Genomic DNA, 51296 nt, shown 5'->3' with positions numbered 1-51296 from the left:
ATATTTTTTTTAAAACTACCGTTTATTATAGCAGCAGATTAATATTACATTTTAGGTCTTTTATGAATGAAAGCTATATTAAATGAACTTAACAAAAACTTCATGTTAAACAGCTAAGTAGTTATTATCTAACTTAAAAATACTTTTTTTATTGATATATTTATTAAATATACTATTAACAACATTTATATTTTGTAATGGAGAATAAAACAACAAACATGTACTTTAATCTTACTTAAAAAAAATATAATCAACTAAAAATTTACACATTAAAGCTTAAACTGCTAAAAATCAAATATATTGTACAAGATTAACACAAAAACTTAACCGTTGTGGTAAGTTTTTTAAATTGTTAATTCAAACAGTATTATATTGAAAATTCTAACACGCTAAAGGGTAAAAAGAGGTAAAGGGTTTTAAGTTATAAATCTTCGCAAATAATAGTTTATCCTTTAAGTAATACTTACTATTGTGGATTAATATAGTCAAAATAAATCGATTTATAAATAAAATACTTATGGCACGAGCTAACCTAGATATTCAATTAATAAAAGGAATGAAATTGCAAACAATTTAGTAAACTCCTTTTTAACAGAAAAATACAAGTAAAACAATAGTTTATGGATTGATTTTGTTTCAAAACAACAAGTTAAATGCTCACTTATAATAAATACATAGTTAAAATAAAACCTTAATCAAAAAAAATTGTTAAAATTTAAAGACACATACATTTAAGTTTAACGAAAATGTCCCAAATTAATACAACAGAAATTTACAGAGCGAAAGAGCTAAATCAAATGCTATAAAATACTGTTTACAGCTTGTTCGTTTTCAATGCGACTTGCCATACTTTTTTTAGATAATGCCAACTCACGTGCCCTTAAAACTTCATTTGCTCTTTGATTTGCTTCATCTGAAAATTTTAGTAAAACTTTAAACACATGTTTGAAAATATTTGAAAATAAGTTTTTTTTTTGTATTTGGTTATATTATACAAGCTTTACATAAGTTTAAAAAAAGTCTAACCTTTTAGAAAGTGAAACAAACGAGCCTGGTCTTGGTCATCTTGATTTAGATAATGTGTTAAATTTACTGGATCAGCTGTAATATAAAAACGTTTAAAATAAAGAATAAACTATTTAAAACTTTACTTTTCATGAGATATTTCATTCACCAGAAAACATTTGAAACTTATCAACAGCAAACAACAATATCGATTTAATTATAAAAAATCTAATTAAGTTTAATTAATCTCAATTAACAAATCAAACAAAGCATTAATGCAGTCAAATGCTAACCTAAAATACACTTCTTGTCTTGCAGCAACTCAAGTCTTTCATCTTGTAAAAATATTCGTGCCAACATCACAGAATCAGGATTGAAAACAGGCCTCTGTGGAGGATATTTTCTATAGTACTTTTAAACAAAACACTTATAAGTATATAAGTTTGTATTGGTTAATATAAAATATAAACAACCACTAACTGCAATGATATGATTACAAAAGTAATTCTATAAACCTTTCATACTAATTCAATTTTATTTATAAAACAAACTGCAAAATCTTTTAGCAGAAGTCGATGGTATTTGCTGTATAGATCTTGCACTCTTTTACATTTGTCTTCAGCTACTTTGTCAAATATTTTTTCACTTTCTTCTCTAACTTTAATTGGAATCTAAAAAAATATAATTTAGCAAAAGAAAAACTCAGCAAATGAATTGAAAATGTTGATACTAAAATATAGATTAAATATTTTTAGAGTTTAATTATAGATGCGAACACAAGTAAAAACTAAGTAAAATTCACTTTACATGGTGAATTCAATCTAGTGAGACTACGTAAAAAGCTAAATATTTTCAGTATTAAAGTGATTTCATAAATAACACCTATAAAACTTATTAGTAAGATTTATGGATAAGACAAACTACTTTCCCATTCTTGAAATAAATATACACATTACATAAACGTTTTAGTGAAATATGAAATTTCTTTAATTGTAGTATGCTTGCACAAACCTCAGGTACAGTATACAGATGGTAGGGAAGGAGACGGTTAACACAATCTTTCATGTTTGCAAACGGAGATTGTGTATCCGGACGCAAAAGCATTTGCTGCTGTTCTACCAACTTTTCGTCTAACCTTGTGTTTTAAATTTAAGTAATTAAAACAAAATATAAGGTGAATTTACATAAAATTCTAGCTATATTCAGGATTCCCACTAAAATTTCAAAAAAAAAATTATAGGGAAACCCATAAAATATAGCAAATCTATAGGGAAATTATCAAAAAAAATTGGTTAATAGATAGTGTCAGAGACCAACTATATTAAGCTGCTGTTAATACTCTTCTTTAACTTAATTTTAATATCAATTTATATATTAATATTATTGTACTTTTATCATCAAATTATTAAGTTTAAACTTATTATAAAATAGAGTTTGAAGTTTCATAGTGTTTATGTCTATTTTATATAGCTTATAGCATATAATGAAAACTTTACGCTGTAGACAGTAACAAATTCAGTGCAGGAGTAGTATTCTAGTAAATCAATATAATAGTTAAGATATAAGAGGCATTTTGAATATTTATTAAAGGCCTAATTTATTTTAAGTAGCAAATTAAAAAATGTTCAGTTTTTTTATTTCTGAATAAAAATATAGTAGATAAGTACACTAAAAATAATAAATTTTAAATAATACTTTGACAACTACAATATTCTTTTGATTATGCTTCACCTGATACAACCTTAAACCGGAGTTGTATTAAGCAAGCCTGAGTTTATAAAAAAATTGAAATATATAAATATGAGCAAAAAAAGAGGTTACTATTAATCTTGATTAATTACCTAAAACACTAATTTAATACCAAAAAGACTTAGAAAAAACTGTTTTTTTAGGAAAACTGATTTACTTATATAACCTATTACGAGACTTAAAAAACTAGCTAAAGTTTTTTCAATAATTCAAGATAGCCTGAGTTAATCAGAGTATGTAGCAGTCCTGAATCAGTCTCTTAAACAAAAGTATTTTTATAATACTGATGTGCCAAATCTTTTTGGAGAAATAAGCATGTTACGTAACTAAACAATTTTCATGCAAAAATGTACTTTTCCTCTCATAAAATCATATAAAAAAGCGATGCGTAAATCAAAGTGTTTTAAATGCACTTAATGTTTTGCACTCTGAAAAGAAGTGCATATAACTCTAAAATACAAAAAAATTATAGAATCAAAAAAATAATATTGGTTATATTATCACAAAAGTTTCAATCATCAAGCAAAAAAACGTAATTTATAGGGATTTTCACTTATTTTACAATCTTTTTCTAAGGATTTATAGGGAATTATAGGGAAGTGGGAACCCTGTATATTGTTTTTATGTTTAGTCTATTATCAACACGACATAAAAAAAATGCTATATCTAAGTTAAAAAGTATTATTAAACCTACATCTAGTTCTTAATGCTTAACATAAATTAAAAATCTAAATTTTTATTTTATAAGTCGATGTGGTGCTTCTTCAATTCTATAATAGCAATTATTTTATTATATTATAAATTATACTATCATAAAACTGTGTACTTTTCAAGAAAGGTTTAAATGATTTTTCATTGTAGGAGAAATATCTATTTAAAGATATAGCTTTTTTGTCATTTTATATTGCATTTACTGAAATAAAATAAAGGAAATTGAAATAACTAAATTTGATACCGTATTTCTGAAAACAAAACTTTATTAATATATTATTAACGTTTAGTAGGGTATAACAGGGTTTACCAGATAGGCGATGTCATCTACTTTTAAGTGAAAGTAATTAATGAAACAAACTTCTTATACTAAATTAATGGTTTGTTAAAAAGTACACCGTTTAAAATAGGCGATATGGTCTCATTGATTTAGTAGTTACTGCATCAAAACTACATCATAGAATAATGCTTAAACTCAAATATACGATTTATTTTCCTTTTTCGTATTTAATAAATTATTAAAAGTAAAACAAATATTTTATAAAAAGACTAAACACATACTTCGAAAGTATCAGAGGTTTTTTGGGCGTAGGTGGTTGACAAAGCTCGTTTTTGACAGTACCTTGAGCGATTAAGGTCTTCAGCTGTGATGACTTGTTTGTGAGCGTGTGGCTTCTTTTCAAACTGTTTTGGGTTGGAACGGCCAGTAGATGTCTCACTCCTAAACCCCTAGTTCCCGCCACTGTATGTACTCTCTGTGTGAGCTGGTTAGAAGACTTCAAGTTTTGGATCTTGCTGAGAGATATGGTTGGATGTTGCTGGACCACCTGGAAAAGAGTGAAACGTATTATTATCTAAATCTTATAAAACATTCAATAATTAAGTATAAATATGATTTAATAATTAAATATGAAATTAAATATGAAAACAATTTCTGCTTGCATCTACTAGCTTCAATACTAGTATTGTATACATATAACATGCGGTCAATAAAAATATATAGTAAGTACAACATTTTTTACTACTTTACTAAAATTTTTGTCAAGTAACATAAAAATGTTCCTTTTTTAACTTAAACTCTGCAAAATCTTCTGTTAATATTTAAAGAGTTTAATTCTGTTTTCCTAAATTTGTTCCTTTTTCAACCCACTTTAGCTGAAAGATTATTTTTGCTTTATATAAGTTTAGATTGGGTTTAAAACAAACTAAATGCACTAAAAGACGGAGTATTTCTTCACTGGCGTATGATTAATCATGTTTTTAATACTTACACGATGCACTTAACAACATATAATATTCTTAAAACACTTTTTTTAATGAAACAAAGCAGAAATTTGAGTTTTCTTAATTAGAATAGTTATAAAAATTGACTTACCTATAGAAATTTAAAATATACAAACATTTTTTGAGTGCTATGATAAAAAATGAACAATAAATTGCAATGTAAAAGCTTCTAAAAAAATAAACTACTAGAAATGTTGAAAAAATAAGTAAAATATATAATTAATTAACTTAAACTAACTTTATTTATTGCAGTTTGAGAAACTGAAGAAGTCAGACTTTTTTTTTCAGTGGAGTTTGGTCTCTTAGGTAACTGAATTTGTCTTCCAGGTTTTGTTTTCACAGTTATTACAAACGGGCTTCCATTAGACTTGCGAAAATGATCCTTGACCTGTTATATTTTTATTACTAGATTTAATAATAGTGTTATAAAAAAATTTAAATAACAGATTCAAGTCTATACTAGAAGTGGGCAACGTACGACTCGCGGGCCAGATAGGCCGCAGAGTGAAAATGACCGGCCCACTAAGGTCAATAATACAAAATTTGTATAAAACTTTGTACCAAATTTTTACTAAACAAGACGTAAGAGTTAGACTTTAAGGAACTTTAAATTCTTCTTTTAAATTATATGTAGTAATAAAAACACCATTTTGTCTTAATACTTTGTTTTGTTTAAACTTACCTAGAATATTCTATACTCAAATTACACTAAGCAAAATATTTGTTTTAAGTCTGATATTTTATATATCTTCGTCATCTGACATTTCAATGAAATTCATAAACAATGGACGAGTCAAAAATGACATTTTATCCCGAATAAATAGTGAGTTGTTTATATCAATATTAAGAAAATTATTTTTTCTATTGTTTCCCAACAAGTAATTGACAACTATTTTCAGACAAACTGCTAAACTTTACATTTTAACAAAGTTTAGGAAAAGTTTTAAAATGCGTTTAGGACCTAAAGCCGTAAATTTGGCAACTTTAAAGAAAAAGTATAAAGGTTTTACTCAATTTTCCAATAAGGATTGGTTCTCAGATTTTGCATTCATGGTAAATTTGTTTAGTCATATGAAAGAACTGAATACCAAACAATTGGAAAGGTACTTTTGCTCATGAAATGTACTCTGTATTTAAGGCTTAAAGGTTAAAGTTTAAACCATTTTCTCTCAATATATGTAACAATAACTTGACGCATTTTGTAACAATTGCAAATACAGAACAACCAGTGATATTAACGGAAAAGTACATTAATATCACAGTTTGAGCTGACAATGAGTTTGGTATGACAATAAAGTTCAGTAAAACAATGCAATTATAGAAAATTTCAAAACCGAAAAAACTTAAAAAGTTTATGTTACACTTAATAAGTTAAAGGATGTCTCGAGTAAAAATTAGTAATTAAATTAATGAATTTATAAAGTTATTGTTAATTCTGCCCAGGGTTACAATAAAAATAGAAATCTAAATACTTAATAAATATTAATTTAAAATGTCATACTTAAGAAACTTTGGTAATTAAATGGATAGGAAATAATGATCAACCAGATCCATAAAATTAGTATCCAGCCGGATCCAAATAATAGTTTCTAATTAGAATCCAGCATTATCGAGATCTAAAAAGAGATTGTCCGATCGGAACCGTATACTGGATCCGGTAGATTAATTATTCGAAATGCTCCGGCCCGCCAAGGACTTAATTTTTCCTGATCCGGCCCGCCGATTAAAAACGTTGCCCACCCCTAGCCTATACCAAACAGCAATATGTACTGAACTTAAACATTAAGGTAGACATTTGAGGTAATTAATTAATTAAAACGTTTGAAGTAACAATACTTCAAACTTTTTAATTATTTAATACTATTAAGTTAGGTTAATTTTGTAAACTATTATAATTATAATGAATTGCAAAAGCTAAAATAAAAATGTTTAACGTCTAAATATTAAATAGCATATTCTGGTGCTTTATTTTATAAAAAAAAGTGGTTTAAGGTTACATTGAAATATTTAGCTATAAAAATTATTTTATATGGTGAATAAAACTACTGTTTAAATAGAATTTAATACAAACCAGTTTGTTAGAAAAACAAAAAAAATCAGTAAGATACGGTAAAAAGTATTTCAAACAAATTAATTGATTGAAAAAAAGAAGTTTATTAACATAATAAATAGAATGTTTTATTTGGATAACCAAAACATTATATTATTTAAAACTAAAAATCTGATCAAATTAAGTATTTCAATATAACGTCATAAAAATTCACTAAAAACACAAAACTTATACAAGGCTTTAATATTTTTTATAACTGTTGTAATTTTTTAACTGTAGAGCTAAACCTTCAAAATGTAATCAAATTTTAATGTTACAAAACAACAATGTAAAAATAATAAAAAAATGATTGTAAAAATCTTAAGATAATTGTTGAAAAACACTTTTAGAACTTTCAGTTTTCTCTTTCAAAAAGTTGAACTGTACAGCTTTACAATTTTATTTTACAAATTCAACTATGTTTTATAATTGCAATTTATTTTTCCTTTAATGAGAAAGATTTACTAAAACAATTGAAAAATAACATTTACCCATATGGTTAAATATGGATTAAATAAGTTAAAACAATTTTAAACTAGATGTAGAAGTGCAGGGTCAGATTTATTTGTGAAAACTAACTTTAGTTACTCGTAAAAATTGATTTATATTTACAATCTAAATTAATTTTTATAATAAAAAACTTGAAAAATTACTTATTAATTATGTTAATCGGTTGTGGTCTAAGCATCTAAAACCAGAATATTTTGATTTTCATTAAGTAAATATTATATATAATAAATAAGCTAGAAAGTTCAAAATTTTAAGAACTAAACAAAATATGCAAGCCAAAAAAACTCAGATGTTTTATATATCATTTCATATAAAAGCAAATTTCATGATTAGATCAATAAAGTATATAATATATTAGTACATTAATATTCCACTTTAGTACGCACCACTTTTAACATAGCCCAAAAATACATACTCAAGATATCTTATTACGAAATTTCATACACTACCCTAAAAATTTCAAAAACTACTAACACTTTAAGCATGTCATTTTAAAAGAAATGAGGTTTTCAGCAGAAATGGAAGCTGCTTTTGGGTAACACTATGGAAAGATAAAATAAACCTTATAATTATTTAGTAAAACTTGCCAACAACAAAAAGTTTCTACCAGACGCAAACGACAGCCTACTCTAACATAAATATTTTCAATAGTATCTAGTTTTAAGTCAGGGCCGGCAAACTGTGGCTCTAAAAGCAAAAATCTGCGGCCCACGATGTATTTTTAACTAAAAATTTAAGTATCAAAAAACAACTTTTTTAGACAAAAACTTCAATTAGGCTAAAAATTTAATACTTAGTAACTAATATTAATTTATCATTTTATTTTATGGTTTTAAATAGTGTAAATTGTTAATTACTACAAATATTTTTAATAACTGCGGCCTGAGGAATACTTTTGTTAAAATAATGCGATCCTTAAGCATTATTTTCGAGAAAAATTGGTCTTATATTTATAAAAGTCTTCCGACCCCTGTTATGAGAAGATTTTACTTGCACTGTACATGATTTCTATCAAAGTTAAAGTTTAATACAGCTCTTCAATATTTATGCTTCAATCATGAGATATGTAAATTTAAAATGCACGGTTCGTTATTTACATTAAATACTTAAAGAATAAACTTTGTTTTCATCAGTATATGTGTACATATTCTTTATTATTAACTATTTTTACTAGGTGTAAGAAATTTTATTAAAAAAAAATGTTTTTATTATTATTGATTACATGCAGAATATTTTCTAATGTTAGACGATCAAAAAACAACATTTGACCACAAAGTAAATGTACTCAACTACAAAATACTGTATACCTAACTTTTTTTATCTCAATAAAAAAAAAAGTTATTGAAAACTGTTTACTTTTGAGGTGAAGAGTTGAGGATGTTTAATGTAGTATTCTCTTATGTGCTGCTCCATAGGGTGAACGTGTGCCCAAAAAGCTGTGTACAATTGACTTTGATTTTGGGTCAGTTTCTGTCAAGTATGTTCGCTGAATTAATTTTATACGAACAAATTCCACGGCTTGTTGTAAGAATCAGTTCAAACACTTGGCAAATAATCCAAGCATTAATGTTTAAAAGTATAAGGAAACAGTGTTCATATTATAAATTTTAAAGTCAATTATTTATATCAATCTTTTATAAACTTAAAATATATAAAAAATCTGAAAAATATTATACTTATGAATAGCAATACAAGTGTTTTATGTTTTGTTTAGATATCTTAAAATTAGACTTATCTAAATTAGTAAGTAAACTTAGCTTTATAAATTATTTCATAGACCATTTTTAAGACCATTTTTAATACCATGTGTACAAAATAATTAAACTTTCTAAAAGTTTTTTTTTTTGGTTACAAGATTTTATTTGGAAGATAACAAGCTTATTTTTAAAGTTCTTTGTTTTTCAACAAATACTATAAAAATTAGGATTAAAATTAATCAAAGTATTTTATCAAAATAATATTCTTATTACTGAAAATTTATAATGTATTTATAATTTCAAAGTCTTGTCAACTTACTGAAGTATCAGTTCGTTTTTCACGAATAATTTTTTGTACTTGACTGATTTGTACAGCCGATAAGCCAGGATCTACAGTAAAATTCACAAAATTGTTTCTGTTTGTAGTGTTCCGAAGCTAAAAGCAAAGCATTTAATAAGTAAAAAAGTCTAAATGATATTAACTTTTTATAAAAGTTATAAATATTCTTAACTAAACTAAAACATGGTTGAATTATTTCTCTTGAAATATTCAATAATAGTGTTAAAATATTACAACAATAAAAGTTCAAAACTATTTTTAAGTTTTAGCCAAAAAAAAAAATCAACTAGTAATTAATCTTCAATACCATAAAATGGATATACGTAACTATAGTAACTTTGATGAAACAGATGCAAGTTTTCCAAAATACTTCAATTAAATTTTAACTAAGATAAAAACAAGCCTGAGTAAGTGGCAACCCTGATAATGTCTTGCTTGTTAAGTAACACTAGTGATTAGGATTATATTATAAAAATTATTTCAAATATTCTACTTATACGTTTTGGCTTTAATTCAAGAAATATAAAAACTACACAAAAAATATTAAGTGTTTCAAAATATTACCAATTTTTGAACAACAATCATTTATAACATATTGCACTAAAAATGTGTGTTTAAATGATAAAAACTTTTATAAAATATAAAAATTCACATTGAAAGATTATACTTGTTTTCTTTTTGTTATACTTCTGTTTTAAATAAGTAGAACAATTTTTGATTTATAAAAATACTCTTGAAAAGTACAAATAAAACATGCTCTCTAAATTATTTAAAATAAATCTTAATCGAATTTCTTTTTATATAAGTTCATAACTGTTACATTTAATAAGAATTACAACAAAAGGAATAATTTTGATAATCAAGCTAAAAGTTTAGAAAAAAATATACTATATTGATAAAACTAAAAACCACAAAGCTTAGTATTTGTATATTTAAGTTTAGCTAATAAGTAAAAATAATTAAGCAGAAAAAATAGAGTAAGCATAGAGGGGGGGTCAGACTTTTTTTTAACTAAAAATAACATTGGATCTATTATGAAAGCTTGAAGTACAAACTACAAGCCAGTTTTCATTTTTTTTAAATACTTATTTAACTTTTTAGATATTGTATGTTTTATTAAAATTTTCCGATACAAACATATGGACTGCAAATTTTTCTAGGTCAGTTTTCTCGGAAATTTAAAAAATCACTAAAAATCTATCTTCTCCTTCATTTTTTAAGCTAGAGACATCAAACTTTCAGGAAACATTCCTTTCATAGTTCAAAAGACTTTGAATGGTGAAATCAAAAAATTTTAAAAAATAAAAATTTTAGTTAAAAAAACAAAAAACAGGTGTTTTTTTTTTATTAAAATTTTATATTTAAAAATTAAAAAAATTCCTGCATTCAATCTTTTTTTAATTTAATAATACACTTTCTGTGAAAATTTGAAGAAGATTGCTTAAAAAATGAAAGAGGAGATATATTTATAGTGAAATGATCTTTTTTCGCGTTTTTAGTTTGCGCCTCTATTAGGAACCTATTGAGGACACCGACTTTGATCGCTCATATCACAAAAATTACTTTGAATTTTTTAAAGCGGTTAAAAACTTCTGATAGCTCAGATAAAACTTCACAAAATGAGATCAACTTGAAAAATCAAGGTGGACCCCCCTATGCCCTTAATATCTAAAAGAATTGTAAAAAAAATCTTTTATATTCACATGTGAGAACAATATTATTTTGAATATTTAAAAGAAATTAAAACTTGAAAAATAAAATACAGAAACAACCTTCATTTTAAAAAAGTATGAATTATAAAAATAAAATACAACATATAAATACTTATAAATTTAAAAATCTTACTTTGTCTGCCATTGCATCAGCCGGAGATACAGCATAAGTTTGTCCATTAAACACTCTACGCACTGTTTTATTTGTATCCAGCACACTGTTACAAACATTAGCACTTGGAGGTTTAATTTTGTTTCCCTGTTGAATAATAATTCTGAATATTAAATTAAGTATCATAAAAATAATCTATAATTTAAAACTAATCAGTGGTTTACATTTTTTTAATATTAAATTTTTTTATTAAATACAGCTTTGTGGTAAAGAACATTACAAGCATTTTTTTTTCTAAGATTAAGTTGTTTGGTTTTTTATGCAGAATTAATAGAAACTACCTGGTTACGAATTACATTTAGAGTATATTGGCCACTAGAAGTCGGGTTAACTTCGGATATAGGACGCTTTTTTGGTAAAACAATGACTTGATGTGATGCAGTTTGACCATTGGAGGCCACTCTTATAGACTGTGAATTGTTCGAATACTGAGGTAAAGCAGATGAGGCACAAGTTATAGGAATTTTCACACTAGCAATCTGCATTCCAACAAAAGGACTGTTGTTGTTGATTGTTTTCTTGATTTGCTGGTTAGTTGATGATTTTGATGTCAAATAGTATTGACCTTTGAACTGCAATTATACTATATCTATTAGTCTGAATTTACAAACAAAATTAGTCTGAACTAGTCTATCTGTATTTAGCTTTATTTTAGAAGTATTTAAATAAACTCTTACTATTTCATTCACCATTTATTGTATATGTATAAAACAAGAACATAAGCTTAAAAATCTAAGAATATAGACCAAAAAATAACAAAAAAGCCTAAATTAGATGACCATTTTTAAAATTTTGCTTTTGATTTGATGAACTAAAAACTTTCTGATTTGACTGAAAATTGGCAATATTGTAGATAAAAGTACAATTGTTGTTATAAATTTCTTTACTATATAGCTTTAAAATAAAAATTTTTATTAACAGTTCAATATAATTGTGCTAAAAATTTTATGTAAAATTTAAATTTAAACGAAATTATACAAAATATAGACAAATTTAAGTTTGTAAATTTTTTTTTTTTGCAGTTTCATTGTAAAAACAAGTTCAAACTTTTTATTAAAGAACTCCATTATAAACAATTACGTCAGAAAGTATATTGTTATATTTATTGAAACTGAAATTTGTTCAGAATTTGTTAAATTATTTTCTCGAAATTATGAATTTTTTTCATAAACATTTTAAGACTAAATATAAGCTGACAAAGTGTTTAAAAACTTTAATATCAACATTAAACGCACAAACAATGTTATGTGATATTATTATAATTGTTAATACAACTTGTTTCAACAACTGGTTAAAAAAACAATTTTACTTTGAATAAAAAACACATAATAAGTAAGTGATACTAATAAATATAAAACGTATAATTTTTATAAAATTTGAGCATAAGAAAAAAGTGTAACAAATATTTAATGTTCAATATAAATTAAACTTTTTGTTAAACTGGTTTTTTAACTAATTTGATACAATTACAATCCAATGATAAATAAAGGATGTTACCTGAACTTTGCATGAACCTGGAGCGACCTGTACTTTTTTGCCATTATTATTGTACCCATTTCGTAATTGGACAATTGGAGCATTATTTACTACAACAGTACTTTGATTTAATTGCACAGGAACTGAAGTAACTATTTGAGAATATAATTGATTGTTGTTTGAACTTGAGAAAGCTTGATTCATTGTTACAACTTTTCCATCTTTTCCTTGTAAATTTTGATATTGAACAGTTGTTGAGGGATTTACTATATATTGGTTATTTTTCAAACTGCTATTAGCGATTCCAGTTTTACTTGATTGTGAACTATTAGTGTCGTTTGTTAAATTTAAAAACTGACTAGTATCAAACATGTTATCATCTACAGCTTCATTTTTTATTTTTGGAGTAGAAGATAAATCCAAATTTAGATTTGAAGAGTTGCCACCAGAGAGGTAATCAAAATCATTTGAGAAACTTAAGCAAGAATCTTGCTCAGTTATGTTAGCAGCTTGTAATGATTGCTTTAAAATGTCAATTCCTTGTGAGTCTCCTGCCTAAAAATTGTAATAGGTTTTTTTTAATTACACTGCAAAATTACAATATTTAAGGTACAGAGGGGTCAGATATTTTAAAACAAAAACTAACATTGCCCTTATTAGCACTGGTTTAAAAGTAGTAGCAAAAGGTAAGTCTTTCAAGAATACAAAATATTTAAATAATTTATTATTAAATATACAACTATTTTTGTGAAAAGTTTCCAATATTAATGTATTGACTGCAATTTATCAATCCTAAATTTTCTAAGAAATTTTGAAATTTAATAAAAAATTTTTTTTTTGAGATTTAACCTCAAATTACTGGTATACATTACAAATAGTTTTAAAGGAAAATCAAGATTGAACTTTTAAATTTTTTTAAATAAAAAATAAATAAAAATGGGTCGTTTTATAATAAAAACAACTTTTATTCATACTTAAAAATTTGAAGTACTTAGACTAAAATTCCTAAGAGAAGATACACTTGATTACTTTATTATTATATTTTCAAAGATAATTGAAAACAAAATTATACTATCAATTTTAAATAAATCATGAAAACTAAAACAAATTTTGTTTTTTAATAAAAGCTTTTAATATCAGTAGTTGTTAAAGATTTCAGAATATGAGCATAATATTTTTTTTAGATAAAATTATATGCATATAAGACATTATAGAGTGTTACTACTAAAATTAATCTCATTATGGTAAATTGTTTATATTTTTAACAAACAAACTGTTAATGTGTAAATACTAGTTTTAAAAATAAACTAAGATTTATTACTCTACCATTTTTTAGAACTCTTTACTAACTGTCTAAACTTTTGTGCTAAGTAAAGTATTTTTTGTGCACACTTCTGCGAAAAATTTTTTAAATGTTGCCTTAAATTATTTGCTTAAAGCTTTCATATAACAACTAATGTTTTTTTTTTATTTAACAATTTAAAAAAAACCTTAATAAATTTTACTGATCAAAATAATAACAAAACTAAAATTTTGACTTTACTAAATTTATAGCAATGTGCAAATAAACTTTTAATTTTCATACATGTATACTAACAAAACCTTACTTGAAAATTGGATTCACCAACAGAATCATAGTTTGAAAAGTCATCAAAGATTCTGTAAAAAATTATATCCATAAAAAGCTAACTTATTGATTGTTAAAAAATATAAACTAATATATAATATTATTTATGATAACTTTAAGTAACCATTTTCAAACAAAATGTAGAAGATTATTATCTTTTAACTAGTTTGATTTATGAAATTAGTCACTTAGTTTTTTTATTTAAACCTTATGTACAAAATTCAAACACAAAACATTTTTAAGTATGTATTATAGTTTAAATAAATAAAAAAGATTGCTAATGTAAACATGAAAATTACCCCAAATGTTCAGTTTCATCTTTATCCATTATTTCATTCCAAAATAAATTAACTAAGAACTTGATTTTTTTTATTTATCTAATTTAAATTTCAATATATTGATTTAAATACACTATCAGTTAGTATGACACTAATAAAATTTTGTTGCTGACAGTAAAGTATTATGAGTGTTGCCACTCTTTGATTCAAATAAACTGTCCTGAGTGATCTTTTACACAGTCATAAGGATTTTAAATCCTAAAAAAAAAATTTTTAATCAACAAAACCAAATGAGTTTGGTTTGTTGTAAGGTTGGTAACTTGAGTTTAATATGTTCAAGGGTACATCTAAAAAATCTGTTAGGAATAATCCGGATTTTTTTGTTACTTAAAGCCGTTTTGTTTAAACAAACCTTACAACAAACCAAACTCACCAATTTTATACGTACACAACTATTCCATTCACCCCTGAAAAGTACTAAAACAACTACATGAAACAATAAACAGAAGACTCATAAAACTTTCTAACAATAAAGAATCTTTTAACAATGTAAAAAGTGAATATCAAAAAGCATTAATTTCAGCCAATTAAAAAGATAATTCAAAATACGACAAGACCATTCTATCAAAAAGAAATAAAAGACAAAGAAAAAAAAGATATAATATTTTTAATCCACTGCTTAGTTTAACTGTAAGTTTTAAAATAGGCAAACAATTCTTAAATTTAGATACCACATCCTTTGATGAAAACTATCCATATAAAAAAATTTCAATCGCAACACAATTAAAATATCATACAGTTGTACAAGTAATTTTAGAAGCAAAATAATAGCAAATAATAATAAAAACTTTAAACAAAAACAATATAAACAATAAAAGATAAACTTTTTAATTGTAGCAAAGAACCCTGCCCTTTGAACAGCCAATGCCTAATTTCTAAAATAGTCTATAGAGCAACAGTAACATTCAATAAAGCAACCAAACAGTATGTGGGATCTACGGAAAACAGTTTCAAACAAAGATATATAGGAATCACAGTTCTTCAGACAACAAATTTAACAAAAGACATACAACAGAACTGGCAAACTACATTTGGAATTTAAAAGATAACAACACAGACTGTAAAATTAAATGGGAAATACTAAACAGGACAAAATCAAAATTCAATAATAAACTTGGCTGCAGACTTTGCAACTTAGAAAAAATCAAAACTGATAAATCAGACAAGACTATGATACTAATCTAAACAAGAAAAGTAAAAGACAAAATATATCCATTCATTACCAAAAATATTTTTTTAGCAAAATTTAACCCTATCAAATTTTAAACCAAAGTAAAATTAAGCCGCACACACAAGCAGTTTAAAAAAAAATTCTAATACAACCTTTACATACTTTACAAAAGTTTAAAACCAATTATTAAGCTTTTTCAACATGCACAAATTCTTAAACCAATAACAATAAAATCAGTGAATTTTTCAAACTTAACTTACTGCACAAAAACCTTCATTACAACTACATCATAATACTTATTAAATAGTTAATTTCTAAATTTATGCAAAACATTTTTAGTACACTAAAGCTTTATTGAGGAATATATGAGATAGTAAAAAACTGTTGTTTATTATATAATTCAATTAAGCACATAATATATATATATGTATATATAAGTGATAACTTAACTTAAAACTAAACATTTATTCATTTCCCTGACACACCTAAACTACAATATAATTAATAAGCTTTACAAGAAAACTTGTAAGTTAGCTTTAAATTATATATTGAAAGTTATTGCTACTTTTTAGATTGATATTCAACAAAAATCTCTAGTTTTCTTTGTTCTGAACAATTCAGAGAAAATAAGTGTATTATTAAAAACTTATTTTTGTCCTTTTTTTTGAAATTTGAAATATTGTTTACAAAGCTATTTGTTTGGTGTTTTTTAATATATAAACCAGTTAAAATAACCACATTTAAAAACAGGAGAACTTTTAAAATGGATGAGATTGTATATTTTTACATTATAATTCATTTTAGTTTTTCATAAAAAATGTTACCAAAATCATTTTTTAATTTTAAAAATAGTGTTTATAAATGTAATTTAAACAATTTTTTTTGATAATATACAAAAGGACAAAACAAATTTCATTATTATTTATTTAGGTACTTTCAAGTATGACTTATCAAAAATTGTATCTTACTGAATTATACTGAGTTGAAACTGAAAACTTATACTGTGGTCAGAATATTAAAGCTTTTTAAAAATATAAAATAATGTACTAATCAAGTGTAGATTTTATAAATTAATTAAACACTAAGACTAAACAACTTTCAACATTTTATATTTTTAAAACTTTAATTTCTGACTTGTAATATTTTTGAAATTTGTTATTATAAGTTAGACTAAGATACAAATTAATAAAACTATTAAATTTTATTAAATTAAAATACTACACTATAACTTTTCTACTACCAATATTAAACAAAATCCGTACAAAACTTAACTGATGTGTTCTTGAAAAGCAAAGATACCTAAATTGAAGTAGTAAATAAGACACCTGTTTTAAGACATCTGTCTGTTTTTTAACATACAATAAAAACTAAAGTGACTAAACCAATATGACTAATTTTGTAAAATTTTATGGTTGTACAAAATAATTTACTACTTACAGATTTTATCTGTTTAAAAAGACTTATTAAAAATTAGTTTTAGTTGTTGGTAAAATTTAGTTGCTGAAGAAATATATTTTGCTCTTAAGGCCAGTGGTTCTTTACCGTTTCAAAAACTGTGCACGAAAATTATCAGAAAATAATTTCTGTGCACACTATTCTAAAAAAATATAAATTATTATTAAAAACTTCTTTTTTTATGTATTTGATATCTTAATTTACTGCCTCCTATAAGAAACCTATTGTACTCTCCAAATTGAGCTGGCTATATTGTAAAAATTAAGTTAAATACCAAAAATATGTAGAAAGCAACTTGTTGCTTAGGTGTAACTCTACAAAATAAGATAACCTTTTTTTAACCTCCTTTGGCCTTAATAATTAAAATAACGTAAACAGTGTTTAAATAAGTTAAAATTATAATCTAAATAATAATTTTACTGTGTAATGGCAACATAAATTTTAAAAATAGAAAAATATTGTCGTAAAACTTGAATTTTTTAGCATTGGTAGTGTGGTAGGTGTCAAAAATTCATTGAGCTCACTTTTGCATTAAAAAAAGTAAAGTTTTAATTGAATCAGCAAACTATTTATTACAAAACAAAGTTTTTAAAAAATATATAAATTATAAAAGCTCTTGATTATAACAGTCAAAGCTTGTAAAAAAGTGATGATCCATACATGTGTAAGTTACTACGTAGCATATTGATTTCCCTACCTGAATTTCCAAAAAAAATACTTTTAATGCATTATAGCATTTTCTTCTAATTTATTTAGGGAAAATACTGAACTTTAATTAATAAAAAATTATAATAATAACAACATGCTTGATTGAACACCTACAATTATTTCTATTTTATCTTTTATAGCTACTATCGCACCACTATATGTGCTTCCAGTAACATCCAACGTTTTACAAATAAAAACCTTATTTTAGGACATAAAGGGGTAGGCACTTTTTTATACGTTTATCATATTTTAAAGATTTTTTAACTAGGCTAACAGTAACTTAATACCATTTCTTATGATGAAAACTAGTTTTTGAGATATTAGGGGACGAAGTCAAAGAGTTTAGTAGGATCTTTATGAAAGGGCAAAGTTAATAAGGCAAAAAAAGACTAGTTCATTGAAATCTATATTCTTCATCAGTTTTTAGGCAATCTTTCTCAAACTTTCAGTTTTACAAACTCAAAAGGGAATGGTAAACAATCCTTTTGTAGGAATTTTAAAAATATTTAGTTTTTATTTTCTTAACAAAAATAGATAAATATTGATTTTTTCTTTGTTTAGTCTGAATTTTTTTATTTTTTATTATTTTTAGTTGTTACAAAATAAGTTTATATTTTAATGCAAGAAACATTTCCTAAAAATTTGAGATCAATAGCTTGAAAAATAAATAAAAGATTTTTTTTGAGTAAATTGACAGTAAAAAAAGTATGTTAGTCATGGGTTTGTATAGGAAACGTTTTACAAAAATAACTTAATCTTAAAAGTTTTTTTGGTATTTGATAAAAACTGACTTATTGGTTTTAATTAGATCTTTAAGAAAAGAGTATATGTTAATGTTAGTAAAAAATGTAATTACACTTCCTATGCTCTTAAGGCCATAGGGGGGAGTAAAACACTTTTTTTTTCCAAAAATTAACCTTGGGATTTTTATGAAAGCTTAAAGTACAAACTACAAGCTAGTTTTTATAGAATTCAAAAATATCATTTAACTTTTGAGATATTTTATTTTTTGTAAAAAGTTTCCAATACAAACGTATGAACCGCAAATTTTTAGAGTCAATTTTTTAGAAATTTTTAAAATCACTAAAAATCTATCTCCTCCTTTATTTTTCAATCAATCTTCTTCAAATTTTCAGGAAATGTTCCTTATATTAAAAGAAAAAAACGTTACTATGGAATTAAAAATAATTTAATAAAAATTTTATATTTTTACTTAAAATATTTTTAATTCCAAAGTAAGGTTTTTTTGTAATTGTATAAAGATTAGATTGTGAAAATTAAAAGAAAATTACTTTAAAAATGTAGGAGGAGATAGATTTTAAATAAAATAGTCTTTTTTTGCTGTTTTAGTTTTCCCTTCCCGTAGGAAACCTATTATGCGGCTTGACTTTGACTGGTCCTATCTCAAAAATAATTAGAATTTTTTTAAATGATAAAAAGCATCTTGAAGCTTAGAATAAACTCTATAAAATAAGATCAACTTGTAAAAACATGGCTTACCCCCCCTATGGCCTTAATAGTGGAAATATGTAATAAAAAACAAATCTTATTTAAGACTAATATGTTTTGCTTACACTTTCATTTTCTCAAACGGTATAAGTTGTTGCAAAATAATAAATAAAATTATTCTTAAAACTATTCTTAAGTGAAGGAAAAATTTTTTGTTTTCTTTTCTTTATATTAAGGGCATAGGGGAGGGGGGGTCCAACATTTTTTTTTTTACTAAAAATAACATTGGATCTTATATGAAAGCTTAAAGTACAAACTACGAGCCAGTTTTTATAGGATTAAAATATATTATATAACTTTTGAGATATTGTAATTTTTATAAAAAATTTACAATACAAACGTATGGACCGCAAGTTTTTCAAGGTCAATTTTCCCAGAAATTTTAAAAATCACTAAAAACCTATCTTTTCCTTCATTTTTTGAGATAGAGACCTCAAATTTTCAGGAAACGTTCCTTTCATAGTTTAAAAGACTTTGAATGTTGGAACTTTTAAAATATTAAAAAATAAAAATTTTAGATACAAAAAACAAAAAAATAGGTGGTTTTTTTTTATAAAAATTTTGTTTTCCAAATTAAAAAAAAATCTTGCATTCAATCTTTTTAAAATTTAATAATACACTTTCTGTGAAAATTTGAAGAAGATTGCTTAAAAAATGAAGGAGGAGATAGATTTTTAGTGAAATGGTCTTTTTTTGCGTTTTTAGTTTGCGCCTTCCATTAGGAACCTATTAAGGTCACCGTGCTCATATCTCAAAAAAAAAATTTAATTTTTTCAAACTGTTAAAAATGTCTGATAGCTTGAATAAAACCTTATAAAATAAGATCAACTTGTAAAAATCAAGGTGGACTCCCCCTATGCCCTTAACTGTCCTTAACAAGATGTCCAAAGTTTCCAAGTAATGTGCTACTCAATAAAAAAAGGTTATTTTGTGTACCAAGCCCTAAGACCAAATAGTTTGAGCGTTTTTTTTTATGTTTAATTAACAATAACATAACAGTGTCTGATTTTTGATTTTATTAGTTACCTACTATTATTCAATCATTTTTTAGTGAACATTAAGACTTAAAAATGACAATTAAATATCAAAATAAAAATAGGCTAAAACTTTATTCAAATCAAATACTAAAGATGTTAATAGCAATTTTTTTAAACACAAAAAAAATTATATAATAGCAAACTAATAAGTATGTTCTAATATGACTGCAGACTAACATAATAAATATGTTTATAACAATTAAAAATAACTTATGATTTTAATTTTTAAATTTTATTTAAAATAAAAACAGTAGCTTTTAAGTAACAGCAAGATTTTTATACTAAAATTATTTTGTGTAGTTTAACAACAATGATAAGACATATCTAATATTCAAAATAACTAGCTAATAGTCTGTTAGTACAGATCTTAACAAAACAACTTTGTTGGAATATACAATAACAGCAAAACTTGCATAGTTTTTTTATTTAACTATATTTTTAAGACTGTATTTACAAGACAAGTGTAGAGTGTAAAAATATTTAAGTTAGTAAAAAATTAAGTTAAAAAAACTTGAGTCAAAAACAAATAAATAAGAAAAAAATACAAAGGTTTTTATAAATTTGATTTTATTGAGAAATAAAAAATAAAAGTCAATTTTGATTTTTTGAATGATGTGGAAGTCTCTACATAATTATGCTAACAAAATCATGCATTTATTAACAGTAAAAAAATAAAATACCTTTTTTTCTAACAACTATTCTGTAATTACTAAAATTGTTAAAGAAATTAAAATTATATAATTCTTAATATTTTTTTTAAGTTAGAAGGAATTGTGCTTAATTTTAATTTTTAACAAAAATAATTTAAAAAAATACTCAAAAATTTGGTTCAAGGACCTGATGTACAAAAAACATTTTGGTTATCGAGTCATAGACAAAAATATCGTTTGGTTATCAAGTCATACACCAGGATACATTATAATGTCATTTCCAGGACTAGTCTTGATCATACGGATATTAGGGTCAAAAGGGGTGAAATCTATTTGATTTTGTACTTAAATTATTTACAGTGTAAACTAAGCTAAAAGTTGATTTTAACTGTTTTATTCAATTTTTTTATTATTTTATGATACTTATGGAAGAACAACTACAAATATATTTTTTCTTAAATTTTTGAGAAATTGTTTTCAAACTTTTTCAGTTTAATCTTTTTATAGTTCAATAATATAAACTTTTGTTTTAATTCTTAACTATTTCTGGTCATTGTTTGTTCCCAAAATTTTAATTTTTCATAACGTTATAAACTTGTTCTAAAAAAACCTTAATACTTTAAGGATCGTATCCTTGAAGTTTCAATCTCTAGCTCAAAAAAGTAAAAAGAGATTTAGTGAATTTATTAATTTCAAGCAAAATTGTGTTTCATAAGCTTTTATTAGAAAACTTATAACAAAAATGTCCATATTTTAACAAAAATAAAAACAACTGACAAAGTACCTGTTTACTAATAACAAACTTCTACTTAGTTTTGAAATATAAGCTCTTCAAAGAATAGAGGATAAAAAAAGATATATACACAAAATTAAATACAGAAAAAGTTGGTTTTAATAGTTGTTATAGTATGTATTGTAATTTAAAAAAAAAGTTAATTGTTTTTTAAGCAAAATTTTAACACTCTAATGTTTTGAATACTTATATATTAATTAATAATTCAAGTTTTTTTTTATTATCAAAAAAATTTACATATAGTTCATATTTTAAGTTTTAATTTAAAAGACTGTTAATTATTGTAAAAAGATATTGGATTGCCCTTATGGCCTTAAATTCACATACTTTTATAAAGGTCACGTTGCAGCAACCTGTAAAAAAAACTAGATTTTTTTAGTAGAAAATTTGAGTAAACACTATAAACCAAAAAAGAAAACAAACTTTATTTATTATTAATAAACAAAACAAATTAAGATTCAAATTTAAGTTCAGTGCACTAATAGTTTGTTGTAGACTTGTCAACAAATAATTAACTTAAAATTCTTTCCTTGATTTGGGGTATACAATTTCAGCTTGTTTTTCAAAAATAAATAAAAAGTTGCTTACTATTTAGCACTCACAACATTCTGCTCCTGAACTAAAATTTATAAAATATTATAAACTAAGAATGAAATTGTTTAGTTAAATCAAACTTAAATAAGTTTCTACTTAATAGTTTCTCGACAAAAATATTTAATTATTTTTTTATTTAATCTACTCATTAAGCATCCCTTAAGTTAATTACTTAATCACTAAAGCCTTAATAATCATATTTAAGTTAAGGGTGGGTCAAAAGAAATTTAGATACCTGCTAGAATTTTGGTTTTGAAACAGAGTCGTTAAAAGAAAGAGCTTCTTTCATTTTAGCAGTTCTAATCTTTATATTTTTCGTTATTTAAATTAACATATACAATGCATCAACAACAAAAAGTAAAATAACGTATACTTTACAGCCGCTAGATTTTAGGAAACTACATTTGTGCTAGTTATAGTAGGTAATGGCAAATGGGTATTACTTAACTGCTAAAGCAAAAACAAACTAAATCTTCAACTATTCTTAAAAATAATAAATTATTAATTCTTAACCTAGTTAAATTTTATTTTTACAGAGAAAACAAGTTGACCAAAAGTTTTTATAAAAACACAATTAAGGTTTCATATAGCTGTCCCGGACAAGACGTTACAAGGTATCCGTGCCCCGTGGTATGCAACTCGATAACAGAATTTTTTTTTGTGCACCAGGTCTTAGGACAAAATATTTGAGCGTCTTTTTTTTCGTTTAATAAACTATAATAATAATAATAGTTTTATGCTTAATTTAACATCTAAATATGCTCACATAGCATATAAAGTTTTAACAGCTAATACATCCAAAGAACTAAATTCCAGAAAAATACGGTATGCCCATTTATTAAAAACTATCTATACAAAAGGGGTTTACAAGGCCACTGTTTTTTGTTATAGTTATGATAAAGTGTAAATCGAATTTACTTACTGTAGTTTTTTTCAAAGTCAGATATAATCAACGCCAGCCTCAGTTGGCCAAAATCGCACTGAACTAGACATAGGGAGTAAAATTTTGCGAAGTATCAAATATATATTTTTTTGTAATTGTAGCTCAAGGTTAAACCAATTTGAGTTTTAAAGTTCAGTAAAAACGTTTCTAAAAACCAAAAATTATCAGACTTTATGTAAAAGTTTCTTCAAATGTTTTTGCTGTATGAAAATTAAAAAAAAATTATTTATAATTCTAAAAAAAAACAAATAAAACTTATATTATAATAACAGCTTTCAAATTTTTAGTAGAGTCTAATAATAAGACTTGATAATAATAATAATAAAAATATCTATTGAAGTTAATGAACATATTTTTAACATAAAATTTTATAAAGTATTTTCGAAGAATACGTTAGTAAAACTGTCTAAAAAGTAAATAAAAAAAGCTTGAATTGGCTGAAATTAAAAACTTTATTAAAAATTACTAAGTCCAAGGTTATAAGAAATAACAAAAGGGTTGATCATATCAATTCGATCATCAGACCACAAGCTTCGGTAGACTGAGACCGGTTTCGTCCTTATTAGGACTCATCAGTCAGTCACAACCGAAAAACTTGCAGTCTACCGAAGCTTGTGGTCTGATGATCAAATTGGTATAATCAACCCTTTTATTAAACTTGAGATTGTCTCACGGCATTCTAAAGTCCAAGCTTCTGCTCTGCAGACTTTCGCCGATGTTTTTTTTTTTAAGAAATAAATACGTATATACCTCCAACCTGTTCAAAATTACAATATTATTCTAGGTTTTACTAGATTAACAAAAATACAAAAAAAACGGATTTTATCTAGTTAAAAGTATTTAATAAAGTTATTGGTAAAACTTATAAAATCATTTTAAAATTCCCTTTTTAAGACGAGAAAAATGAAATGAAAAACTTTGAAGTGAAGGAAGTTTTTAAAAGTTTTGTCTTTGATGATTGATTTTAAATTTTTTAAAGTTAAACACTTTGTGAAGAGTTTAAATCGATTCAAAAAAGGTTTTAATATGGAATTTTTGATTTTGTTTAATTTTTATCACTTTTTTTTAATTTTCTTGAATTTCCAGTTTCTTTTTCAAAAAACAAGAAGTGCTTCCATAAAACTTTTTTTGAATCGTTTTAAATTGTTTACTATGTGTTTGTGTGATAATCAGCCACATGTAATAAATATCTCAGCTTAAAACATTAAGGTCGCATTTTTTAGATCCAATACATTTTGCATTGTGGTGGTTTTTAGAAAATCGTTTGGTGCCAAGGTGAAAGTTTATTTGAATCATCTAAAATTTTGCACAGGGTGTTTTTATGATATTTATAAAACATAAATTTTTTCCAGCCGGAAAATCAAAAGTAGCTGTAAAAATAAGCACCCTACTATGTATACTCACAATATATCTATTTATTTTAAATGTTATAGTTATTATTTATCAATTTTCAATTAGTTTTGAATGAATAAAATTTTCGTTTTGTTTCGTGCTTTTTACGTTTATAAAATGTATTGCTATATTTTAATCTAAAGATAATTAGCTTATTTTTTTAAACAAAATTTTTTTCAAAATAAAAGTTGACGATTTAATAGTTTATTTAATAGAAACTTTAATGATGCAAAAACTACAATTGTAATAATTTTGTATTCTAATTAAACAAACTTTAAGCAATAGGTTTTAACCAATGAGTTTTTTAGCCTAAATTTAAATTCTTGTTATTTGTATATTTTATACTTATATGTATGCTATAAAGTGTATACAACTAGTGTATACTATTTTTAGTGTATTTTCAGTTTATATTAGGTACTCTATAGAAAAAAAAGTATATAAAAGATACAAATAAATTCAAGAATTTTTATATTTTTTTATTAGCCATACTAACGGTTTCTAATATTTTATTTTAATATTTGTTTGCCTTTTTTGATTTACAACATATTCCATTTATGTTTTTAAAACTTAGGCAAACAAATATTAAAAAAAAATAATTAACAATAAACGGTCTCTTTAACACCTAGACTCAAATTTTGTATTGTTTTAGATAGTTTTAGTTTTATATTAAAAACCAAGGGCTTGTCTGGACTTTTTTCATTACAGTGCAACTAGTTTTTTTTTTTCAAAAATAGAGTGTTTTGTGTAGAAGCCAATATTATACACTTACACTACAAATAGATACAATACAATAGTTAAAATACTGTCTAAATTTTCTCAGGTACAAAAATTTTTATACTTTTTCAAAATTTATAATACCAACAAAATTGAAAGCAAATTATTAATAACTATCAAGTTCTTATAAATTTAGTAAAATAATTTAAATATAAACCTGACACATGAGACAATATGAAAGTTTTGCTTTACATTGTGAATTTAACATGAATAACGAAATCTTTTTATATATGAGAATCTAAAACGAAATACTAATTAAAATTAGCAATTAAATTGTCTTAATAATAGAAAAACATATTCAATTATAAGTAAATAAATACTAAATTAAAACAATTCCATTTGAATTATTTTGCTTAAAATCAAATATAAATCAAAAGCTAATTATATTTTTGAAAACAAACTACTAGTAGAAGTAAGCAATTATTTTACAGCTTGATAAAAAAAAAAAATTGTAAAACTCCGGTTTTTCTAATGTAGTAAAAATGAGATTTATATATTATGTAATTTGTTTAAAAGTTTCAAAACTTAGAAATTAAATCCATCGAATTGTAAAATCATTCAAAAACAGTTTTCAAAAACACTTTTGATTGGCTGATTTCAATGAAAGGTTTCCTTTATCAAGTTGTGCAACTTTTTTAACTATATATTTTTGTACAGTTTACACGTTTTTTATACAAGAAAATATATACAACTACGTCATTTTTGACAATTTTTAATAAATATAAACTAAATTTCACTTAATATCAAAAAGTTAACAAATATATATGAATTTTTAAGAATATATTTAGAAAAAAACTTCAATCGGTTTTTTATTACGTTTATTCCATTTTTTTCTAAGGGGTCGCACAGGAAACCGGTCAAAACACGCCCTTAGTAAAAAATAAGAATTGTACTGATTTTGCTAAATAGCCGGATACTTAAAAACTAAAATAAAACTTAAATTAAACTAGCGGTCGGCAAACTGCAATCCGAAAGTAAAAATAATGTAGCACGCGATGTATTTTTTGGCATCTAAAATACTTTTTTCAGACTGCAAAAAAGTTTATGATAAAACGTTGCAGTTTCTGCGGCTAACAGTTTTTTTTTTCTATTCAGTGCGGCTTTTTTTCAAAAGAGCAACTTTTTCTAAGAATATTGGCTTGTTATTTATAACAGACTCTAACCCTTCAACTAAACCAACTAGTAATGCCTTAAAATGAAAAAAAAAATTGTTTTCTATATTATAAATAAAAATTAATTGTACTGAAATAAAATTAAAAATAATAAATTATCATACTTAAGTATACTTTTTGATGTGCTTGGAAGAATAATTGCATTTTCATAATTAAAAGTGAAAACAGAGTCGCAAAAGACTAGTTATAATCTATAGGATTAAAATGTAACATTTTTATTCTTTTTCGTAAAGACTAAACGCATGTCAGTTTAAAGTTTGCAAAACATGACCTGAGTATTTACATAAAAAAGAGTTACATAAAAATGTTTTACATTAACTATGATTGGTAGTCGTAATTTCTTAAAGACTAAATTTATTTAAAAGTAACACATTCTGTCCTAGGTAAGACGTTGAACTGTATTTCAGTAGTGTATGACTCGATAACTGTAGGTTTTTGCACAAAGAAGGTCCTGGACTAAACTATTTTTGAGCGCTTTTTTTTTTCGTTTAATTAATTGTTCATTTTGATGCTTCTGTCGGTCTTAATCTTAAAATAAACTAAAGGTAAACTTGAAATATAATTTAAAAAGTAATTTAACAACAAATAAATATACTTTTAAAATTATAAAGTGTAGTTTGTAATTATGCTAAGTTGACTCTTGAAATAAACAAATTGATTAGTTTACTCTTCAGTTAATTTTTAAATTACTAAACAAAAATTTCGAGAATAGAAAACATATGAGCTTTGCAAAAAGTAGTCACTTAGTTTTTTTTTTGTGTTTTAAAGTTTTGCATTTGACTTCCTTCTGAAGCAAATCTCAATAATATTCTTTTTAGCATTGTTTCTTTAGTTTTTTTTGTCTATTTTTCAAAAGTTTTATATTTAAATTTTTCAAAACAAGTTATAATGTGCTCCAAAAAAACTCAATTAGATTAATTAATTGGTACAGAAAGTTTTTCAGCCGACTTATCTAGCTTTTTCCCGCTTAATTTTTAGCAATAATTTGATTGTAAGTTACTGCCATTTTGCTAAAGTAAAATAAATTATTGTTAAGTTAATTAATGTTAAACAAACAAAGTTGAACTTTTTTTTTTTTGATATATTTCTTTAAATACTTAAAACTAAAAAATATTAATAGTAAGTAAGCTTGTTTAAATGTCGTCTCTTTTAAAATGATTTTAAACGTCAGCAGAATTTTAAGCTGTATAGTTCATAGTAAAAAACTGTTTTGGCAAGTCAAGTATACACTGTATTTAAGCTAAAAGATGAAATTGTGTGTCATGATTTATGACATGACTCATGACTTTAACTAAAATCGACCACGGTTTTTTTCAACTACTACTGATGGTAATTTGTATTTAGTTTTTTCCCTTTTCATTATTTCAATGCATGAGGTGCATGACCAAAATATTTTTTTTAAGTTTCGGAGTTTTTTTCGACTTATTTTAAAGTAGAGAAATTATTAAAAAATTCCTATAAAACAGCTTTTTAAAGACTTAAAAAAACTATACCTTTATACGTCAAGCTCAAGACTAAAAGGTTTAAGATATTTTTATAAAAAAAACTATTCTATTTTAAAGCAAAAATTTTACTCAATACTAAAATTCTGGCAACTATGACATTAGCTTTACTTTTAATTTGTCATGCCGGGTTCAACAACAGTTCAACTTTAAATTTGTTCTGGCATTTTCTTTTAACAGTTTTTCTCAAAGCATATCCGTTATAAAGAAAAAATATCACTTTTGCGATCTAAATTAAAAAAAATCTTTATCATTTCCAGTCACTAATTATACAAAAGATCAAATTATGGCAACTATGACATTAGTTTACCGTCTTTTCAAGTGTTGTAAATAATATTTCTAATAAGTTGATTTTTAGTAATTTTTTCTCATAATTGTATAATTTTTTAAACTAAATAGAAATGAGGTCGGCCTTACTAAATTTGGTCAAAATAAATCGTGTGGTTTCATTTAGTATGTGTTTTTCTCTAACTTGGAATTTTGGAAGTGCTTTTAAATACTGACAAATGTAAATCGAGCGTAAATGTTTAATGCATCAAAACGTGTGTAGAGTTTAAAATTCTGAAGTTCTGAAAACGTGTGTAATATAGAACATCAAACATTTTGAGATAGATAACTTAATGTTGGTTATTTAGTGAAGCAACTTATTAGCAGAATTAAAAAAGCTTCATGACAGTTTATTTTCAATAATTTTAATACATGTCAATGCTGACGTTTCATATTAACTTATAGATCAATAAAATGTTGTTCCTTGAAATATTCCTTAAACTTTTTTTTATTGTAGACAAAGTTTATTGTTGCAAAAAGTGGAGTATGAGACTGATGTTTTTTGCCATTAAAAAAAGTTGAACCCTCATAGATAACTATAAAAAACCTTAATTTTTAAACCTAAATTTGATCATTTTGTAATGTTCTATATAACTATAAAAAAATAAGTTTTAATACAATTATAATTTAGTGAATTGATAATTTTGTGTTCCATTTTTTATTTCTGCTACTCATACTTAAAGAAAATTTTATTAAGTTTTACTTGTTTATTTTGTTGTTGATGTAATTTTTCATGTTCTTCTTTTTGTTAAATGTATTTAGTTATTATTTGAAAAGTCTTTATTTTTCAAGTCGAAATATTTTAAGTTACTGTTGAAAATAATTTAATCTTTATATTTTTATAATTCTAAAGTAATCCACTACTAACAAATTTTTTCATTAGTATTGCTAAATTAGTTTTAATTAAGGGCATAGGGGGTTTGTAATTAAGTATGATTGTTATTTTTATTTATTTATTCATAAAGATTTTTTTTTAATAATTGTTGAGTTTGTTTTAGAGTAACAGGGTTTTTGAACAGGTATAGTTGAAACTTATTTTGTTTATTTTTATTCTTAAGTGAGATTTATTAACTATTTTTTTTTTACTTAAGCAGTTGTTAAGTTTTTTTCTTATTTTTGTTTTATTTTAAAAAAACATATAGTTTTAGAAAAAGAGTATATGTTAGTTATAGAATTTTCACCACTTCTCCCTTTTTGTTTTATTATTGACCTTTTTATTGCATTTTTCAGGGTTACTCTTGTAGAGAGGGCGACAAGAAAAATGTGAACGTACATGTTCATAAAAATCGAAATCTTTGGGAGGAGACAGTGTGGTGACCATGGTAAACTATGGTTTTCATGTTTAATATTGGCAGTAATGGGTTTAAAAAAGAGTGCATACCTTTTTTTTTTGTTTAAGAATTAATTTCTCTAATTAGTTTAAGTTAAAAAAGATCATACATTTACTTAAAATTAGATTTTATAAAAGTTTCAAATAAAACTTATCAAAGTTATTTACACATATATGGTGTGGGGCTTGATGACCGAAAGGTCTTTCTCCACACCAATCCATTGACCATAGTTGTGATTGTTCACTTTATTCTTTCTTTCATTCTTTTAGTTTAAGCCTCCCATAAGAAACCTATTGTTGCCTCCGACTTTGACCGGCCATATCTCAAATATTATTTTGAGTTTTTCAAATCTGTAAACAGTATTTTGTAGCTTAGTAAAAACTATATAAAATAAGATTAAATTTCAAAAAAAAGGTGTAACCCCCCTATGCCCTTAATTATAAAATATATTAAACTTGAAAATTGCTTAACTATTAATTGACTATATTTTTTCTTGATACAGTGCTTATTCACTTATCCGGACACGTTGGGTAAGATTTTTCTGTAAAGGTGTCCGGTTAACTACAAAAAACCATTTTTTTCATATAATAATATAACTGCTGCATATAATGCAATGCATAATAAAAGTGTTATGGTAAAAACAAATACATAGTAATTGTAAGTAATATATTAAAAAATTATAAATAATAAAAGCTAAACTTAAGGCTAATTAATTTATTTTTTCTAAGGTAGAAAAACATCAGACTTACTAACCCTCTGCAACTATATACATTTTTTATGGGTCAAGCAAGTAAAGTTTATCATTTGTAATTCCACCTGCCCTAACTATTAATTTAAAAAAAATATTAATTTTTGTATAAGAGAAAATATAAATTGAATTTATCTAAAAAACAAAAATGTTAACCTATCTCTTTAAATGAAATGAAAGACTTTTTTTTTAATTAAAAAAATAGACAGAAAGAAAACGGTAAACTTTGACTAAGTTTAAAGTCAATTTAAGGGAAACATATCACTCTTAACAAACTAGTTTTTATTGGAAGTTTTAATAAAATTAGAAATAATAGACGTTTGTTTTATAGTTTTTCCACGTTTTTCAGCAGAAAACCCATGGAATTTAAAAAGTTGCGAAATTTTTGAATGAACTTTTGTGTTTACTATTGAAATTTTTTTGAATTTTCTTCTGACCGAAAATGTCCGGATAAGTGAGAGTCAGGATAAGTGAAGTCAGGATAAGTGAATAAGCAATGTATTAAAAAAATTATGTTTGCAAATAAATAAATGCAGGGTTTGGCAAGTTAGTTTACAACCATTATAGTAATTAGTTTCTTTTAAAAACTTGTCCATTTCAAGAAATTTATTACTAGATTAAAACTTATTCAGATTATATAAATAAGCCTTTGTGATGGCAAATTTACGAAAAAGAGGAAAAACTTCTCATGATTTGCCTAAGCATAGCAAGTTAATTGATGAAAAAAAGGAAACTTCAAGAGATTATTTGCCATTTGTTAAGCTGGTTTTACTGCTGGCTCTACTTGTTCTTGGTTTGTTACTTTCTTAAATAGAATAAAAATTCAATGTTTTTTATTTTTAAGCTGTAAATTTTTAAATGGTAATGTATTTTTATGGTAAGTCTATGTTTTTAATATTTAAATTTATTTTTACTTTGAATATATTTTACTTCTATGATAATTTTATCAACAAAAACATGTTCCTAAAAGTATATCAGTCATATTTTATCAAATTTAAGAAAATATTTAAATTTAGTTATAATAAACTTTCAAGCAGATTTATGAGATAGTTATAATTTAATTTTTCCACCTTTAAATAAACTAAATGAACTTTTTACTAATTGTAAACATTTTTCAAGCTTTTATTTTAAATAATTTTGAACATTATGCAAACTTAGTGTGTCTTATATCTTTTAATAATTTATTTAGTGACTTAACAATCTTTTAAGTATTTGCTTAATTTCATGTACACTTTATTTTATGTTTTAAGATATTATCACAATAAACAAATTGAAGATCTGTTCTGTTTAACAGAATAGTGAAACAATTGTTTTTGAAAACTTAGTGTTTTATTAATTTATATATATGTATAATTTATTGGAAAAGTACAATTTTAAAAATACTGGTACATATGTTTCATAAAGCTTTAATCATCAGCCAGTACAATTCAAAATAAAAAGCACTGTACTAAACATAGATGCAAAAGTTATACAAAAAAAACAAAAAACAGTATGATGTAGTATTGTGCATTACAAAAATTAAGTACAAAAATCGATCTTCCATCTAACTAATCAAACAACTAAAATTAATAAAGACAACAGTATGACTATAAAATACTTCAAATTTATTGTATTTTAAGAGGAGCTTTTTCATATGTCAACAAGACAATATGAATTCGCTCCTCTTATTTAAACAACCTCCTTTTTTAACGCAAACATAACGGCTGTTGATTATTTTAAGCACAGCCGTTACTGTTGGTTGCTTTAAAGAATCAACAGCCGTTATGTATGCTTTAAAAAAGGAAGGTTGTTTAAATAAGAGGAGCAAATTCATATCGCCTTGTCGACATATAAAAAAGCTTCTCTTAAAATGCAATAAATTTAATATGTTTAGTACAGTGCTTTTTATATTGAATTGTACTGGATGATGATTAAAGCTTTATGAAACATATGTACCAGTATTTAAAATTGTACTTTTCGAATAAATAATTTAAAAGCCCTTCAAGTAGGCTCTGTAGAAAGTGTTCAAGTTATAATAATAAAACTTATTATATATATATATTCATATATATAAAATAAGGTTAATATTCAAACTTGAACACCTTCTACTGAGCCCACTTGAAGGACTTTTAAATAATTTATTGAAATGACGATTTTAAAAATGCTGGAACATATGTTTCATAAAGACAAAAAAGATTGTCTATAATCTTCAGCCAGTTCAAATTTAAAATAAGAAGCACTTTGGTAAACAAAGATGTAAAAGTCTACAAATACTTTCATTTACAAATAATTTGTAAACTTTTACATCTTTGTTTACCAAAGTGCTTTTTATTTTAAATTTGAACTGGCTGAAGATTAGAGACAATCTTTTTTGTCTTTATGAAACATATGTTCCAGCATTTTTAAAATCGTCATTTCAATATATATATATATATAAATAAGTTTTATATAAACTTTATAAGTTTAATAAGTTATATATATATATATATAATTTATTGAAATGATGATTTAAAAAATGCTGGAACATATGTTTCATAAAGACAAAAAAGATTGCAAAGATAAGCAACTTTTTACATTTTTTGTAAACTTTTGAATCTTTGTTTACCAAAGTGCTTTTTTTTTTTTAATTTGAACTGGCTGAAGATTAAAGACAATATTTTTTGTCTTTATGAAACATATGTTCCAGTATTTTTGAAATTGTCATTTCAATAAATTATTTAAAAGCCCTTCAAGTGGGCTCAGTAGAAGGTGTTCAAGTTTTAATATTAACCTTATTTTATATATATATATATTTAAATATTGTATTTAACTTTGTGGTTTCATTTAAACTATGTTTATATATATATGTAATTTATTTTAAAGTCTTGAATATAAGTTTATTTTCTTTTTCTCTTTTTGTGTGTCCTGTTTAAGTGGCTCAGGTTTTGATGCCTGAGTCCAACATTGCACAATAAACAATATAATAATAATATATATATTAAAGGTTTTATACAAAGTTCTGATCGATAGTGCTCGACAAATCAATTGGAGCTTAATATTTATTTAATTATATAAAAACTATAATTTAAACAGCTGTTTTACACATTGAAATGTAAAATTTCATGTGATCGTCAGTAAGTTACAGTTTATTATAATAGTGAACAGAAATTTCGATTTTAGAATTTTTTATAAAAATTATGACGTAGTAATGGTACAGTTTATTGTACAATTAGTTGAATTTGAAATACGCTGTGAATATTATTTTATGCTTTTTAGGAAAGTTTAAAAAGGTTATTTTGGAAGAATGTTTTAAGCTATTAGAAAAAATTTTTAGGCTGTTGGGAAAATGTTATAAAATGCTATAAAATACTCGTGTTTGCCGCTTTGGTTTTATTTTAAAATTTGATTTTAAATGGGAAATATTAAACAGGACAAAATTAAAATTCAATACTAAATTCGGCTGCAAACTTTGTAACTTAGAAAAAATAGAAATCGAAAAATCAGATAAGAACGTTACACTAAACAAGAAAAGCGAAAGACAATACATATGCATCCATTATCAAAAATACTTTTTTAACAAAATTAAAACCAACTAAATATTAAAACAAAATAAAACCGAAGCGGCAAACACGAGTATTTTATAGCATTTTTAAACATTTTCCCAACAGCCTAAAAATTTTTTCTAATAGCTTAAAACATTCTTCCAAAATAACCTTTTTAAACTTTCCTAAAAAGCATAGAATAATATTCACAGCGTATTTAAAATTCAACTAATCGTACTATAAATTGTACCATTACTACGTCATAATTATTATAAAAAATTCTTAAATCGAAATTTCTGTTCACTATTATAATAAACTGTAACTTACTGACGATCACATGAAATTTTACATTTCAATGTGTGAAACAGCTGTTTAAATTATAGTTTTTATATAATTAAATAAATAATAATATATATATATATATATGTAGATGAACGTAAACAGTTAATAAATTTTTTCAGGAGTGAAAATATTTTTAAATCAGAACTTTAAAGCTGTGAATGTACCATTTTCTAAAAACTTTGAAAATAACTTCAAGAATTTGACTAGAAACTTTTGGGGAAGTTATAGACCTCAGGTTATTATATATGAAGTATAATATATTTTTCATATAACTCATTTTAAGTAAGTATTGAACAATTTAAATAAGTATAATTTATAATTTTTACTGTTAATGTCTTCCATCTAAATTATTTTAATAAACTTAAGTAATTATTATTTTTGGTTTGCTAAATGGTCAATTAACTTTTTTTTTCATAAAGTAAAATGAAAGTGAAAATGTTTTATTTCTCCAATAGACTGATATTTTATAATTTTAAATAACTTTCATGAGGTAGTTATAATTTTTTTTTTTGTTACAGTAAAGGTTGTTATATAGTTATTCGCAAAAACAAGAAAATGTATAAATTTGCTTTAGCTAAAGCAAAGTTATACTTTTTCTTGTGTCTACAAATATTTTGCTTTGCTAACTTATTCTTGGACAAGATTATAAAAGGTATCCGTGGTGTACGACTTGATAACCAAAAGGTTGTTGTACACTAGATCCTAGGACCAAATATTTTGAGCGTTTTTTGTCGTTCAATAAACTAAATTAATTTATAAACTAAAAATGATAATAACAAATCCCTTTATTCACAGTTTCCACTCACTCAGGCTAGTTAGAAACTGAAAAGTAAAAGGAAAACTCAGACTAGCTTAGACTAGTTTGACTGGAACTGCTTTAAAGAAAGGCATACTATTTGATTTTCATAATGTTTTATACTAATATTAACATTTTATATTAAAGTTTCTTAAGTGTATAGTATACCAGGATTACCACACACTCAGAATAACTCCAGCTAATTTCAACTTTTTCTAAAAATTCAGGCTGACTCAAACTTGTTCAAAAAAAGCTTGTTTGAATTTTTGAAATTTAGGCTTGTTTTTATATTTTCTCAATCTCAGGCTAGTTTTTATGACTTAAAACGTATCTTTCATAAAATTTATCTTTTTATTGAGAAGTATCTTTGTCAACATCTTGGTGTTTATGAGTATTAAGATTAATTAATTTTTTCAGTTCTTGGCCCAAATAACTATTTTTTTTGCATAAACTAAGATAAACTAGGGCTAGCTTGATGTAAGTCATGCTAGTTTTTAGTCACCCTGAGTGTCTTTTTAGTCTTAAGGAGAAACAACCCTGGTGTATAAGTTAAATTGTTAGTTAAAGTTTACACCTTGTGCAATTTGTATTTGAAAATTGTTCACTCATTATGTATCTTAACTTATAAATTTGGGCTAGTTTGTAAACACTTAAGTTTGTTAAATTGCAGTTTGTTTATTTCTCAATATATTTAAGAAATTGACTGTTAACTTTTAAAAACTGACTTATCATATTTTCTTAATCATAAATACCACTTTGTCTTGTTTTTTTACAGTTATCAAATAATTAACTTTTTAAATAATTTATTAATTACAAAGTAAGATTAGTATAAAACGGAAAATCATCTGAAAATATTAACTACAGTCACCTCTTGCAAATCTATGCACGTTGTGTTTACAGAAAAAGTGCAGAACGTAACAAAAAAAGGGTAGCAAATATATCTACTACATTGACTGTTTTCTTTTAATGCATTTGACCAAATACATTAAGGCACAAACTAAAAATGCGAAAGTTTGTATTTGTTGAGAATTCTAAAATGCGTAACTAAACGAGAGTGCTTAACCAAAGAGTGCGTAGATTCGCAAGAGGTGACTGAATTACAAAAAATATTAGACTTATTGAAAAAAATTTCGAATGTTTAGTTTTTTATTTATTTCAAAGAATTGTATTAGAAAGATGTACAGTTTTTATTTGTAATCAAGATAAAACTCACTGTTTGACTTCTCATCAGCTGATATTTAGAATTTATTTGTGCTATATTGTTTTATTGTTTGTGTTTTTTACACTGTTAATGATAAAAAATACTGACCTGATTTCTTAAAGTTTTGAAATATTGCCATAGATCTTTTTAATTGTAAAAAGTATAGAATAAAAGGGGTTATGATATTTCTAAGAATAAAATAGGACTTACTGTATATATTTATTTAAAAAATAAAAGAAAAGGTATAAAGAAAAATATTTAGCTTCAGTTTTTTATAAAGCTGTGTATTAACTTTATTTCCTTTCATTAAAAAAAGTTACAAAAGAAGTTATATAAAAATATAAGCATAACAGTTTTGTTGTAAGTTTAAACAAAAGTATTAAAAGGTCTACTTGGGTATGAAAACTAAGTCAGAAGAATCCTTGGTAACTGGTTTAATGTGGATGAGACAAAATAGAAAGTACCCTTTAAAAAAGTTAAGACACAGTTGTAAACACGGTTTGTTAGTTTTTATACAAATATATATTTACCAACAGAAAAAACTATTTAAGTTATACAAGTTTTTGGATTTCTTTATTACTTATGTTACATTTTATTAAAATTATTTATGTTTAAATTTAATACAGATATAAGAAGAAAATTTGAATTGATACTATAGATAATTCAAATGCTAGGCCATATGTTTTTTATTTTATTGTAAATTGTGATAAATAAGAGCTTAAATATAAAACAAATTTAAATCAGCATAAAGAATAAGAAATTTTAAGCTACTTTATAGTAATTATAGTTTTTAGTTATTTATCTTAAAGCAGGAATTTAAGAAAAACAACTTAGGTTGATATATCCTGTACAGAGATTGCACAAAATACTAAAATATAATAAATTTATTAAAACGAAATTGTTTTATTAAATAAGGGGTTTAAAACATTGTTATATCCTGAATTATATAACCCTTTTTAATTTTAGTTTAATTTAAGTAAGTAAGAAATAAAACTATTGTATAAAGTTTACTATAGATACAAATGTATATGTATGATCTTATTAAAGCTTGTACAAAATATTTTTTTTAATTATTCTAACTCGTTTGCAACAGAAGACAAACTAAAAAAGTATGGCTGGATAAAACATGATGGAGTTAATTTTGGGGTGCAAAACATTAACGATCAAGGATATAACTTAAAAACTCAGTTTGTCAAAATAGATGGCGGAGAAAATGGAGGAGATTGGTCATGGAGAGTATCTGCTACAACAAAAGTTATTTATTTTAAAGTATTCTAATTTTAAACATGCTTGCTACTAAATCTGTGAGATTATAGAATTCGTTTTGAGTATTCAAAGAGTAAGTGTACTTTGATTAATATATTAAACTTATTAATAACATTTAAAATGGCTAAATTAAAATTTGCTGGTTTAAGGAATATGCTATTTTTTTAAGGTCCTAGTTTATTTACTACATTTATGTTTTGCTAAGTTGTAAAAGTGTTAAATGTACTAAAAAAAATACTTTAGAATTAAGCTGTTTAATTTTTATCAAATATTAAACAATTTAAAACAAAGTATCTACACTAGGTTACTTATAAAAATGCGACCTTTAAGTTTTCAGCTCAATTTTTTTTACATGTGGCAATTATCACAAAACCACTTTTTGAAAATTTTAGGCTGGTTTTAAAACGTTTTCATACTAGGACTTTTTAGTTTTTTGTAAACAACCCCGCTGCAAACTGTATGGGACCTAAAAAAATTGACCTTAAGAGTTTTTAGCTGGAAAAAGTTTTACATGTGGAAATTATCACAAAAACACAATGCGAAATTTAAGACAATTTGGAGAAAATCTCACGGAGGCACCTCTTATTTTGTCAAAAAGAATTAAAAACAACAAAAATAGTAGCAAATTGCTGAAAACCAAAAAAAACTCCATGAAACTTTTTTCAAATAGTCTTAAATTCTGCACAGTGTGTTTTTGTGATAATTGCTACATGCAAAACAATTCTCAGCTAAAAACTCAAAGGTTACATTTTTAGGTCAATCTTAAAAAATACTTTGCAGTATTTTAGTGTCTTTTGCTTCAAACTGCTGCTATATGTATCACCTACCACGTGCGAGTTGTAATCTAAAAACATATTCTAATGTATATAATTTTATGACATTGATGTATGTCTTAGCTTTACGCATTCTGTTGAACATGGGTTTTAGCTTTCTTTTTTCTCTAAAATCTCAACTTTAGCAACTGCTCGTGTTAGTTTAACTAACTCTAAATCAGGGGTTGGCAGGCATTTGGTAGTGAAAGGTAAAAGTTTAAAAATATAAAATTTCGGGAATGCAAAAAAGATAATGTAAGTTTTAAATTGTCATGAATTTTCCTAAAACTTTTTTTTTTTCAAATGCCACTATATCTAGTGTAAGTTTTAAATATTTATTTTTTTTTATCACATTCGCATGTTTGCTGGCCGCATCTCATTTCAGATAAAATATGCTCGCTGTCTGCTGTTCCCTACTTAATACATGAGTTAAATGGTTTTAAAACAAAAATTTGAGGTATCTTTATGCAGGGTTATAAGAATTATTTATATATATATTTTTTGTTTATAATGTATATTTATATTAAGAATTTAACTGAAAATTCAACCATGTTGTTTTCAAACATAAATTCAAACTAATTTTACTTGTGTTGACACTAAAATCTGTTTATCAGTTTTTAGTGATGTACTTTTTACTCTTTGATTTATATTTTACTTAAACTAGCTTTCAAAATGTTGCATATCAGATTATAAACATATGGTGTTCGCATAACTTTAACCATTTATTTTAAAGAATATCATATAGCTCTTCTTATTTCACTTCTTATATATAATAAAAAAAAAATACGACAAAAAAATACATATTGTACAGAATTACACATTAACTTTACAAAATAATTTAGAGCACCCTCCCAGTTGAACTTTCTTTATTCTTTTATGCGGCAACTGAAAATCAAGGAAAAGTTGATATTGAAAAATTAGATGCTAAAAAAGATATTTATCAGATCAAAGGTTGTTTTTATTTACGTTAAATATTTTATTAGCTAATACTAGTAACAGTAGTATCTATCATTTTATTTTTTACAAATAAACAAAAATAATTTTTCATGTATTAATAAATACAGTAGCCTCCTTTGAAGTTAAGCATGTTGAACCATTGTCGAAAGTTTGTAGTTATAATTCTGGTGTTTAGTTATAAGTTGCTTTTTAATTGGCCTTGAAAGGCTTAAATCTTATTTAATATATTAATAAATTTTAGTAGCATAAATTAGAATGAATACATTTAAAATATATAACATTTTGTTAAGGATTAAATACTATTTAATTGATTTATTTTAAAATTATTTAAATAAACTATATAATTTTATTAACATCAAAAGTTAATTAAAACGAATAGTAAAGTATTACAATGTTAGCTTAAAAATCCCCTAAGTAAGATTAAAACAAAGTTAATATCTACCCTAATCAATACAACTTATAAATAAAGGTAGTCCTGTCATTGTCAGTTTTATCAAATAGTTAAGTTTTGAAGAAAATTTTTAATATGCTGCTTACTTTTCATATCTTGGTGCCTCTTTACTATCATGTATTTAACCTATTTACTATAAAAAGAAATAGCTAACTATGTTTCATATGTCTATGTAAAACGTAAAACTTCTGTTCAATAGAATTTAACAATGCTTAGTTAATTTAATAAGCTACTTAATAAATATAATGATCTACAATTTTTATTTTAACAAGGCAAACTATTTTAAGAAGAGAACTGTTTTCCATATATACTTCTAATATTTGTTAGTAAGCAATTTTTATATATATTAAAACGTTGTAATCATTTTTTTAGTATTTCAAGTCGAGATATACCTAAAACTATATAAAAGAAATAATTAAATCTTGAAATTAAATTTTTCATTGAAAATTCTAGTGTTCCATGACTGCGTATGTACAGGGCAGATTACTGTAATACTAGATGTAATCATTGTTACTTAGTTTAGTAATAGAGCCCTTTTACTTCATTTTTATATAAAAGATGTAACTCTAAGTTTTTTAACTTGATTATTTCTTCTTTTGTTAGTTTTCACAGAATTGATAAAGTATCATATATGAAAAAAAATTGCCTCGAATTTTGAACTGTAATTTTTTAGACTTTTTCTTTTCCAAAAAAACACTCTAATGTTCTCCCTGCGTTTTTAATTCCCACTTTTTTCTTTTTAATTAGTTTAATTTTTGACATTTTTATTACCATCAAGCATTAAAAAAGTATTAATAAAACGTTATGAAACTCCAATAATCAGGACAAACAAGCGAGCTTGGAAAATTTACCATCAAGTTTCCACGGAATAACAACGAACAGATCGGAAAGTATAATGCGGTTAACACTTGGATTTCTTCGCTTGATAAGCTAGACAACGCTCTCGTTAGCACAATGGTCGGGTATAAAAAAAAGAATTTGACTTCTTACTACATTTCACCATCTTCTAAACAAGCGAGGCCTGCTCAATCAAAAAGCCAAGTTGTATTTCATCAGGTATTTTTCAAGTTACTTATAAACAGACTTGCTTAAATATGTTGATAATACAAATTTATTTTCAAAAACATTTGAAAATAATTATTAACAAAACCGTGTCAGCAAACTACAATCGAACATGTAATATAAGTTTCATTTAGTACCTTGAACGAATCTGCATAGTATTCATTAAAAAAACACCTATGGTTTATATATTGTATCTAAAATGGTTTTGGCTCTTTAAAAAACATTTAAAAAGATCAAGAAATTTAACTCCAGTGTTATTTTAAGAAAATTTTAGGCTGCAGGTTCATTCAGTCTACGTCTCTGCTACGAAGTACTATTTTAATACTGTTACAAATACTTTGCTTGTAGCTTATTAGTATAGTTTATATTTTCACCTAATGTCTATTACAAAACCATAATGACTTGTTATTTTAATCTCGTTTAAGCTTTATTTTTTTTTAGATTAGTAGTTTTGCATTGATTTTAAACAATATTTTTAAAGCTATTTCTAACTTTGATTCACATTAGTTTCTTTTTTTTTATAAATTATTAACCAACTAGTTTTAACAGTTGTTTGGTTTGTAAATTTGATACTTTTTATATAAGCTAGCAAAAATTACGAAAATTCACATAATTTTTTCGAATTTGTACTTATTTAGGTAACAATGACTGTTCCGTTCGATTTTGAAGTTGTGTTTGAAAGTGAAAGTGTGAAAAATAGAGTCAAGGAGCTAAGTGGAACGCATTTCACTGAAACATTAAATCATTTTATTGGAAAATTCGATGAACAGTTTGAAAAAACGTAAATGTTTCGAAAAACTTACTAAAGTTTTTTTTTCTTTCTGTTTTCATATTTTAAATATTAAACAGTCCTTAAATATATATTTAAACTAAATAAGTATTTTTATAATTAAAAAGTATAATTGTTGTACCAAGACCTTAGAACTTATTTTTAGTAGTTATATTGTCCGAGAAGTTACGAGTTTCCTACATTAATAATTTTATTTTGTTAGCTATGATAGTTTTCTAAATTTTTAGGTACTGTTTTTTTTGTTTCATGATTTTCAAAATAAATATTTAATTTATTTTCTGAAAATAATTCATTGTAGGTTTTCTCAACTATAACAACGTATGGTAGTTTTTGTTGACTATGTAAATAGAAAACCATTGTTTCTAGTCTGATTAGTGACTCACCGGATCAGGATCTTATTTTTTCATATCAATGTCAAACAGGATCCGGATAATTCAAATATTAAAAATAGTTAATACAACTTAAAAATAAACTTTTAATATGTTTTTTTTAGTTTCAAAATCATTCCAAATTAATTCTGAGTATAGCTGTTTTATTTGATAATTATTTGTTATTAGGCACTTGCTATAACTCAATGAAAATGAATTCTAATTTTCTGGTATATAATTTAAGTTTAATTAACTTTGTTAACTAGTATTAAATATAGCTTACAAATGTTAGTTTAAATTTAAATTTAAAAAATTAAGAAAAATAAGTTTTTTTAGACATGAAAAGAAAGAACTACTACAACCAAAAATTTACCAATTAGCAACAGTTTAGTGGCTCTGTTAAGGAAAACTGTACTAACAAAGTGTAATTTAGAATACCTACCTTTAAGTTTTTTTTAATTAAAACCATTTATAAATTTTATAGCAATGAGAAAAGTATTATAAATAATTGTAAGCCTCATGATCTGTCAATTACTATTTGTAAAAAAATACCTGATACTGAATGTTTATTTATAAATGTTTTTTAACAGAGTACATTATTGCTTAATGAAAGTCGTTTGTGCTTAATGATATTGCTTAGACTTAAGAGGTTTTTTTGTTTCCTGGAGTTTATTATAAGTTTAAATTGATTAATTTCTAAATTAAATACTTTTTATTTAATCAAAAAAAAAAAGATTCAATGCCCTTTCCTATTAATTGGTTCCAATTTTTTTTTCAAGACAAAATCCGGCCTTATTTGAATTAAAAGAAAAGAAGAGGCATGACTATAAAACTAAATAATTTTATTGTTATAGATTATATGTTTCTCAAATTTAAACACATTAATTTAGAGTTTAAGTCTGGTACCTCAGAAAATAATTTTTTAAATACTAAATAACATATCCATATTTAAAGTTGTAAAATATACTCTATATAGAAAAACCAAACTCATAGTTTTTAACTAAATAAAAGTTAATAAAAGTTTATACTTTGCTTAATGCATTATGAATATATATTCTATAGCTGTAATTACATTTCAAGTTTGTTACATAGATAGTATCTTTTTTTTCACCAAATTTAAATTTCTATTGTAAATATAGTTTAAACAGCAACGAATTGTACACATAATTGAATGACAATTAACTGAATAAACTTGCAAAATATTTATTTAGATTTCCGTTGCACGAAAAAGATTACTCAAAAGATCAAATTAATTTTGCCCAGTCAGCACTTAGCAACATGGTAGGCGGAATAGGTCACTTTTACGGTAAATCCCTGGTTATGAGTGAAGAAATGGAGCGACCTATTGAGTATTGGCCGGCTCATCTGCTCACTGCTGTTCCTTCCAGATCTTTTTTTCCAAGGGGGTTCTTGTGGGATGAAGGTTTTAATTTAAATATTAAGAAAAAAAACTAACAAAATTCAACAGTTATAGTTGTTATCTTACAGGCCATTTGTAAAAGAGCATTACAGTTGCTAATTGTTTTTAACAGTTTGTTTATAGATAGTTTTAGTCTTGTTAATCAGAAATTGTTGTAGTTGAATGTTCAATAAATCCATAACAGAGAAACAAAATGTATTCATTTTATATTAAAAAATTTGAACTAAAAGTTAGTACTTTCCTCTAGATAATCAAGTACACTTCACGTTGTATAGGTACAATTTATAAAAAAAAAAAGTGTTTTTATTACAGCTTTAGTAATAATAATACTTTTTATTTAAAAATAAGTTTATAGCTTTGTAATACATGCCTTGCATACTGTCAAAAATAAAAACTAACGGGGCATTTTGCAAAAATTACTCGTACAACTTAAAGTTTTTAGATAAAAATTAGTATTATAACTTGTTTGTTCATTAATAACGTTTTTTATAAAATTGTTGTGTTCGTTTTGTTAAAACAAAAATTCGGTTGCAGGTTTCCATCAACTACTGATCGGAAAATGGAACAATCAATTGAGCATGGAAATAATTCAACATTGGCTCAACCTTATGAATCATGAAGGATGGATCCCAAGAGAACAGATTTTAGGTCCTGAAGCTCGAAGCAAGGTTATTATCGTTTCGACTGAAACTACTTTTTTTCAATTTAAATTGTTAATATCTTGCTTTGATTTAAACTTCTATCAACAAAACATTTAGGTGCCAGCTGAATTTGTTGTTCAGAAAAGTTCAAACGCTAATCCACCAGCTCTATTTCTTGCTATTGATTCTTTAATAAAAAATGAACAAACATCAATTAGTAAAAATTTTCTAAAGCAAATTTACCCTAGACTAAAAGTATGTTTTTTTTTTCTTTTTTAATAATTGTTTGTATAAAATAAAAAAACTAGCTTTTATTATTTTAAATACTCCAATAGCTCCAATATTATTTTAAATACTTAAAATACTTTTTATACGATATTATTTATGACTTTAACATTATTTTTTACAGATAATCAAAAAAAAAATCAAAATTTGTCTAGTTAATAAGAAAATACTAAAAGAACTAAAGCTTCTAGTCTTTATTTAAAAAAATACTTTTTAGAATACTTATTCTTTTTATCTAACTTACGCTAATAGTACCTTTAATATATAAAAAAATTGTTTAAATAGGAATTTTTGATCACTAAAAATTATTAATTATTGATGATCTATTATTATAAAATATTCAAATTTATTCTGTTAAAATTAATTACATACAAACTTCTTCATGCTACAAATTATTTGTTAATTTTTATTATTTAATTTACTGATTATCCTCATTTTCTTAGTACGATGTATGACAAAGTACTCCGCTTTGTGAATTTTTATTACTTATATAAATTCTACAGGCGTGGTACAATTGGTTTAACACGACCCAAAACGGTCCTCTGCCGTCCACGTACCGTTGGAAGGGCAGGGATGCCAATAGCAATGAGCTCAACCCGAAAACACTGACGTCGGGGTTGGACGATTACCCGCGCGCATCCCACCCTTCCGACGACGAGCGACATTTGGATTTGCGTTGCTGGATGGCCCTCGCTTCTAAAACCATGTCAAAAATTGCTGAAATCATTGGTGAAGGTTTGTAAACTCTTCAATATGTAAAATTTGTTCGTAGGGATATGACTGTGTTTGGACTACTAAAGTCTGTATACTATTAAATATGTGACAGTTGTTTTCGATTTTTGTTCTAATGGTGCTAAAAAGTTATACTTAAAACCATTTCAATTAAATTTGACAGTAGTTCAAAAAAGAAATAACTACCCTATAATAATTGCTTATTTGTTTAGAAATTAAATTTATCCAAGTGTATTATAGTGTTGTATTGTCAAATAACTCGTATTGTTTTTTTTAAAGAATAATGAAACACTTGATAAATTTTATCAGTAATCTAAACAAAAAATTCTGAAGTAAAAGTATCTAGTTTCAATCTATTATTTAAGATTTAAATTTTATATTTTTGAAATTTACTTCCGTTGTACTTTAGGTTCATCAGCTATGACATCGTTTAGTGTTTTAAGAACAGTTTTAGTACTTAACTGTTAATTAGTAAAACAATAATTCTTTTAAAATATTTTAACGTGCTTAACAAAGCTTTTGTTTAAAATTATGAAAACATACGAATTATTAAAGGCGTATTTGTATGTAAAAGCTTATGTGGAACTAAACTTTTTACTATATTACTATTTTTAACAGCTATAAATTAATATTGTATAAGGTGTTGGTGAATACAATCAGTTTAATTTTACACCTATTTAAGATTTGATTCACTATTTATCCAAAAACATGCCTGAAAAGTTTATAAGGTTGTTTACTTTCAGTATTTTATTCTTAGGAAAAAGTTCTTATCATTTTATTTTCTATATAAGTCAGTGTTGTTCAACCTTATAAAGGTTGTGCACAGCACAATGATTGAAAAATTAATTATGTGCTCACTAGACTAGAAATATATAAGTTATTATTTTAAAACACCATTTTTTATTGTGTCGAATATTTTTTTATGGATTATTGTGTGAATAACTGATAGTTTGTATTACCGTTAGCTTTTTCTTATAAAAAAATTGAAAAAAATTCTCATTTAAAAAGTATACAACTAACTTACTATTCGAAAATACAAATTTAAACGTTTGTTAACAAAGATCTGAGCGAAACTAGTTTATTGGAATATATAATAATAACAAATTAAACAGTATTCTTTCTTTATTACACTAACAAATTTTTCTGTGTGTTAACGGGTTAACACACTTCAACGGAGCTCTGTAAAAAAATTAATACTATAAGGAAAGAATAGAAGCTAAAGTACGTATATAATAGGTTCTATAATGTTGCTTAATATCAACAAACATCATTAAGAGATCCTCCAAGTACTTGCAGTTGATACTAAGAGTAGAAGCAACATTCTAGAACCTATTATACACCTACTTTAGCTTCCATTCTTTCCTTACTTATTTTGTTACAGAGTACTGTTTTACAGAAACATGTGTTAGTGTAATAAAAAAGAATACTGTTTAAATTTGGTATTATTGTAATTAGCTTACTAAATTTTCTGTGCAAAGGTGCACACAGAAGACTACTGATCTCAGCCATAAATTATAAAATAAGTCAAAACAATTGTAAAATATTTTTTTTCATCTTTATTAAATATGACATCTTTACCAGTAATAAATCAAGTTTATATATACTGTTTTCTTACAAAGAAACATTAGTTATCTTTTCCTCTGTTATTCAAAAAATTGAACTTGGAGTTGTTATGAATTTAAACTTTAATACATTTTGAATATAAAGTACGTTGCATATACACTATTTTAAATCAAGTTATATATTTTTTGTTTGCCCATTTTAATTATATCATAGTTTTTAAAACTATCAGCTGTTTAAAAAAAATATATATATAGTACTTGTCTACAACTTAGAAAGACTTTTCATTAGTTGTAATTTTTTTTACAAAGTATTTTCAGATATTTAAACTTTATTTTATTACCTTAATTTTATCCAATTATGTATATCTGAAATAAATGAATTACTTACCAAACATAGAACTTCTCTTTATATAAGAAGCGCTATTGTTGTTTTTATTTGTAATGTTTGCTAAACTTTTTAAATAACATCAGATAAGTTCTATCATAAAAACTTGTTTTCTTAGATTACTAAGTTTAGTTATTGAAACAATCAGTCTGTTCGTGTATTTATAAGTTTATAAGAAAAAACTGGAGTAAATTCTGCTTTAAACAACTTTATTAAAATCATATCTATAATTCTTTAAATGTCACTGGTTAAGAATTTGTGTGTTATTTAAAAAAAAAAGTATTTCTATATATTACAAGGATTTGTATTTTTAAAAGATATTTTCAGTTAAAAAAACTATTATTTTTTAATTCATAGTAGTATTTGTTTTTTTTTTTGTTGTTTTCAAACTAAGTTAAACTAGCTACTGAATTCTAAAATTTAATATTTCCTTATAAAAATTTTAAATAAATATACATATTCGATGGCTTAAAATTCCTTTACAACATAAAAGTTTAATCAATATTAGGCGAAAAAAAACTTGAACCTATTAAATAGTTTACATATATTTGCTTTGCGGGCCGCAGTTTGCCAATCCCTGTTCTATTTATACTTTACTATTTCATAATTCTATTGATAATACTTGAAATTTCTTATCTAAATTCTAGTAACCAAAAATCAACTGAAGTCTAATATTTTTTAAAAATTTAATATTTTGTAGAAGATGATATTGTCAGTTATAAAGCTACTTACGAAAATCTTGTTGATCCCAAAATAATGGACAAAATGCATTGGAACAACGATTTGGGAATATTTTCTGATTATGGAAATCATTCGACACGTGTTTCACTTCAGCGTCGAGTTTATAGAACGCCGGAAGGAAATCATACGTAATAACTTTTTACTTAGAAGGAAATTAATTTAAACTCAAGTATTTTTAGTAAGTATTTAATATGTTTTTAAGAAATTATTGATTTAAGTCTAAACTTTATTATTTATTTTCAGTAAAACTTTTTTTCTTGCAGCTACTACGTTAAAGTAGTAAAAAGTAAACCGAAGCCAGGTTTTGTGGATACTTTCGGATATGTCAGTTTGTTTCCAATGCTTCTCATGCAACTTCAACCCGATTCACCAAGATTGACACAGCTCCTTCAGGACTTACCTCAAGTTTGTTGAATTATTTACCATTATATTTTAATACAGTTTTTTTTTTTTACTTACCTGAACACGATTATTGCTTTTAACACTCATTAATCAAAAAAGTTACAATCAATTGTAAAATAAATAAATTCTTTTAGTCATTTAATTTGCAGAATTATTTACTTTACAGCGGCTTAAATATACTATTCAAAACATAAAACAAACAAAAACAGCACTACTTGCTTAAGCATAATGTGTGCTTGCTTTAAATCTAATAGTTCTAAGATAATTATAAGAACTCATTTTACTTCTTTCTAAACAAAGTTTAAAACCAATGAAATTTAAATATACAAACTCGTGCAACAGAGTGATCTTCTATGGAGTGAGTTTGGTCTGAGGTCGTTGAGCGCTCGTGATCCTTTGTACATGAAGTACAACACCCAGCACGATCCTCCGTACTGGAGGGGACAAGTGTGGATCAACATCAACTTTCTGGCGTGCCGAGCCCTTCATCATTACGCAAATACGCCTGGAATTAACCAGCAAAAGGCACAAGATATTTACAAGAAGCTACGAAAAAACATTGTGAACAATTTGTATAAGCAGGTTTCTACTTATTTTACTAAGTAAAAAAATTTCAAAGTATCTTTTTTAATTTAAGCGTTTTTTTTTTCAAGCGAGCTACTTTGTTTTTGTTTTTAAGATTGATAAACATTTACTTGCATCCAGTAGGGCTAGTAGGCCATAATTTGAAACTTACACTAGATATCTAGATATTCTGGCGTTGAAGTTGAAGACCAAAAAAAAGGTCTTAATTGTTTTAAATGGTAGTTTTTTGAGTAATCTTTTTGGAGGGGGACATATCTTTTTTTATTTCTTTAAAGGGGGCCTTTTGAAAAAAAGTTTTGGAAACCCTGGTTTAAATCTTCTGCTATATAAATTTCTTGCAATTAGAAATATAACATTTGTTAGTTGACTAAAAACGTAGATGTAAAAATTAACATCAAATTCTTAGTATATAATGATTGTTTGCAAGTACAGTAAAACATTATGATAAGCTTATTGACTCTAGCTTGTTTATTTTTATAAGTTTTTTAAATAGCTTTAGGTTATGATAAAAAAATACAAACTTTTGCAATGTTTAAAAATTTAAATTTTTTACCTTAACGTTTTTAAAACTATAAAAATAGTACTAAAACTTTATCTAAAGCGATTTTAATACAGTTTTTTTTACTTTTAGACTTTATGATTACTAGTCTACGCTAATTTTTTTATAATAAAACTAACTTAAAATATTTACATATGCTTTCTTTCTATAAAAATGAACTCAAGTTTTGTTTTAAAAGACATAACTAACTAAGAATATATTTTAAATATAATATGATAGAATAAGTAGATAAGATATTTAGGCTGATAAGTAACTTAAAAAAAAATTGGAATTATTTTTATTGTATACAAAACAGGAAAATATTAAAGCTTAAGTATTATATATATATATATATATTATTACAATGTTGACATTCATTAGTTTGACACTGAACTGTTTTAATTGTTTGAAACAAATTTTCTAATTCGTAATTAGTAATTAGGCAACTTAATAGAAATTAACAACATATTTTTTTTACTTTTTTATTACGAACAGTGGAAGAATACGGGCTACATATGGGAACAATACAACGATAAAACGGGTAAAGGTCAAGGAACTCACCCTTTTACTGGCTGGTCTGCTTTAGTCGTTCTTATTATGTCTGAACAGTACTAATTGGATCAATTTGTTTAGATAATATATAATTTAGAAAGTTCTTGAAAGATTAGAAACAAATATTTAAAGTTCCAGTAACCTTTGAATTAAAAAAAACTACACTACTTTACTAGATAACTAATAATAAAAATAAGTTTACTTAAATTAATTTATATTTTAAAATTAATCAACTCTGTATAAATTTTTTATAAAGTATTGTAAATAATCTTAAAATTAAAAATAAAGTACCACACATTAGTTAAAGCAAGTATATAAATTTATTTCAAACACGACAAATAGTTTAAAACTATTAGATCAAATGTATCTCTTTCATAGTTATATTTCATCAAAATATTTGAAATTAGCTAAAGTATGTAATTATTGTCAATTATTTATTTGTTTTTACTTTTATTTTGTTTTTAGATTATTGTTTCACCTTTGTTTGTGCGGTTTTCTTCAAAAAAAAGTGCAATTATTTTGAAGCTTCTATTTTTTCAACTAGATTTACTAGTGTTTTACTTGTATTAAAAGTGGTACTTCTTAAAATAATTAAGATTATAATTTACGTTTTCTGTTAAGTTCTGTTGTCTTAATTTATGATTTTGTTTTTTTTTTTTTTCTTTCAATGAATAAATTCATTGTATTTATATGTTATAGAGTGGTTTGTCTCAACATTACCTTAATTGTTTTATTTTTGAAAAAGTGTTTTTGTAACTGATCTACCATAAAATACATTTTTCAATTAGGATCCGGCCATATCCGCATCCTAAAGATTTTCAGTTGTTTTTAATGTAAACAGAATACAAGTTTAAACAAAGTAATTAAATACTAAATTGATAATAATTTAGTAGAAAACCTTTGAAAATTCTTCAATTTCCTAATAAACAAATATATTGGTAATGTTAGAATACTTCAACATCAACTTAAAAACGAACAAAAGACTTACCTTTCTAAAAATAATAAAATTCAAAATACATACATGAGATCTAAGTTTAAACTTTTTGATATAATTACAAGCTCCATTGACGATAAACTTTTATTTTCGTTATT

General features: G+C 24.7%; 2 protein-coding genes across 2 annotated transcripts; one reads left to right on the top strand and one right to left on the bottom strand.

Moving 5' to 3' along the window:
- Positions 1 to 210: 210 nt before the first annotated feature.
- LOC145833689 (uncharacterized) lies at positions 211 to 14745 on the bottom strand. The gene is made up of 14 exons (XM_082940840.1): positions 14672 to 14745; positions 14353 to 14404; positions 12767 to 13300; positions 11551 to 11841; positions 11231 to 11356; positions 9365 to 9481; positions 8705 to 8818; positions 4988 to 5137; positions 4027 to 4292; positions 2017 to 2140; positions 1557 to 1676; positions 1299 to 1392; positions 1027 to 1101; positions 211 to 913 (listed from the first exon to the last, which is right to left on the bottom strand). The coding sequence occupies exons 1-14, from the start codon at positions 14698 to 14700 to the stop codon at positions 801 to 803; spliced, it is 2205 nt and encodes a 734-aa protein (XP_082796966.1). The 5' UTR covers positions 14701 to 14745; the 3' UTR covers positions 211 to 800.
- Positions 14746 to 31452: 16707 nt separating this feature from the next.
- Positions 31453 to 50774, top strand: LOC145832015 (mannosyl-oligosaccharide glucosidase-like). Its single transcript, XM_082939384.1, has 15 exons — positions 31453 to 31609; positions 34778 to 34893; positions 37042 to 37153; positions 37749 to 37909; positions 39576 to 39684; positions 40965 to 41197; positions 41842 to 41984; positions 43573 to 43784; positions 44316 to 44449; positions 44540 to 44677; positions 45211 to 45442; positions 48087 to 48255; positions 48391 to 48532; positions 48872 to 49111; positions 50148 to 50774. The coding sequence occupies exons 1-15, from the start codon at positions 31471 to 31473 to the stop codon at positions 50265 to 50267; spliced, it is 2400 nt and encodes a 799-aa protein (XP_082795510.1). The 5' UTR covers positions 31453 to 31470; the 3' UTR covers positions 50268 to 50774.
- The last annotated feature ends 522 nt before the right edge of the window (positions 50775 to 51296 follow it).

Source organism: Thalia democratica, chromosome 1, assembly GCF_965202585.1.
Source record: "Thalia democratica chromosome 1, ktThaDemo2.hap1.1, whole genome shotgun sequence".
In the NCBI taxonomy this organism is placed as follows: Eukaryota; Metazoa; Chordata; class Thaliacea; order Salpida; family Salpidae; genus Thalia; species Thalia democratica.
This window is presented reverse-complemented; position numbering and strand designations above follow the sequence as displayed.

What these genes read in the sequence shown, in the direction of transcription:
- LOC145832015 (XM_082939384.1), top strand. Translation starts at nt 31,471, where the DNA reads ATGGCAAATTTACGAAAAAGAGGAAAAACTTCTCATGATTTGCCTAAG. An exon ending in GGGGAAGTTATAGACCTCAG is followed by an intron (nt 34,894 to 37,041) that starts GTTATTATATAT and finishes AAGTATTAAAAG; the next exon opens with GTCTACTTGGGTATGAAAAC. An exon ending in GGGGTTCTTGTGGGATGAAG is followed by an intron (nt 43,785 to 44,315) that starts GTTTTAATTTAA and finishes ATTCGGTTGCAG; the next exon opens with GTTTCCATCAACTACTGATC.
- LOC145833689 (XM_082940840.1), bottom strand. Translation starts at nt 14,700, where the DNA reads ATGGATAAAGATGAAACTGAACATTTGGG. An exon ending in TAAATGTAATTCGTAACCAG is followed by an intron (nt 11,357 to 11,550) that starts GTAGTTTCTATT and finishes ATTATTCAACAG; the next exon opens with GGAAACAAAATTAAACCTCC. An exon ending in AAACCTCTGATACTTTCGAA is followed by an intron (nt 2,141 to 4,026) that starts GTATGTGTTTAG and finishes TTAAAACACAAG; the next exon opens with GTTAGACGAAAAGTTGGTAG.